This window comes from Triplophysa dalaica, chromosome 14 (genome assembly GCF_015846415.1).
Source record: "Triplophysa dalaica isolate WHDGS20190420 chromosome 14, ASM1584641v1, whole genome shotgun sequence".
NCBI lineage: Eukaryota > Metazoa > Chordata > Actinopteri > Cypriniformes > Nemacheilidae > Triplophysa > Triplophysa dalaica.
Window position 1 is genome coordinate 2,130,411 of NC_079555.1, and position 72,089 is coordinate 2,202,499.

The 72,089-nt window shown below is 37.1% G+C and overlaps 2 protein-coding genes across 3 annotated transcripts in view; both read left to right on the forward strand.

The window, feature by feature from the left end:
* The window catches only part of slitrk3a (SLIT and NTRK-like family, member 3a), a 5,395-nt gene extending 3,993 nt beyond the window's left edge, over positions 1 to 1,402 (forward strand). For both annotated transcript variants that reach the window (XM_056766951.1, XM_056766950.1), the window contains exon 3: positions 1 to 1,402. This exon is cut by the window's left edge and continues 2,321 nt beyond it. In XM_056766951.1, the coding sequence (XP_056622929.1) occupies positions 1 to 336 (336 nt within the window). In that variant the 3' untranslated portion in view covers positions 337 to 1,402.
* A 15,380-nt stretch (positions 1,403 to 16,782) lies between these two features.
* Positions 16,783 to 58,523, forward strand: si (sucrase-isomaltase (alpha-glucosidase)). Its single transcript, XM_056766089.1, has 48 exons — positions 16,783 to 16,853; positions 18,222 to 18,345; positions 20,948 to 21,042; positions 21,118 to 21,238; positions 21,648 to 21,757; positions 21,854 to 22,005; positions 23,035 to 23,206; positions 24,456 to 24,555; positions 24,801 to 24,913; positions 27,498 to 27,623; positions 28,214 to 28,345; positions 28,459 to 28,575; positions 30,298 to 30,411; positions 31,077 to 31,161; positions 31,247 to 31,364; positions 32,002 to 32,173; positions 32,918 to 33,034; positions 33,456 to 33,610; positions 33,922 to 34,006; positions 35,124 to 35,180; positions 35,784 to 35,908; positions 36,475 to 36,563; positions 36,736 to 36,785; positions 36,898 to 37,071; positions 37,656 to 37,799; positions 37,939 to 38,142; positions 38,310 to 38,467; positions 39,590 to 39,758; positions 40,770 to 40,866; positions 42,421 to 42,533; positions 42,831 to 42,956; positions 43,126 to 43,257; positions 43,470 to 43,586; positions 44,614 to 44,676; positions 44,947 to 45,063; positions 45,362 to 45,452; positions 45,644 to 45,782; positions 45,875 to 46,008; positions 47,185 to 47,219; positions 47,429 to 47,545; positions 51,904 to 52,052; positions 52,631 to 52,715; positions 52,940 to 52,996; positions 53,161 to 53,285; positions 54,779 to 54,867; positions 54,957 to 55,006; positions 55,986 to 56,156; positions 58,393 to 58,523. Exons 2-48 carry the CDS (start codon positions 18,222 to 18,224, stop codon positions 58,465 to 58,467), a joined length of 5,460 nt encoding a protein of 1,819 aa, XP_056622067.1. The 5' UTR covers positions 16,783 to 16,853; the 3' UTR covers positions 58,468 to 58,523.
* Positions 58,524 to 72,089: the final 13,566 nt, after the last annotated feature.

A 72,089-nucleotide genomic window follows, 5' to 3' on the forward strand; every position in this document is an offset into this window, starting at 1 on the left:
ACCGTCAATCAGGCCGGTGACATGGCGAGCTTTCACGAGAACGGAGTGCTCTGCCCCACCGTGATTGACAGCCAGAGACCGACCCCGACGGTTGGTTTCGTAGACTGCCTTTACGGCACCGTTCCCAAATTAAAGGACATGCACGTTGCGCACGCACACCCCCCCGGAATGCAATACCCCGATTTACAGCAAGACGCCAGATTAAAAGAAACGTTACTTTTCACCACGGGGAAAGGATTCCCCGAGCAAACCCAAAGCGAGTACCTCGAGTTAAGGGCCAAACTCCAAACCAAGCCGGATTACCTCGAAGTCTTGGAGAAATCGTATAGATTTTAATTGAATTGGAAGTCACTTTCACCCCCCCCCCAACATGCCCAAAAACAATGCGTATCAAAAAAGAAGCATGGCAAAGTATATGTATCACACAAACACACTGATACCAACACGCACACGCACACACACATTTCCCCCAATTCGCTTTGGAGGAAAGGCCATAACTCAGATTTTTCAACGAAGTGCCTTTTTCAGAGTAGCCAGCAATGTTACCACCCATTATTTTTGTACGGATTTGTTGGTGAGCGTAACTATCAAAAGATTATTCAAAGAAGCCTTCATGCGCCGGGGTTCGAGCCTGGCACCGTTTGTAGATTATGTGCAGTCTGCTGCATGCATCCAAACTGCAGAGGAGGGTATTGATCAAGAACTCCACCTGCTATAGAGATACGGCGTCCTATTTACCCCACTCAGTGGTCTATTTAATTTTATAAAGAAAGACAGCAGAGTTATATCTCAAGGACGCACACGAGGATCAATATTTGTGAATATATAGTGACACTTGAAGATTTTATGGAGTTCGACGCACTTTCTTAAGAAAAATGCTTCTGGATATACGATCACTAACGGCTTTTTAAGAAGCACTTTTAATGTTTTCTCTCTCACACACGAAGATTTGACAAAGTTAAAAATGTGCATATATTTATTCTGTAATTTCAGTGAAAGAATTAATTGTAAAGGTAATGTTAAATCAATGTATAGTGATTATGCGTCTGGTATAGACTTCTTAATAAAAATACAAAGTCTTAAATCCAATAAAAAGGGTACAAATGCATATTCTGTTTGTGAGAAGTACACTTCACGTGTTAGCATGGCGCTTTGGTGACCGTTTTTACTCATCAAAACGAATGCTAAAATGCACATTAACCTGTCAAGGTGTATCTGCTGCTATCAGAATGAGCCAGTCTGATGTCCCTGCCTATATAAGAGACTGAACAAGAAAAGGAGATCTTGGATTAGATATGGTTCATTCTGTAAGGTATGTTTTTCTACCTGCCAATATCTGTCGACTGCATTACACAACCACGAGATGATTTTATGCAGCGTCACTTTTACAAGTGTCCACAAGAGGGAGAAAGAGAAACACCAAGTGATTATATAAGACTAAAGCGTCCAAAAACTCGTTTTGTCAGGTATGTTATACAACTTTGTGACAGTTTTGGCTTTTTTATAAAAGTTCTTCTTGTGTGTGTGTGTGGTGGGAATGGATTTTATTTTTGGCTGGTGCATTACTTTACAGAAACGATCTATTCAACAAAAAAGGTGTTCTATTCCCCATTACCAACAAATATGCCTGTTTTTAAAACCAAATATTTCATGTGTGTTTAGGTTTACTTGTATACTATTAAAAATAGTAAACAGTTAGTTTACTATTGCACATCATCCCAGAGAGTGATTGTTAACTGTTAGATTGCAATCCTTCTGTTAAATATGATTATTCTTCTTGGTCCTTTTTCCGTGCAAAAAATAGATTTCTTTGTGCAGAAGGTCTTTATGGATTATCTGTCCAAAATATTCCCAAATGTTTGTCTGTTTGAAGCAGTTGTTGTGTATCTCAAGTTGGTTTGGTGTCATCTGTGTGCTGTCACTGTATTAGGAGAACATATCATTTCTGGATTGTGTGATGTTCTTAAATGTTGTCTGGATTTTTCTATATAAGAACAGCTGAGAGGACGCAACAGTCACAGTGACAATGTCACCTTGCTGTGGATTACATTCGTGTTGTCCTTTTCTCAATCTTTCAGGGTTATGTTCTCTATTTGCTTCTTTTGCTAAAAGGTTGAGAAGCTAATGATGTATGATGTCACTCTCAACAGAGAGAGTAGATATCACAAAATGAATGATGGTCCAAGAGATGACCTGCGCGTAATGTGTCATTAGAAATGACATGTCCTGATATTTATTATTAGAATTGTTTAATTACTGTTGGCGTTCTTGTTAGGGTGAAAAACTATTCAAGATCAAATTGTAATGTCAAAGTTATTTATCATACTCTTTCAATCAGAAGGAATATTTAAGTAAATTCGTGGCTGTAAAGAACATGTCATGAATCTATGTGTATTTCAGAATCAGATCATATTTGCTTACATTGTCCTTGACTTGAATACTGCTGTCGTTTACTGCTATGTTCTTTCTCTCAATGCCATCTTACTGACCGCTATTTTGTGTAATTGTTCCTTTATTGGTATTGTAGTTTTTTTCTTGCATATCTCTCACTCTACTTTTCCTCAAGGTTAATCTTGACAAGTTGGGGTTATGGTTTCTATATAATCAGTTGTCTGGTTGGGGTAATCAAACAAATGTCAACTCATTTGTAGTATCGATTGATTTCATAAATCTGTATTTTTTTGTGCCCCCGTTGACCCTACACCAAATGTAAAGTCTTGGTTAATTGTTGTGATTATTATAATAACTTTAATAATAACTTAATTTTATGTGGCGCTTTTAAAAGTAGCATCTCAAAGCACTTTACATAAGGAAGAGAAAACAAAATAAAAGTAATAGAAATTCACAATTATAATAAAATTCAAGGAAAATAAGAACATATAGAAAAAAACAAAGAACAGATAAGAATAAGAACCGACTACAAATGATTATATAAAATTATATGTTTTGAATAAAAGTATAATGAAGTGATACTAAACAAATAATACAAAGAAAAACTAAATAAAAAACGATATACGCACTAAACTCACATAGAAGCAACCATTTAAAAATAGTTTAAAAATAGTAAAATATGCTGCATTTCTAATCTCAAGGGGTAGAAATTCCGTAATTTTGGAGCCAGAGTGAAAAAAAGCCCTATCGCCCATGGATTTTAAGCGAATTGCCGGAACAGTTAATAGACCAGCTTTGGTAGAATGGAGGTTTCATGCTGGAATGTAGTATAATAAGAGCTCTGTCAGATATTGTGGCGCCAAATCATTTAAGGCAATGTTTTTGTTGTGATGTAGTCTGGGAGATGGGGCGCTCAATCTACATTTTACTGTTTCCCATCTCATTCTGGTTATGGGCCATCATTAAAAAAATACACATGTTTTATTGAATAAGTTAGCAAATAATCAAACCAAATGGCATTTTCCTTTTAAACGTCTCGAAACTAACATGTCTAAGCTGTTTTTGCAATTAGCCTAATTTTAGCAAGGTGATTTTTAATGGATGAAGTTTGTTCCTCTCCAGTCCTAGCAGAGAAACACAGGTTCAGTTTATCACATTAACCATGTTCATGTTCTTTCAACATTAAAAAACCAAATGATGTCCATTTGACTTTTAAAATATTTAAAACTAGCCCTTTACTCAAAAATAGTGGCTCTTTTTTTGTTACCTAGTGCAATGACATGTAAGTGTGGCTTCTGTTTTCAATCATTTGTGGGGTATTGCGTTTTTGTTTGGCTGTTTGATGTACATGTGTTTATATGTGTACATGTGTCAATATTGTGGTCAGTGTTTGAAGAGGACTTGAGAATAGAGAATGTCCAATGACTTGTGGTGATGCTGAATGTCGCTGTCCATGGTCCTGAAATCACATTGTGTGCATGTAGAATAGAGATTGACTCCATATTTGTGCGTATCTTTAGCACTATACTGTTTACATTTGAAGACTGCAGGGCTGGAACTTGTGAATCTGCAATATTGCTGTCCAAAATGTAAGACTTGCATTTCGTATGAATTGTATTAATCTTTCTTAGTGCATATTTCAGGATGAATTTTATGCAGCGTATACCGAATATAAAGGCTTTTGTTTGTTTATTAATAATTTATGTATTCAACAATGTATTGTTTCTGTGTAATGCTGCAATAAGTCAGAACAGATACACATCCAAGCCCACATACTGCTGGGCACATGTCATGTTTCTATCTCTGTGTATGTGTCTTTAGTAGAGAGAGAGATGTATGAAAGCGTTAGAGATTTATAGAAAATAATTTTTCAAGAGCAGGCAGAAAACTGAATGTGTTTGCGAAAAAAAAAAAAAAACGTTTATTGAATTTTGTTTGCAATAGCAAGTATTGTGTGTTAGACAGCATTGCGCTCAAGCAGATGTTTAGGTGTGAGCATATTCTGTCTCATCCTTTGTCTCTTGGTCTTCTTTTCATTTGTGTAGCACACAGAATGAAAGTAGATAGATAAATGGAGAGAAATGAGGGGTGGGGGAAAGTCATTTGCTGTACAGCAATATAAAAGCATCCACTCATGCTTTACTGGAATTTTTTTAAAGCAATCACAGCATTGAGACAAAGTGTCTGAGATCAGAAACATGGATGGGTGGATACACAGTCTATATATAGATAGTGAAAGCCATGCCAAAGATGATCATCAACAAACTCAATAAGCATATTGTACCACCAGCACTGAACGAATGAAGAGAGGAATCAAGATTCAGAGGGAGAGAGAGAAAGAGAAAGAGAGAGAGAGCAGCACTCAGCGCAGATAGAAAGCAAACCCTGGTGATGTACGTGCTGACCCCGCACGCCGAGTGCTGTGCTCTTTTGTGGTGGATATTTCTATAAATGTTCTGATGGCATTAGCAGGTGCTGTAATGTTTTCAGTGAGGTTTGTGTGAATGCTGAAAGGATTTTGGTGCGTGTACTGTATTATAGAAGGCAGTTAACTTCCCGTGGCTCTTCAAGCTATTAGAATGCACATCGGAACGGTAGAGACACAGCTGAGTGTATCGATCGAAGCCGGCAGTGCCTGCCACCGCTCGATAGAAATATCTATGCAAGTTCTTGATTGTGACTCTACTGGTGTGTGTGTGTGTTTGTGTGTGCGAAGTAAATGCTTGTGGGGGATGGGGAGGACTTGAGCATGGGCATTTCAAGGCATAGAAGCATCAGCGATGTTGTGTCTGCTGTCATTTGCTGGTGTGGTACTGTCTACATTTATAAAGTTACCATGCCCTTAATGCACAAAAAATGGAAATGCAAATAGAAGGTCAGTTATAAACATATTAACCTGGACCTAAAATTTAAATTTGAATTATGGAGAAATACATGTATTGTCCTGAAACAATGTCACACTACAAACTGTTTCAATGTTTTTATTTGGTAAATGTAATATTTTTATCTTGATTTTGAGGTACCTTTGGGTTTTGGTCTAAACCAACATTGAATATACAGTATATTGTATCATGAGAACCAACCTCTTTGGAAATGTCACGGGACATCCCTGGATGTAAAGGCTCATTACATGATCAAATTACATTGTTTCTTTACATCTAATCCTCTGTATGTGTTTTTGTGACTGTTAAGGGGTAAAAAATATTATAAGCCAGATATAAAACCAATGGAAGTCTATTAAGTGACCTCACTAATATAGTGATAAAAGTTGTATGGGACAACAAAGTAGACATGGTTTATGGGGACTCTTCCTTTGTCCTAAATGGTGCTTTTGTAGAAATTCAGTTCCTGCAGGAGTTTGCGTTTTTGTGATTGCAGAATTTAACGCATAATCAGACAAAATCAGCAAAATCTGTGGCATTTTGCAAAGTTTAGAGATTGTCTGTATAAAATGGCCAAAGACCATTCAAATCAATTGGCACATTCCTTCAAAACCTGCTCCAAAAGTCAAGCACACGTACTCTTACTATAGGGAGATAGAAGGGTCTTTAACACTTGGAGAAAGCGTAACAGCATCTATTCTTTTTTAAAAACTAGCCTCTGGTCTTTTTTGTGTCATTTTGACAGGAAGAGCAACCAAACACATTTCATTTACACAAATGAAATGTGTTTGGTTGCTCTTCCTGTCAGTGAAAATGGCCTCCTGGTGACTAAAAGCGGCCAAGGTTTCCAGACCATCAGTATGAATCTGCTGCAAGCCTTTTAATCATATAGGAATCGAATAAATAATGTTTTCACAGATGGTTGTTTTGGAGAAGAACCCTGCTTGCCAATTCAAGTAAGCAGGTGAAGAATATTGGGAAGAATGTTCAAATAAAAACAGTGGCATCAGTTCTGGATCAGAGGACATCATTCATGTTCACTTCTAGACTTGGTTCAGTCGATTCATGCACAATGAGCAATGACTCTCCGCTAATCTCTCTCCTTTGCCTTATGAGCAGAACCTGCTGTTGACTGTTTATTAAAAAGGTTCATTAACACAGAATCACTCATATTCCATCTGTTTCATGTTTGCTCTTGTTAAATCCTCGCAAATGACTGCGGAAAAGGCATTCCCAGAGGAATCTTCCAAATCTCAGGAGATTTCGACAAGATTCAGGTTCTATTGAACTGTTTACTTAAGATTGGCTTCTTGTACTAAAATTCCTCAAATAGAAACAAATAAGACATAAAAACAGTCACTTTAGATAATGGTTGATAAACAATTTAAGGCAATAACATTGAAAAGGGTACTTTTTCTCTCCATTTAACATCACTGATGTCTCACAAAAAATACTAGAGATGTTAAAGAGAACTCATTTCTGAGTTTTATTCTCTGTAAGCTGCAATTGTGTGGATTCTCTGTATGCACACACGGGTTCTTCTACAGGCACTACAATGACGTCAAACCAGGATCAGGTGGCTTTAAGTGGCCACTACACAGAACATATTCAGTTTCCCCTCTTAAAACGCTTTTCCAATTTTCTAATCTTGTTGAGTTTTTTCCTTCCATTGAAGTAGAAAGCCCCAAACAGTTTTGATTTCTGCTGGGTGTTTTTTAAGTTCCCTACCATTTTCTTTTTGGACTTAAGCCATTTGGAGTGCATAAACAACAAAATTGTCTAAATGGATGTTGTGCCCTTACAGTGAAGAGTCTGTTCAGAGTTTATAGAACATTCTGGAAGATGTGCAGTCATTACAGATGTGGTTGACGACATTGTTTATGGGCATTTTCAATGATTGTTTGGGAATCGATTGTTTTCATATCGGGCAAGTTATCATAATTGGTCACTTAATCTACCAATCACAACGGCATCTCCTTGAGCTTGTGTAAGCACATGGACGTGACCCAGTCAATCAATTGAGATCAGTCTACATCACAAAAAGTGAAATCATCGCATCTGACCAATCAGGTGTAGCCCGTGATGTTTTTAACTTCAGTGTAATTCCAGAATTTTGAGAAACACGGATCTGTAGGATTTCTAAAAAATAGCTAACATTGTTGTTCAATCATGGTGTGATCGTATTTGATCCTACCCCCACCCCGTTGAGGTAAGTGACAAAATGTCCATTTTAAGACATACGCCCGATGCGTCTATTTAGCCATACTTGTACTTATAATGCATTATATCGCAGTGTAATAACATTTATTAGTGCATTGAATGTTGCCGCAGGTTTGTATAACAGTGATCTAGTGGGAAACGTAAACTTAAAACAGCTTTATTTGACCTAAATGGCATATATTTGTGTTTATTTGTAATGTGAGCCTTAAAATAAAACTGCTAAAATAAGTTGCACCAGTAGTACTTGGTGCCGTTTTCCACTTCTTATTATATGTTTACAATTTATATCTCAATATTACTTGATTCAGTAGATCTACACTTCACTGTGACTGTGTTTAGTGTATGTTTGTATTCCTAAATCTTCCTAAATAAATATTCTATGAATTTCATATGTTTTAAGTATTTATAGTTGATATATGTGTCTTTTATTTTAAATGTATAAACTCGTGGGGAAAAATTATCATGGAGCGGCAAGGAATCATTAATGGTATCTTCATTGACCCCGATTTTCAACAACAAGTCACAAGAGTTCAAAAGTATTGTAATAACCCCCAATAACACTCCATTGGTTGACATTTTCAATTTCTAAGTATTTCAATGAGTGCCCTTTAAAGGGTTAAAAGCTGCCCAACTTCTTTTTGTGAAATGTTTTGCTTGAAAAGTATGTGGAGTAGGGCAAAGTGAATATTCGCTTTTTGCCACAGGTTTTGAGTACAGCATCAGAATATAACCGCGGAAAAACACTGCAAGATGGAAAGAAACACTGAACTTGGTTAAGGTATTTATTTTACAAAAACATTTGGAAAAAGTGCAAACTTCGATACATCTACTATATCAGGTACATGTTTGTTTTAATACACAAAAAATAGAAAATCAAATACTCGCAGGAAATTCCGGTGACATGTATGTATAGTGCATTATAAAAGTAGTTTTAAAGAATTTTAATTCACCTTTTAATGCATTGGAATGCATTCTTAAATTATTGTCATTACAGTTAAGAAATTATAACACTTAGCAATTCATTGTTATGTACACATTTGAAATCGGTTAATCTTCTTTACAACTACATATAACGAAGACTTATGATGCATTTTATCCTTTAATTAATGCATTATACATGCATGCTTTAAGGAAAGTGTTACCGAAAATCTTTTCTTTCAGTTTTATCAGTTTCTGATATTTTGTTGATCTTCTTCTGTTTTTTTTACTTTAGTATTCATTATCCTGGGTCTTGACTCAATAATCTTTTCTCATGTCTTCTTCATATTTTGGCCAAACCTCAATAACCCCATTATTCTTCTCAATGCTTAGTAGCTATATTTTGTTTTAAGTTTTATGCAATTTTTATTAATATTTTAAATGAGCTTTATTTTAGTTTTAGTTTTTACCAATTTAGTTTTATTCTTTTGTCATTTCATGTATTTATTTTTTATGTTGCTATATTAGATTTTTTTTTATGATATATATTCCTTTCAGGTTATTTCTGAGGCAAAAAAATTTTTTTTCATTTAGTTTCATTTATTACTTTAAGGCTAATATTATTTTTTTCTCAATAAATAATAATACTAATAATTCATTACATTTATAAAGCGCTTCTCTGGGCTTTACATGGAATGGGGAATCTCCTCAACCACCACCAATGTGCAGCATCCCTCTGGATGACTTGACGGCAGCCATATTGCACCAGAATGTGCACCACACACCAGCTTATTAGTGGAGAGGAGAAAGAGTTATGAAGCCTATTAGTACATATGGGGATGACAGAATTTTTTTTTTAATTTGAAATTTAGTCAACTAAAATAACCTTGCTTCAGTTTACATCCCAAACACAACTAAGACAAAATGCATTCAAAATATTGTATACATCTTTGAAATGAAGATATTTAAATATACATTTACAAATGGCAAAACTGTCAACTTTTTTATTTCTTTTAAATGTTTTCATTTAATCTGATATATGTTAAATAACATTTCAACTTTTCACTCTTTCTGCAAAGAAATCTTCATTATAATTTTGATTCATGCAGTGGCTGTTTTTGTTTGGCATTTATTTGAGAGGTTACAGGTGATAGGACACTCAATAATGATATCTGAAAGTGTTGAATCATTTGTTGACAAGTCTTGATGACCAATATTAGTATGTGTCACAGTTGTTACAACACGATGCAGAGATCCGTCAATAGATTGTGTCCGTCTGTCAGGGTTGTGTCATGTTTTTCCCAGCATGAATGTTGGCAGCAGGCTCCTGTTTATGACGGAGCATTTCCCAGCAATTTTGGGAAGCCAGCAAATCGATGAATCACATCACTTCAAGACCGGGTCACGTTTAAAACCAACCACAAATCAGATTTGATGGAGTTCTTGTGTTATTTACCAGCCTAGTCTCAGATATTTCTCCTAAAATGTCAAATCTAAACAAATCAATAAAATACAATAAGAATTTGGAGGTGTAAAATGCATATGTAGAGGTAAAATAATCTGGATAAGATAAAAATTGGTTATATTGAGATACTCAAAAACATTGACTTGACAAATTCGGGCTCAGTTTCAGACTCTGTTGAGATTTCTTCGGAAACTTAGATGGAGAAGTTTGTGAGAATTCTATAGAAAAAGAAATCTCCGAGATGCAAGAGAATAGTGCATAATTGTCCATAAAATCTCCAATTAATCAAACAATTGAGATTAAAGTGACCACATCTGATTTTTAATATGCCCTAATCAAAGGTAAGAAAAACATTCTTTTCTATTTAGAATCTGGGCCTGGTCTTAAATAATTGTTCAACTCAGAACCCCTGAGATCAAAACTCGTTCCTTACTGAATCTGCATGGCTGAAGGAATCATTGAGGACTGGATTTTTTCTCATGGCCATGTTTAATCTGTCATTTAGTTCACTGCCTCTCTCACTCTGTCTAAAGCTTGATGGGATCAGTCTGTGGACAGTGAGCGAATCAGTTGGGGTGATTCATGACTGCAGGCCGCCCCCTCTGACAGTCTTCCTCTGCTATCACCCTCTCTCTCTCTCTCTCTCTCTCTCTCTCTCTACCATGACAGCAGGCTTTTCTGAATGTGCTTGGAAGCAGTACATCAACATTTCCGATGCAGCCTGTGGCCATGGGGTCAGCCAAACCCCCTCCCCAACCCCGGATTAGATCGTGCTCTGAGTGTCTGATCATCCTCCGTCAGCTCCAAACATTTGTGTGTGTGTGTTTCACTTACCATCTGTTTCCCCCTTCCTCTGGTTCTACTCACTTGTTGTTGGATCGAAATATTTGTGTATGTGTGTGTGTCAGCACACTAGTTTGTCTTTAGATCTTATTTCTGAATTGTATGTTTTCGGTTGGATATATTTGTTTGTGTGTGGACTTGGTTTTTATATGTTAGTGGGGACCTAAACCTGAATACACACCAAATCATTGGGACTCGTGTCACTGTGGGGACAAAAATTTAGGTCCCCACGGGCACAAGAGCTTATAAATTGTACAGAACGATCATTTTAGAAAATCTAAAAATGCAAAAAAGTTTATACGATCTTGGTAAAATGTACAGTTTGTACAGTATACGACTCATTACGCCTATGGACCGTCTCCAAGGAGATAATAAAACATGCGTGTGCTTGTGTGTGTACGTGTGTGTGTATGGGGGGGCTTCTACATGTCTCTCTCTCTCTCTCTCTCTCTCTCTCTCTCTCTCTTACATCTGACTCTAGTTCTTTATTCTACTTCTTGAGGACCAGAGGAATTGTGATATCTGAATTTATCCCTGTAATGTGCATAGGCAAAGAGAAAAACAGCATGTGGCATGTCGCCATCTGGACCCGAGAAGCACTGAAGGTATAACTAAACACAATGATGCTGGGGTGTTATTTGAGGTTTCCACGGTGTGGTTATCAACTTAATGTGTAATTTGTGTAAGGAACATTTACCCATACAGTATTAAACGACACAACATTGTATTGAATCACTTTTACGTGGAGCCAATTTGGGATGTTGGCACTTTCATGAGAAATATCATGTGGCTTCCACAAAGGTAAAGAAAAATGTATCAATGACCCTGCAATCGTTTGTGTTAAACAAAGATGGTGATAGAGAGGCATTGCAGCTTGAACAAACAGAAATATCAATCATTATTAATGTAATAAATCCCGATAGAATATGAATTAAAAACGACATTATTTGTCTGAGCCGTTTCTGTCCTCCTCTCTTCATATCCTGGGTCTCTTTGTGATGTTCGAGCTGAAGTGGGTCAATATAAATCGCTCTCAACACTTTATGTGAGTCACAGCTCACAAACGAACAACAGATTGCACGACGCCATTCATTGACAGATACAGTCTGTTTGAGTTAATGATATCGATCCTGTGTGTTCAGATGTTTTGACACTGATATGATGCTTCTGTCTGTCAGACATCGATGATATATTAGATTATCACTGATATGAGATCTTGTGACAGATCAAAGACAGAACTGCCTTGTAAAATCTGCTGTGTGTAAAAGTGAGAGCAATCCGAGGTCATTTTAAGGTTATGAAACAAATTTTATGATGCAATGTTATGTAACAGTAACTCTCTAGAAATCAAGTTTATAGCAACAGTTGTGTCATTTCTATGTATTGTTAATTCTCAACGCTTTTTGGACAATTGAGGGAAGTTTTTTTGAGCTGTGAAAGAAAACCTCTGAGCAACAGCGTTCATCCTGTCGCCTGCGATTAATCCTCAATTTACTGTAAATCTAGAACCAATGTCATTTAAATATGCCCCGTTATGTTTATTGCATGTTATAAAATCTTCAATTCATGTCCTTTATTCTGATTGGCTGAGCTACGTTCTAAGCCATTAATAAATACCAGATTTGTAACTTCTCACCGCATTATATGGCCTAACGTGGTCTTTACATTAGCCCGTTGTCATACGAAAACGATCATTGTCATCACGTTATCACTGCGCCACTGTTGTTGCATATGTGTTGCTTGGCCTTGCTACAGATATGGACCATTTATAAAAACAATAAGCGCCAAGAAGCAGTGGGTAACAAGTGCGTTTTATAACGCTCCGCATCGTGACAAACAACACCTCTTACCTGTTATAAAATGTACTGTAAACCGCTGATTTGAGGGGTTTATTACTTTATTAGAACAGCAGAGACAGATAATGTTTGAGACGATGTTTGAGAAAAATCAAACACTGGATTAATGAATCTAGACAAACATTTGAAGAAAAAGAGGTTTTCGATGACTTCCTGGAGAGCTTGCTGTGTCTGTGTGTGAGTGTGTGTGTGCAGAAAAAGTGTAAGATGGAAGTTCTCGTGTGTATTCCTTCATTGTGAGACTAGTAAAGGAGATAATTAGCTGTCAGACTTTATTACTGAACTCAGCAAGAGCAGATAAACACAGGAGAAGAGCTTGCAACGCACACACACACACACACACTCATGAAGACTCACTATTCATACACTTTTTACTAAAATACACAAAGTGGACATATAAATCATAAGAAGTATCTGTGACAAACAAACAGATCTCATCCTCCATTGACTCCTATAGTATTTATTTTCCCTACTCTATACCAGTTAATGGTGATTGAGATCTGTTTGGTCAATGACATTCTACCAAATAGCTTCTTCTGTGTTCAGCAGAACGAAGAAATGTATCCAGATTTGGAACAATCTGAGGTTGAATACTAAACGATGACAGAATTTTTTGATTTGGGTGGAGTATCTCTTTAATAAATATTGTGAAAAAACAGGTCGCTCATGTCAACTAATGCACATACAAACAAATGCAGCCTTACTGTAAAGTACCATTGTCTCTTCTGTCCTTATCAGTGATCTCAAGAGCAGATTTCTCTGACCGTGACTTTTGCACACCGCAGCTTCACCTGATCGTGACATCCAGTCTGATAATTATTAAACCTCATCCTTTCTCTCTCACCCTCACTCGCACTTTCTATCAAGATCTATCAGCTGCTTTTATTTCACTCATAAAGAGCGGCAAGAGACGTCATGTAAATGTGATCGGATTCATTACACGGTTAAGAGGACGAAGTTCAAGATCAGACTTTAAAATGTGAAGGAGTTTATGGTTTTATGGCTTGTTTTGAAAGGCAAGCGTTGTTGTTATTATTATATCAGTAACGGAAATAATAAGGGTGTTTATGTGATGGACATGCCTGAAGTTTGGAAATAGGGCGCCATTGACATGTCAAGCATGCAGTAAACATAGATTACTTGCTCGGGCCATTGATTCTTATCATTAACATGTGTGTGTTGATTAAGTATGTGTACAATTATCAATGCAGAGATTGTTCTGAATATGTTTTCTCATACAGAAGTCTTAATGGTCTTTAGGAGGAAGTGCTATGAGTTAAGTGAAAACTTCCATCATATTCTGATGGATATGGTTGGGGTTACCTGTTCTGTGTCGTATGTTTATTAAAAGTGTTTATTATGCAAATTTATGCAAATGATAGAATTAGTAGTTATGTTTGGTAAAGTATGCATCTCTGATAATTATAAAGCCAAAATAGTGCTGTTACAAAAAATCGTTTTACTACACGATTATTGTGGCCAAAATAATGTGCAATTATGAAATTAGCACCGCCATTTTTATGATAAAATCACCATTACTGTTTCAGAACATCAACCAGATACTGGTGCTGCATTGTTTACAATATTATCATATGTTTAGTATTAACAAAACATCAATACTGGTAAACTGCGACACCCCGAAGCAATAATGCGGAGTGCAGTTTTATAATGGTCTCATCTTCCTCTCATAATTCTCATGTGGATCCTCCGTGCTCAACACACTTTGGCAGAATTTGTGAATTCGGGCGCCGCTCTCTCTTTTGCTTTCGTATCGCATCCATTTCCCCACGGCCTGCTCCAAATCTGTTCTCTCACACATGGGCCAGCAGCTCCAATCCAATTGCGGTACCTGAAACAAGAACTGGCAATTCAATCCCGAGGTATTGATTCCTTCGGTGGGGACCGGCTCTCAGCTGCGATGCTGCTTGGGTTGTTCTTAACCTGATGTGGCCGTCAGATGCTGACTGCAGGCGTACAGACACATCTGGAGAAATCGCAGTGCTGGCACTGGAGAAAGTGTGATGCTGTCTGCTGGGGCACGGATTGGAGTGGTATCCTCACTCACAGCAGATTTTGGTATGGTTTGGGGAAGCTAGTTTAAGAGTTCAGTGAAGTTTCGAGTACTGAAACATGAAATGGACTGTGAGGTGAGGCCAAGACCAACACCATCTCAACTGTTATATGATGTGTCTAATTTTATTGATACATTTTTGTAAGATTTGCTTTTGCGTCAGTGACATTATGGGTTAGGGCCACGGTTAGGGATGGGACTTCAGTATTGCTTTTTTTTGTAATAGTACGTTTTGCACGATTTACTACACGAAAATAGTTACAAACTACCGTGAGACTTTGATGCTGTTTTTGGATTGATCACTGATCTCTAGTCCATTGATGGTGTTATTGATGTGTTTTTATCTTGTGCTGTGCATAATTTATTCACACACTCTTCATGTGTCAACACGAACAAGCCATCCAGGAGATTAAATAGCAAATGGAAATGTCTACTTGAGTCTCATCTGTGTCTCAGAGATATTTCTCATGAAAAAGGTCTTTGCACATACAGTCCGAAATTTTCGTATGTGTTTTTTCGTATTTGGTGCTCGCTTGTACGATGTCTCTGAATTGTCAAAATTCCTCTCAAAATGCTTATTACGGATGCGGAGAACGTAGAAAGTCAAACCCAGTCCGAATTTTTTTATGACGGCAAAAATATCGGAGGCAGTGTGTACATGTGATTGACGCAACATCTTCTTTTTTACTTGCGGTAATATCGGACGCAAATTTCGGACTCAATCTGCAACAGCCTAAAGAGAGGAACTCAAACATTTCTCAAATGTACTACACAATCTACATTCATTTTACATTTCCTTACTCTTTATGAATTTCAAGAATTACACTCTCAGGTTTTCTTTCTTTTTTTTAAGCAATTTTGAGGGAAACATCTGAGCTGATACACGTAAATAAAACACAACCGAGAGCTTCATCAGATCTCCTTATCTGTGAAAGAGCAACGCAACACATAACACATAACATGTCCACACGAGAAGCCTGGTCTAAGAGACCCCATTTCAATTATAAATACATGAAAAATTCAAAATGAAAGTGGTTTTGCCTGTCCATGAATGATAATTTCTTCCTTATAAAAAGTGAAGATTTGGTCTCATTTTGGCGACTAATTTCAATCTCCGGGAGTGTTAATGTTTGATGCCGCTCACAGGCTCATCTCATTCCTCTGGGGTCAAGGGTCAATCCTCAGATCGTAAAACAATCCAACTTAATAAAGTTTTAAAGAGACCCATAAATGACACGTGTAATTACTTCATTAAGCTGTATGGGTTTAGTCCGTCTCTAAGCTCTGCGTCAAACTCGGCACTGAAAGAAAATCACTCGTTTCAGGCTTAAATCTAAATGTCTTATGAAACTCGTCTTTACTGATTGCTGCTTTGAAGCGTTTTGAAAGAGCGCAAGCCATATTTTAGAAGCAGAAAATATTTTGCAAAATAGTTTTTATTCAACACAGATGTACGATTTAGACATTCTGGACCTGCAATGATGTTCGTTAAATGTCTGGGATTGTAAAATGTGGTTGTGGATTTTTTGGTAAGACTTTATTCAGTTTTTGTTACCAGTAACTGATGTTTAATGAAAGAGAATTTTACTATACTTTTTATAGTTTTATTGCCTTTATTTTGATAGGGCAGCAAAGACTCGACAGAAAAGGAAAGGCAGAGGACCTTGAGCCAGGATTGAGCCCCAGCGACACATGTTGCGCCATATGTTGAAGCGCTGCCCATTTAAGGCTCCAACACTATAATTATTAAAATTATTTGAAAACAAGTTTTAGTCATTATTATAGAAATCACATTTAAAAGTTAACAGACATGCTTAGATTTATGTAGAAATAGGACCTTTCTCATTATACATTTAAACTTTTGATCATAACGCTGGATCCAGGTCTCCATTACAGTTATTTGGGATGGATTAGATGAAATGCTTAGTCATGTCTTACACAAGAGCACTAAAGGAAAAATAACATCTGGTAGAGTTATTTTCTGTGAATGATTCGTGTGTGGGATACAGAGAATGTTGTGTTGAGCGGTACCCTTGCATAACCCCAACCTTTGGTAGAAACCCATCGTCGTAAAACTGTAAAATACAGACACACCTACTGAGTGTATTTATTCTTTCCCTTTATAATATAAGAGTGGAGAGCCATCTGTTCTCTTGCAGTGTGCTGTGACTTCACATAAAAACTGAACCAAACAACAGCGTCAGAGGGTAAGAGATATCATCACCTGATTTACTACAAACACATTTACATTTAGATTTTCATTAGAGCTTCATGTTTATTTTCAGACATGACCGTAAATCTATTTTGTGTGAATTTAGAGTTCATGGCTGGTACTTCATTGTATTTTCACGGGAGCATTTCAGTAACAGCATCTATATTGCAATTCAAATTATTTTTGGCCCTTTAATCCAGTAAAACATCTTTAATGCAAACACATTTTCTTTATGAACCAAATTGTGTATGATATTAAGTTTTAAACAGAGATCATTCCCCGACCCAACCTTACTATAATTTTGTAAGATGTATGCATGACACTAGAGTAAAACAAATTGCCAGTGGAGTAAGAAAATGAATCTCTGAAAGTGTTACTATCTTATGCTGTTTTCCTTTACAAGTAAATTAATCTTGTTTTAAATGTTTGGATGATTTTCTTTTCTCAATTCGAAACAGAAATACTGATAAAGAGAATATATTTTGTTGTTTTTTAATAACAGCATACTTTAAACTCAAAGTCGATGTATAATCACATTCATTATTTGTTAACGTCTCTTTACAGTTTAGTGTCATTCCTGGTGGTATAATAACACATTCAGATGTTATGTTTTCAGGGGCCAGAGAGTTTGAACAAAAAAGCTATTTTTGGTTCCTCAAAGAGTAATTTACTCAAAGACCTTTTTTTTATAATCTAAAGGATCTTTTTACACTACAAAGAAGCTTTTGTGAAACAGAAAGGAGTGTAATGGTTCTTTATTGAACCATTTAGCCAAAAATGATTGTTGTATGGCATCGTGAAGCACCTTTGTTAAGAGTGAAGATAAAATGAAGTATGGAGAGTATTCTCTGTTCACTGATATCTAGCAGAAAAAAAGGAAAAGAGATTGTTACTGATAAAAATTGACGATTCAGATAACGGAAACCATGAAGAGGATAAACATTGAACAATAACACTCACATTTGATGTCCGTATAATGGCCGTATAATCTCATGTTTTGTCAGGTTATCAGTCATCGACACTGTTATTGATGGATATTTCATGCATGTTAGCTCAAAGAGGTTGAACCAATTGAATATAAAAGTGAAAAATCTTTTACACATTTGCATGTGGATTTCATTGTCCGAAACACAAAAAATGTTGTTTGTGTTCACTTAACAACCATATATTTATGGTGAGAGATGGCTTTGACACTCCTCCTCATACACATACATACACAAACAAACACAAACAATAATGTATACGATTTATTCATATCGTGGTCCAGACTCATGCAAGGACACTGTATGTCTTACACATGGACGAAGATGAATTATGGGACACCTCCTGTTGTTTACACAGTCTCTATATATGTCTTGATCAGATGGGAAAGCGGCGCTTTTCAGGGTTGGAGATCACCCTGATGGTGATGTTTGCATTGGTGCTGGCGGTCGCCGTGGCGCTGGTCGTTTTTCTTGCCCTTGGGGAGCCAGCAGTCATCAAGGAAGGTGGGTAAAGAAACCCTGATATTAAACCTGATATTGTACAATGAAAAACTCACACAGAGACACAAACATGGACATTTTCAGTCTACTGAGAGAAAAACACATTTGGATGTTGGACCCCTGTACAGTTGACTTCTTGGTTATTTACGTAACGACGTGGCTTTAAAAAACTAAATCCAAAGTATAAACGTGCGCTGTCATTTTAAATATGCTAGTCTTTTAAAAAAATTGAATTGGTTTAACTTTATTGAGTAACATTTTAACTCAAAATTAGCAAGATGCTTTAGAGAATCAAACTGAATGGATAAATCAATTAAGGGTTAAATCGTCTTAAGTGGCAAACAGCACAAACGACCATATATGTTAAAAGCAAAGCAAATATTGATTTTTTTTTTAAAATTTCACGTGCGATAATTCCCATCTTTAAAACGCATGCATTTATTTAAAACACGTTGGTGAAGATGTACTAACAGCTTGCGGCAGTGCAAACGTTGCTTTTGGTGTAAAAAAAACTACTGTCGTTATTTACTAAAGACATGCAGTGAAAATCATTGTTGAAAAGGTGTGGACACGGCTGCATTTGCGACTGACTTCATTGCATATGCATGAGTTGAAGTTTCCTATTCAGACGCAAATCTTTATGGGAGGAGAGTATTGAAATGAATCATGCAATGTGCTTTACAAAGGCATCGCACTCATCATTGCACTAGTATTTGCATCATTATTTGACGCCTTAAGAAATGCATGTCTTAAACCCTGCGCAAATTTGCGTTGCTATTGGTAGATTGCAATGTGCGCCTTGTCAGTAAATCACCAGCTGAAATTTCCACTTCCATCTGCGCTTTTTTTAAATTACGCTCTATTACTATTTTGCCCTCTTTAGTAAATCTGCCCATTGTGATGCGAGGACATACTGAATAGCAGGAATAACCTCCATCTAAGGTTTTGGTTGGATATAAGAGACAAATTATTACTTCAAAAAAGTGTTTGTTGTGGACCTAGGGCAGATATACTGTCCTGTGGGACTACAGCTCCCGAGCAGTAGTTTATTAAAGATAAAAACACAGAGTCTGCCTAGTCAAGGACAGCGAGAAATGTGAGTCTTTGATGTTCTACTAAAGCATAAAGAATATGTCCGCACTGATAGTTATCAAGGACACCCAGCAGTGAGAAATCCAAAAGCAGAGGAAGTGAACGACTCACATGGGGACTAACAACTTGAGCACGCGCCGACGGGGCTATTATGACAGCTGTCACTCTCAATTTCAATTTACTGCCTTGACGTCGGTCAAGTGGTTTATATCTAAAAGCAGCAAATTGATTCCAGGACCACCGGTCTGGGTGGGGGGATGTCTCTGTGGTTTTAGACGACCTTGTTTTAGGAGCACAGGGTACTGAAGGAGATTGAGGTACAAAACGAGAAGAAGATTTGGGGAATATATTGCATATGACAATTTATTTCAGTCTAATACTTTTGCCTCAATTTCGCCGTCTTTGTTTAAAACCAAAAAATGCAGGTTATTTTATGCATCTGAAAGTGTGTTAAAGTCAACTGTACACGACGTAAACTGTACACGACAGCGTACTTAATTTTTTTTGTAAGCTTACTGTTGTAAATCTGTCCATAAACCGCGGTATAAATGTAAAGTGAGGGTTAAATATCATGATAAAAATATTGCAGTATATAAATGCATGGTTTATAGGCACAGCCCTACGTTGCAAGATTAGACTGGTCAATGATTAAAATGTAATATTTGTGTGATTATGCAATACATGCAGTACATTTCAAAAATCCTGACTGTGTATATTTTGCTGGTTATTTATTCAAGCACAAAGCTAAAAGAGGAACGTAACAGTAGTTTTAAGTGCTATGAAAATGGAGACAACAGCAAAACGATCCAATGTCCTTGAACTTACATTAGGAAAATTAACCATGGTGTTAAAAAGTGAAATTGAAGAAAGCAGGATTAAGTTCTCCAGGTTGAATTGGTACAAAAGACTATGGTAAATCTGGGTTACTACACTTAAAAACATCACTGGTTTTTTTTAAGTCATGGTTGGGTCAAATATGGACAAACCCAACCCTACGGAAATGTCTATATTTGACCTTCGGGCATACCAAAATAATTCACAAAATGATGTTATTTTGATAGTAATTTAAATGTTTTAATGAACAATCTATAATATATACAGCTTTAATTTGGTTTATTTTGTGTTTTCTTCTTTTTTTTGCAAACAATCAAAATTAGAAAGAGAGTTTGAAGCCATTGTGGCTCCAAAAGCCAAACTTTAAACAGGTGTTGTTGATATTATCGTGTGTGATAGCATGGTATCGTTAACCGTGTTTTTCAATATTTTGGTTATTTTCAATATTGTGACGCCCCTTATTAAACACAACCATAGATTGAAACAGCCCAGCATTTTTTTAAGTTTAAAGTTTTACTACAAACAAAACAAACAAAGTTATTATAATTGAGCCGCTGTAAATTTTGGAGTATTTAGCTCATCTAGTTGAGTTAAAGCGTGATGTGCACACAATGTAACGTGACCAGTTATAGCGTAATCTGTTACAATATAACACAATGTTTATATTCTATGTGTCCAGAATCAGGCACAGATCCAGAAACGATCGTTCCGGAGTGCCCCAATATTCCTCAGGGAGAGAGAGTGGACTGTTTCCCAGACGCGGGTGCTTCCAAGGTAAACTGAGATCCACGGCCAACATTTCATACAATCTCCCAGCATGCATTGCTCAGATGTCTTGTAAATCTACAGGAAAAATGTTCGGCGAGAGGATGCTGTTGGAGTCCCCTGAACGAGGCCAGCATCCCCTGGTGTTTCTTCTCTAAAAACCACGGCTACACTGTAGTCAGCGAGCACAAGCCGGATAGCACACGTGAGTCTGGTTTGCATGCTGTGATGAAACATTATAATACATGATATATTGTAGAGTCAGTTACTGCAGATAAGAGGTGGTGTGATCGTATATAAAAGTCCAATGAGCCGGTTGTAATGAGGTTTTTTGGCAGTTGTGTCCATAAGCAATCACCATTGTGCCTTTGATCCAGGCTACATTTGGAGAGATTACACCTGGAATGAATTTATGGTGACATAACCATTAAAAACCATATCTAGGTATAACTAATCAGAGAGACTGAGAACATTTGGAGGCAACACAAGCAAGATCCCTAACCTTAACAAAAAATCTTGATTCCATTTCTTGGAAAGTGTGCAACTGAGCACGTAGCACAAAGAGTATACAACATAACAAGGCCTCATGAAAAAATATGTTTATTTTGCTATAGATATTGAGGCCAGGCTTCAACGAATGAACGCCCCGTCCCTGTTTGGAGCTGATATTGAAGAGCTGACCTTCCAAGCTGAAATGCAGACAGAAAATCGCCTTCGATTTAAGGTTCGGTTACACTCACGAACACGAATAGCCACGCCATCATGAACACGTGCACATTAGTGTAAACTAATTCTGTGCAACCTTCTCTTCGCTTTTCAGATCACTGACGCAAAGCAAAGCAGGTTTGAGGTTCCTCATGAGCATGTGAAACCCCCCTCCGCTCCTCCCACCAAACCCTTGAATTATGAACTGGAGTTAATCCAGAAACCTTTTGGACTAAGGGTTTGGAGGACATCTCCCCGAAAAGTCGTGTGAGTGTCTTTCACCTGAGAGTCTTTGGTTTGTTTTAGTAATTTTGACATGAAGACGTTGACTCAATAGAAGCTACTGTAAATGCATTACTGTAAAAAAAACATTTGCTTTAGTGAGGACACCAGATAGTGAATACTACGTTTTAAACATCTAGATTTTTTTGTTGTTTTGATCCGTTTAGTTTGCATTAGCTAGAACTGCCAATACAATGAATTTAAAGTCCCTGTGAACGGGAAGTTGCAAATGTTTTTACTTTCGTATTCTGACACATTTCGGAGTGGAAAGAAATTTCAAAGGAGAAAATAAGTGTGCGTGGCCTTTGTTTTTCCCTACAAATTTTTAACTGAAGATTATGAGGGTACATACATTTTAAAAAGAATGACACACATTGATATGCTATTAAATATAACTATTAACTGTGCAATACTTCCTGATAAAAAAATAACATTTTTATTTTCACTGGGACTTTAAATACTGTTTTACAGTTTCACATTTAACAAAAGCAATTTGTTACTCATTTGAGAAGATTACCTTAGATTATACTTTTACCTTTAAAGTTAACGTTAAGACCATCAACATTCTCTGTGTATTGCAAAACAGTTATTATTTCAGCGTGATTCAGTAATCTTTTATCTGTTGGCTGGACTCTTGGCATTTATGACTTAAAAACCTAAAAATGACCTTACAAATCAAATACATGAACAGTTTAGAGCCTTTGGAATGCATATATTATAATGTACAGTAATAAGTTAATTCATCTTATCTGCAATGCTTTTATGATCTTTTGGAAGTACACAGCTTTAGATAAAGGAGTAATATAACTTTATATTGAGTACATGGTTATTTTCTTAACATTAAGGGATGGTTTAAAGTCGATGATCCTGAAATTGTGTATGCGTGCTTTCTAAGTAAATTAGTCTATAGTTTTTTTGATGAGCAGTCCAAAAGTTTGGTTAACATAAAAAAAATTGCTGCATGTACAATGAATGTTGAATAACTGAATAAATATCTTTAACCTTACCTTTCAGGTTCGACACAACCATTGGGCCGCTGGTTTTTGCTGATCAGTTTCTTCAGCTCTCTGCTAAACTCCCATCCCACAATATTTATGGGCTTGGAGAGCACGTGCATCAGAACTTCCGACATGACACAAACTGGAAAACCTGGCCTCTCTTCACGAGAGATGCTTTTCCCAACGGTGTAAGTACAGTCTTTGCAGAGGAGCTCGAAAGTCTGAAACTGCTTGTGAAAAATGCTTTTACATTGCATTATTTAATATAAAACCTTTCATAACAAATTAAGTTTTCAGAATAACAATAAAAATTGAGTGGAAAATGTGTGCAAAACCTGCTTCGTGTCATCCCATAATGATAACAAAACTGTTCCAAATAGCTTCTTGTGCACTTCAGCGGTGCATCACAAATATGTCACATTCGGTTTGTTACCTAGTATCATAGTGCATGTTAAATACTTCTTATTTTGAGCCATATCCTTTTCTTCAAAATCCCCCAAAAAACTCTCATCATTTACTCACTCTCTTGTCCTTTTGGGTAAGTTCCCTCAAAAAATGTACTAACTCTCATGTACTTTCAAACCTGTATGAATTACTTCATTCTATTGAACACAGATACCTACATCTGGAACAATTTTAGGTACTTTTAGTTCTAGTACATCACTAACCACCATAGAAGGACAATTAAATGGTAGTCAAAGATGCCCCAGAATTGTTTGTTTTCCTAAATTCTTCAAAATATCTAATTTTGTGTAAAACAACAACAAAAAATTCCATCTATGGTAATTGATGATGTCCCAGAACTGAAAATTGAAGACATTCTCCCACAAATGTCTGTTTTCATTGGATCAAGACATTTATACAGGCTTGAAACAACCTGGGGGTGGGTAAACAATAACAGAAATTTCTATTTTGTGTGAACTGTCCCTTCAAACCTGTATGACTTTCTTTCTTCCGCAGAACATGAAAGAAGATATTTTGCAGATTGTTGGTAGCTGAACAAAGGCGATACCCAATGACTTGCATTTGTTTTGTGTCATACGCTAGCAAAGAATACCGCCATTGATCGGCTACCAACATTTTTCAAAATATCTTTAGTGTTCTGCGGAATAAAGATTTGAAATGATAAGACGGTAAGAAAACGATTACAGAATTTCAATTTTTGCGAGAACTATCCCTTTAAACCTTTACCAGTTTACAAAATGTGAAAAGACAAAGAAAATAAGAGATTATCTATGTGGCTTTTTTTGCAACTCTGTAGAACATTTACTCTAAGCACAGCGCAAAGTCTTTAATATTTTCACCATCTCAGCACCTGCCTGATCGCTTTCTATCTACGCTTGTTCAAATTTCATGTTTGTGTTGCCTTTTTGTAATAAATGTCTGAAAGTGTCTCATTAAGCGGTTGAAATCTTCTCCTCCCATTTCTTTTCTCAGGGCACACACAACCTCTATGGCCACTACCCCTACTTCACATGTTTGGAAGACGAGAGTGGAAAATCCTTGGGCGTTTTCCTCATGAACAGCAATGCAATGGGTAAAAAACCCCACCAGTCACTCTCGAGTAGCTTGTTATGCCATTTTGATGGCATTTTTTCGCATTGCTGGTCACAAACATGAGACTTGCCGTAGGCTGAAGTCATAATATTTTATAATATGATTTGTGATGTCTGTGTACCCGTGCTGTGTGTGTGTGTTTGGCAAGTCTGCTTTGTTAAAGGTTAGGGAATTAAAGCAATTTATGTTGTTTACTGCATGCCTGTCTGTCCATGTCTGTGACAGAGGTAACGCTGCAGCCGGCTCCAGCCGTGACCTTCCGCACCATCGGAGGAGTTTTGGACTTTTATATCCTTGTTGGAGACACACCAGAGGCAGTCGTGGACGAGTTCACGAAGGTGAGCGTTGATTCCCAATATAAATAGAAACATTAGAGACGCTTGCGTGCTGGAAATGGCCGTTTCATGTAGGAGATGAGTCCTGGCGGACGCACAAGTTCCGACATGTGTGCAGTGGGGTTTTCCCTAGAGATCCTTTTACTTCGTCAACGGATAAAAAAACATGTTTATGCATATGCTGCTTTGTGTGATAGAAAAGAGTTAAGTGCATAGAGCGGCCTCAAAAGTATTTGGACACTTGAACACACTTTTATATGTATTAGGGGCGCTTTAGTGGACAGGGTTCAGGTCTAGTCCTAGACTAAAATAAATGTTAATGCTTTCTAAAATAAATCAAAATTGCGCTGACGTAGCATTAATTGCCAATGTTTTGTCTCAAAATACACAGTAATGTTGTTTTGTGATGCATGTTTTTAAACCACTCAAAATGCCTTGTCCTGGTTTAAGATAATGCCTGGCTAGGAAGACCTGGGCCGTATTCATGAAAAATCTTTGCGAAAAGAGTTGTTCCTAGTGACAAAATTCTAAGAAAATACTTAGAAATGTGTGCGTTTCCCCTCAGAATTAAACGAAAGATCCTAGTAAAGATAAAAGTAATTTATTAATCATCTTAACCCCTAAAAGAGCTCTTAAGGTTGTAAAATTTTAGGGGCAGCGAGAAGGACTTTTAAGAGACTTGAGTTTCTTTAGCAGCAGCGAAAATGGACGAAACACGAAACGTGAGAAGAAATGTGATGCAATGCATGACAAGTTCCAAATTACTTCAATTTTGATCAGATTTTTTTTTTTTTTTTGTGTGTGTGTGTGTGTTCAAACTTTGATTATCTTGGATTACCTTTGATTATTAACCTTCTAACATTAACAGCATGGAGAAAAAAAAAGGAAATATATATATATATATATATATATACAGTATATATATATAGTGCTTGTGAGTACGCTAAAACATAAAAAAGACTTTTGCAATTTCACACTTATGACCCAATACTTAAATGCGCTCTTTTTTTCCTTTGATCAAACAACCAATCACAGTCTGTTAAAGACTGCGTCATACATAGCACGGTTCAGCACCGCCTCCTCACTGAGATGACTGTTTTTGTCTTTTCCTTGCTCAGAGTTTCTCTCAGATTGGTCCTGAATCGATTTTAAGCTTTAAAAATACGAGCCCTGTTCTTAACCTATAAACAATTCAGGACGCCAAAAAAGTCGGCTTTAATTTTGAACAATTCAAACTTTAATATACGACATTTTAATTTATTACATAAATGTGCTTTTACCTGTTTTCAAACGTCACTGGTCCATAGCTAATGTGATGAACCCACTGACTTAATACATCAACTAAAAATCATATCGACACCAGTTGGGAAAAAGCAAATGCAATTTTATTGTGTAGAGTTGGTTCAGAGGTCATTCTTAAGCAACATTTGTTAGCAGATGCCACTTGTTTTGATATTTTGTAATCTAATGCAATGACATTTAGACATACACAAGAGTGTCCCTGTTGAAAAAACAGCATATGCTGGGTCAGGTATGTTTTGATGCTGGTTTGCTGGTTTGTACTTGTTTAAGCTGGTCACATGCTGGTCTAAACTGGTCATGTGCTGGGCCTTAGCTGGTCATGTGATGGTTTAATCTGGGCTGCATTCAACCCTGACAAAACGTTGCAAAGCTTGAACATGCCTCAGCTTGGACCAGCACAAGACCAGCTTACACCAGCATTTGACCATCTTAAACCAGCACAAACCAGCCAACCAGTATCAAAACATACCCAACACAGAATTTGCTGATTCTTTCAACAGTGGTTAAAATCTAAGTACACTTTCATGACCCTCGATATATACCTCACCGACCTCTCTGTAAAGCACCAGAAAATTCACATTTAGAGAGTAATGCTTTTATGAAGCCGGTTTGAATAGACTGTGTTCAGAATTCTTCTCCTGAAACATAATAAACTTTAATGTTGCATTTATACGTCATTCTGCAATACCGTCTGATGTTTCCTTAGATTTGTAATGACATATTACAAGTGGTATTCTTGTGAGACCATCTGATCAAAAGTTTCCTGACAAAATTGTTGCTATGAAACATTTCAGAGTTCAAACCCTATTTAAGTTTTTGTATCTTAATACTTCAATTTATCTGTCACAGCAAATTATAAGAATTATAAAAGTTATATGAATGAAATGAATCCCATATAACGTGTTACATTTGAATTTTACATTTCTTCACATTTTGTAGATTTGTAGACATTCTTGCCCTAGAATGGCTTTCAATATTTCTAATTCTTTAAAATTGTGATGAAAGATGTATAGTCAAGAATTGTTGTATGATAATGATAAAAGACAGTTCTACCTGTCAATCGATTTAACATATCAATGCTAGTTTCTTGGTTTTCCTGTTAAAATACTTAAACTTACACCCAGATATAAAAAGTTATTCAGAACATATTTTTTACATTCCACAACCAACAGTTCATTCATTTGAACATGTGTGAAGTACTTCATCGATGAAGTTAAATAATCTAAATGAAGCTTTTAAGTTCTGTGATGTTCAGTGTGTCTAACAGTATTTCATATGTATCCAGCTGATTGGCAGACCCTTCATCCCTCCATACTGGTCTCTGGGCTTCCAGCTCTCTCGCTGGGACTACGGAAGCCTGGAGGAAGTGAAAAGAACCGTGGAGAGGAACCGACAGGTCGGCCTGCCATATGTAAGTTGCAGGGACTAAAAGAGCTTCAATCTCTGTTCTACACAACATGGTGACACCCAATACATCAAAAGTGCAGAACAAAGACTTATTCATAAAGAATGACTCCAAATATGTTAACTTCACCTAAATACACAGTTTGAAAAGTTTAGCGGATGATGGTGTGGCTTTAATTGCCGAAAGAGGCATCGGAGCTCGACGTTTGATGTAATTTGAACAAAAAGGGCATTAGCATGTCAGGATATTGCATCTCCATCTGATTAGCATCAGCAAATTACTGGCAGGAGAATCTCACCATCTGCTTATGGCTGATGGAAGTCGAGCCTTCCAGAAAATTCAGAGCAGACAACGGAGCGGCTACGATGCTAGCATGCTAAACAGGCCTTAACCACCATCAGAGCCGAGGATGCTTATTCTAGAGTAGAAGTTTAGATGAAATCAACATTTCAGCTGTTGACTGTCATTATACAGGTACACGATCAATGTAAAGGGCTTAGAATAAAGCAGGAGTCAAACCCAGGACACCTGAATGAAAACCAAGATCTCTTACTGTTGAACCATGTGGAGGCTCTTACATCTGTTGTGTGTTTCAGGATGTCCAGTACACCGATATTGACTACATGGAAGATAAAAAGATCTTTACCTATGATATGGTAAAGTTTAAAGACCTTCCTCAATTTGCCGACTATATGCATGCGAAGGGACAAAAGTACATCATCATACTGGTGAGCCAGTTTTACTGGGATGTTTTATATAACGTTGGGACAATTTTTTGACATTTGACTCCTTGGTTACACTGTTTGTATCTAAGTTGAGTGAAATGTATTCGTTGTCATAGGACCCTGCTGTGGCCACAAGTCAAAGGGTGAATGGGTCGTATGAGACACTCGTCAGGGGGAAGAATTCTAAAGTTTGGGTCACTGAAGCAGATGGTGTAACACCCCTGGTGGGTGAGGTAAGTTCTTCCAAGAGTTCTTCCAGCTGTTACGGTATAATGGAATTCTTCTCACATTATCATGGCATAACGTTGGCTTTATGCAACAAAAATAAAGATCATTTTGGTTTTGTCTTTAATCATCATTTCGCCTTGTGTTGTTTGAAGTTTGGTCTAATGTCTGTCGAATTTAAACAAAAACAAACCTCAGAAAATGACAAAATTACTAAAACCCGCATGTTGAAAAGTGCAAAGATGCATGAAAGTGACTAGTTCCTATATTCATTTTTGAACTGATATTTAATAAATTCATGTTAAACATGAAAAGGCTTTATTGTATTGTTAAACATCAATATGAACTTTTCAATGTAGTATTCAAGATTAGCATTTTTCTTGTTGTTTTGACTAGTTTGTCATGTCTCAGTTGTCTGCAAAAATATATATACATTTGCATTTTGAATTCTGGAGAAATGTTGTAGTTTTCAGAAGAAAAAAAACATTTTAATTTAACATGGTAAGTCTCTTCATTTTTTCTCATAGATGAAGTGCTGAATAAATTACAATTATAATGAATATTTTTACATTACTTAATCATGCAAAAATAATGTAAGGAATTTCAACTCGAGTCAATTCAAGATTAAAAATTGAACATTGAAATCTTTAGGGCAGCCCCACATTATTTACATTGTAATAAAAAAAACTTGAATTGAATGCGTTGAGCAGGAAGACTAGATATAATCACGTCGATCAAGAAAAGAAAGCACATTGAATAAATTGACACAAAGTTTGTCTCAAGCTTTCTAACCGGCCATGTGATCGATGGTTGCCATTATGTTTCCATCTGTAACCTTGAGTTTATGAGATTATTCCACTCCGCAGGGCAATAAGACACATACTATCACATGGCGATAATGTTGACTAATGATTATAAAGCCGATTAGACACAGCGGATGCTAATTGCTTTTTTATGGTTTTATTTCAGGTCAATGTTTGCATTGATTTTGCATTTGTTTAATATCATGCTTACGTGCGACTCAGAGCTCAGCTTAAAGAGAGCAAGAGAGAAAATAATGGAAATGCCAGGAGCTTGTAAACAGAAAAAAGAAGACACGTTTGTTCTGTGACCTGTTTAATGTACAGTACAGGTCACATTTACCCCTAAACCTAAAGTAATTATTTTCAGATGTAAACTATTCTGTGTTATTTATAATCGAGAGAGAAACTACTAAAAATATTGGTAACACTTTCCTTTGTAGCATGTTTGTATAATGCGTTATTAAAGGGTTAAATGCATTATAATTCTTCATAATGTGTGTTGTTATGCATTATATGTAGTTGTAAAGAAGTATAACCAATTTAAAATCTGTAGTGTAACAATGAATTGCTAAGTGTTATAATGTCTTAACTGTAATGACAATTATTTATAAGACATTACGATGCATTAAAAGGTGCATTACAATGCTTTAAAATTATGCATTATACATACATGCTTCAAGGAAAGTGTCACCAAAATATTAAACTGAAATTTATGTAACAAAACAATAATTGTGAAAATGAGTTTTTTAAGGCGTGAATTCCTAAGTCAAAGCAGACTCAAATTCCACATGAATTCATAACATTTCTGTAGGGACATTTTGTGAAAGTGCTGGAAAAGATATTAACTGTGGATGACTGTGAGAACATTCATTCTTATTCTGTATTTTTGACTTCTCTCCTCTCAAACTTTCTATTCTATTCTCTCAGGTGTGGCCAGGTGAAACCTTGTTTCCCGACTACACTAACCAGGCCTGCATTGATTGGTGGGTTGATGAAATAGAGCGGTTCTACAAGGAGGTCAAGCATGATGCTCTTTGGATTGTAAGTAATTTCCACGTGACCCAATATTGAACCTAATCATTTACATAAACGAAAGGTCATAAAAGGTCACGTGCAATATAGGAGTCTTCCCAATTCAATACCTTATAGGTCAGTGTATGGACACCTATAAATCAAGATCCAGAGGATCATTTCTAGGTTTAGATTCACACTGATGAATAAAATGTAGATTTATTGTCAACATCATATGTGAATCCATAATATTTACTTGGTTTTATTGATTCGGTGCATGTTATTCCAAGAAAAAGTTTGTACTAGTTTATTTAAATAATAATACATTGTTCTGCCTTTGAAACAACAACGTTTCTCTGTTCAGGCTATTGTTAATAGATTTCCTAATGTAATTGGTATACACGGTGACGCTCTCAAGGGTGAAGTTGTTCTTTAGCTTCCACATTCCGGTCAAAAAACCTCTTCAGACGTTTGTGCTCACTGTGTTCCGCAAGAGTAAATCCCCCACAATCCACTGCAAACTCACAGTCCAGTCAAGCCCCAGTGCTGCTCCACAATCTAATCAATCCCAGTTAAAGAAAATAAAGTCGCACACTACCGCGCTTTTACTTCCACTGCTTTATTCAAGGATGGTGTCTTCTAATCTCAATACGGTTCGCTTTAGGGAGAGCTAAACTTCTTGTTTTGTTTTCAAGGACATGAATGAGATTGCCAGTTTTGTGAAGGGATCCAACAAAGGCTGCGCTGTTAACAACCTCAACTACCCTCCGTACACCCCACGTGAGTCCTAAACGCATCGACGACAACATTTCATCAGCTCGTATTTGCACATCACCTAACGTTTGTTTTCTGGTTAACTGTAAAGATATTCTTGATGGAGTCCTGTACAGTAAGACCTTGTGTATGGATGCCAAGCAAACATGGGGGAACCACTATGATGTCCACAGTCTCTATGGATACTCCATGGTCCTGGCCACAGAAAAGTAAGCGCTGTTGTTTTTGCTACTGTACCTTTAAGGACTCTCTGGGTTAAAATTCTGTGCTATGATTGGTGTACAGTTTCGACGCGTAAGAACATCAAGCTTTTTATTTCTTGTGAAGAGCAACATTAGCGTGCTCCTCTTGAAGGGAGAAGTTAATGATAAAAGTTTGGAATTCGCACTTATGTCGCTCTGACAAGTGAGTTTGATGAATGTAAAGCAGGACAGAATGACAGTTCTGAGTCAAACTCACAGCGGTGGTGAGTCGAGCTGCCTGAGAAGTGACTCACGAACGGCCAGCGCTGTCGAATGGCAAGATGTCTTCTTCAAAGGGGGTCAAGAGGGCTCGAGCAGCATCATTCAATCTCCTTATTTGCTTCCTTCATTTTCAGCAGGAAGTCTTTACTCATCTTGTAATTTCTACCTCATTGATTCGTTTCGCTCTTTTTTACGCACCCTCTCTCTTCTTTGATTCGCTCACAGCGTAACTCCCACGTAACTCCTGACTGTGTAACACCTCTATGGATTTCTGGGCCCCCTCTATGTTGGCACAGAGCTTTTATAGTTTTCTCATTGATGTCGCTACCCTTGTATTGCTGTGCCAACGCTCTTGTTAACTCTGTTTTCATTTTGCTTCCAGGGCGTCAAAAAGCGTGTTTGGGAACAAACGTTCCATGGTTTTCACCCGTTCCTCCTTCCCCGGGGTGGGCAAATACGCGGGGCACTGGCTGGGCGACAACGCCGCCAACTGGAATGATATTAAGTGGGCCATTCCCGGCATGCTGGAGTTTAACCTGTTCGGAATCCCTTACGTAAGCGCCTCCTTTTACAACGCACATCCAAACGGATATCTTTTTCATTGATTGTAGTCTTTCTTAAAAACACACAACAGTCACACTGAGAGACATTGGAAGGTTTCAAACACTGTATTTGATTGAGTTTCCATGAAATGCAATGAGATATTGAATGGGCGCTTTGGACCGGTGTTCCAGTCTGAATTGAATTAACATTGACTGACCCACTCAACAGTCACATCCAATGAATTTATCATAGGATGGACAATGTAAGCATGTGCCTCTATCGCTGTATCCGGAATCATGGGGCGTTGCATTGCGTGAAATGTGGAAATTGTTTTGTTATCTTCATTATCTTACTGCCTTAGAATATATACAGTGCGGAAAAATCCCAAAAAATGTTCTTGAAATTCATCAGATAAATAAAAAGGCTTAAAATTAGTTAAAACATTTTTAGTCGATCAAATTTGTTTGAGAAATTCACTCATTAAATTACATTTTAGCATTAACGTAAATGTCCACAAAATACTGTGAATTTTCTGCCAGTACTTTATCGTTTTTTTAAAGGATTTTTTTACAGTGATGTTTTTTAAATGCTTCCAGTAAACAGAATAAGAGATTTCAGAAGTGATTTCCTTCGAGGCAGAGACATTAGCTAATTTCCTCAGTTGATCTCCATTTAATCTCCATGAGACATTAAGAGATCTCATTCGCGTGTTTTATCTCTGTACTTTATTTAACACAGTTTTTTTCCTTTTGCAGATTGGTGCTGACATCTGTGGATTCTTCGACGACAGTCCTGAAGAGCTATGCAGACGTTGGATGCAAGTCGGCGCCTTCTACCCTTTCAGCCGCAACCACAACGCCCAATATTACAAAGTACGTCCTGCACTTTAAATACGACAAACATTCAATATTAACGCTCCAAACGTCTTCGTTTCCAACGTGTTTCAGGACCCACGGCGGTGCTTAGAATTACAAACGTGTCCTCTCTCTTTAAATGCTATTTGTAGAAGATTTATTTCCCTAATCATTATTGCGAGATTGGCGTGAGAGAAGCAATCAGACCTCTGGAGCGAGAGTTTGAGAGGGCAAATGAGGATGAATGGAAAATGATATTCTCGGTGAAATTAGATGAATAAGATTTGACCTTTTAGTCGGAGAGTAATCATTCCACGGCTGTCTGCGGGACCGATGGGTCTTTGCCACGATGAACGTATTATCAGTATCCACACAGTAAAATCCATTTCTCACACTTCAGTTCTCTCACGTTATTCTTTGATCCATGTGCCTGTAACAGCCTCAGGATCCTGCATCATACGGCGCTGACTCACTCTTGGTGAAGACCTCCAAACATTACCTGAACATCAGATACTCCCTCCTGCCTTACCTCTACACGCTCTTCTTCGATGCTCATGTCAACGGGAAGACCGTAGTGCGGCCCATGATGCACGAGTGAGTGTGAAACCGTTTCACCGACTTCAGATTCTACAAACAGCCATCGGTCATGTTTTCATGGACTTGATACATAAGATTGCTAATGTATAAAACAAGTGCAAACTTTAGGAAGGGTACCTTTTTTCAGTATACCTTGTGCCATATATTTCTCTTAAATTCTGGAAACAATTAAAATGATTTGTCATAGAAGCTGGTGAACCGGTGTTTCAAATGCATATGTCACGGCTACTGATACTGACCAATCAGCTTCTGGAATTGAACTGCAACGTATTTGTTATATGACAAACAACATGTTTCCTCTTGTGTAGGTTCTTCTCGGACAGTGCGACCTGGACAGTGGACCGCCAGTTCCTGTGGGGAGCCCACCTGCTCATCACACCTGTGCTGGACCCTGTGAGTACACACACACACACACATAGTGTCGACACCACAGGAAGCTTACTGCACGCCAATAGCAATGACCTCATCTGGGACAAATGAGACAAAGATGGTACTTTGTTCTTTTTTCCACTCATTTTCATCTCTTTTTTTCTCGCTTTCTAATTAGATCATTGACCTCATTATGAAAAAATGAGTACTGAATATAGATTGCCGTCATGTGAAAATGGGTGATGAATCGTTGGAACGCTCTAATGTGGTTTCTTGCGTTTTATCGAGGATATGACCGAGAAAGCTCTTGCTGTTCAAAGCGTTTCCTGCGAGGATACAGAAAAAGTCTGTTTGGAGAATGATGATGCATGCACGTCGATACAAACGCCGGGGTTGTTCAATTCTTTAGAGAGCTCTGTGTGATGTAAACCCTTGGTGCGTGAGTCACATGAAAGATTATGATGATCATTAGACCTTCTGGAAAGAATGGAAGGTAAAACAGGTGCATTTAAACATATTGCAATGTGGGAAAACATGATTTTGGTTCATGACACTGACATGTGACTTGCCAAACATTGAACTACTCAACAGTTTTGCATTTTTTTGTATTTTTGAGCGTTCAGATGTTATTGCTCATCGTTGAACCCTGGAAGTCACTGCTGCGGAAGTCAAGATGCTTCTGAATTCTTAGATAAACAACAGATTGGTCAAAAGTGATACTTGCTGTTTCTCAAAACTGACGATGCAAATTTCTTTTACAAAAAATATAAGTCGGTTGCTTTTATAGGTTGATCTGAATATCACATTTGAGTGACATCATCTAAAATGTACAGTTTCTTCTTTCATGCAAAGGACGATCCATCTCTATTTTTGTTTGATGTTTCTCTTCCTGTTAGTTTCTTTTATTTTCTCTCCATAATTATTCACTGAATATCTCTCTCTATCTCTACTTTAAGCTACTGAGATATCAGCTCCAGAATCATTGCCCTCGATGGCCTGCCAATTAGTTTAATGAATGACACTCATTAGTAATTCATCCGAATAATGTCCGTCATGATTTCTTACAACGTTTAAAGATAGCACAGATATGCATTTACATCTTTAACAAAGCCTCTGTTTTCCTGTTTTCTTTAAATTTCAGGGTGTTGACAGAGTGAGAGCTTATATCCCAGATGCCATCTGGTACGATTTTGAGACGGTAAGACCATCCAGTATTTGTTTTTGGACACTGTAAACAAACTCACAAGGGATACTGTAAAGTCATTGTCACAAAAGTCATCTCATTAATTGCATTCAGGAATTTATTCAAATGTGTTATTCTTTATTAAAACCAAGTCTGGAGTACGTTGGCCTATGTTCCTCGGGTGGTTTATGTTTAGGTCTAGAGTCCTGTCAGTGCCAGATTAGCTGATCTGTGATCAGTGCCTCCCATGCGGCCATGTGTTGTGAATCTCAGAACTAGTCGAGTATAGTAACTGTAATTGACAAAGAAGGTCTTGAGTGATCCCAGCAGATGCTGTTGGGTGGAGAAAGGACTCATGGAATCTGATTGGATCTATCTGGACTGAATTATTTACACTGTGTGTGCGCGCGTGTGCATGAGAGAGAGATTTGTAAGGCAGTGATCTCCCTTACTAAAAATATGCTGTAAATTTTGTACGAGTTTTGTTTTACTGTAATCAAAAATAATTGTATTGGTGCAAGCTTTACTCTATCAGTGTGTTAGGCTTTGGAATAAAGAATACTGAATAATAAAGAACCTATGTTTACTAGTATGAACATATTATGTTTTGCATTTTAGGAAACAAAGATCACAGAACGCAAGCAGATTGTTGACATGTACCTGCCCGCTGATAAACTGGGTTTACACCTGAGAGGCGGAGCCATTCTGCCAGTGCAACGACCAGACGTCACAACCACATACAGGTGACTTCTGAAATACTGATAGACATCCTCGCTCCATACATATTATACTTAATCCAGCTGACATTTAACAACAGCTGCTTATATTGTCTTATGCAGTATGTCTAGAATGATGATCACCATTGTAACTTTCAGTACATGATATTTAAAACTGTCTTTATATACCGTACCATATTATCGACACCAGTGATCGATCAATATCAGAATCATGGACTAAAAACCACGCATCATGGTCATGCTCACATTGGAAATGTGATGGTGGCATTTTTATATTTTTTAACATCTTGATATATACTCGCAGATATCTTTTTGGGGTGTTCTTGCATTTAAAGTAGTGATAGCATACACAAACGCACACACACACACACACACACACACACACAGAGGCATCACATTTTCTGTTGATAGGTATTCAATTATTAAATATTCATCCATCTGTGCTGTATGGTCAGAGTTTGAGACATGATACTTTCATCACTCCACCTGATTCTGTTTCTTTCTTCCAGCACTTTAGTTTTTGCTAAAAAGTTGTGAATTCATGTAATAAAAGTACTTGTGTGTTTCCTCAGTCGTCTTCATCCCATGGGACTGATCGTCGCGCTCGATGAGAACAGCCGAGCATCAGGAGAACTATTTTGGGATGACGGAGAATCCAGAGGTATCTTGGGGGGTCTTTGCTAATTATTAAAAGTTTTGTTTAGTTTTCTCTAACAAAAATAAAAAAGAATATCAGCTGAAAATCCTTTTTAATGTCCGCCAAACATCAAAGAAAACCAAAATGTACTTTTGCATGCCGAAAAAACACATATTTTGTCTTGTTTTCCTTCTAGAAACTGTTTCATCCCGCTCATACATGCACTACCATTTTGATGTGGTTAATGTAGGTCCACCTAATGTCATTTTTATCTCTTCTGATTTAATTTTTTCAGTAACATTTCTTAGATTTTGTGCACTAGCAACATTAAGCATGTCTAATCTTTATGTTGGTTTAGGGTATTCTGTCAATAAACGTTTTACACAACGGCTACACGGATCCAAACAATCTGCATTTTGAGAACATTACTGTGATGGGAGTCAGTGGCTCACCCGCTGCCGTGCTCGTGACAGAGGGAAGCACTTCGACTATTCTGACCGAATCCCAGATTCACTATGATCCAGTCAAAGAGGTGATCATATTATCATTATAATATTATCACATGAATGTGATTTTTAATTCATGATGATTAATTCATCTCACATTTGGAGTACATGTGAGCTGAAAAAAGAATAAAATAAAACCAACGTAATATGAACGTTGCTCGAGACTTACAAACCATGCCCATAAAATGAAACTTCAACAAGAGTAATCCGCCAGTGTACCAAGTTGGACGTCGTTTTTTCATGGGAGCGTCCGGGGATGCTTAAAGCCCCGTGATCAAATTTGTCACGGGTCCACAAGTACACACACTGATACACACTCACATCAGGTTATTATGAAGGGTACCGCTTCCTTCCAGAACTCAAGGTCTCGGAATGACAACAGGACATGCGGACCTTGCTCTTTAACCACGCGCGCTGCATTAAAGTCAGACACTTTGAGTTATGGGCGTCCACCGTAGAATACAAAGAGACTTTGAGAAACACAGCGGCGTTAGTCATGTTTGTCATCCGCATCCTTTAAACGGCCCATTTGAGGTGTCATCACTGTAGGTAGGGTTGTGATGTGCACTCCCTGCTGCGGTGACATAAATCTTTGCAATGTGTGTTCTAGGTGATGCATCTGAGGGATCTGAAACTGGATCTTGGGAAGAACTACATCGTCACCTGGGAGATCAAAGGTTCCGGGCGCTTTGACTGCTATCCGGGGGAGGACAGCAATGAGGCCAACTGCAAACAACGCGGGTGCCTCTGGAAGGTCAGATAGAGAGATTTTGTGGTCAAAGAGAGCATTTGATTCACATCTTTACTGACCGATGTCCTGCAGATTTTATTTTTGCTTTGACGTTTCGCTTTCAAATGGTCGGATCATTTATCTGCTTCATCTCTCCGTACAGCCTTCAGACATTCCCAAAGAACCCTGGTGTTACTATCCAGCGGCCTACGGCTACAAGGCAAGCAACCTTCTTGAAACGTCAAGCGGCTGGACATTAGATCTTGACCGCAATAACGATTTTCCCAGTCCACGATCTTCATCTGCAGACATCAACAAACTGAGAGTAGAAGTCACATACCTGAGCGGCCACAGCCTGCGATGGAAGGTTAGGATTCAGTTTACTTCTTAAAACTAAAATTCATTTTGAGTTTGCATTCGGGCATGACTAAGATTGAATTTAAGATTGAAAGTGAATCTAGGTAAGTATACCTCTGTTCACATCATCTGAAGGATTGTTTGATAAGAATTAAAGGGACTTCCCAACTCTTCTAGATCTTTGATCCGGTCAATAAACGCTTCGAGGTACCGGTGCCCCTCACGCTACCAAGCACACCAGAGACAGATGAAGCCAAGAGACTCTATAGGGTCCAAATCAGTGGTGACCTACCATTTGGCATCCAGGTGATCAGAAAAAGCACAAATGAAACTATGTAAGTAAACACCTGAATTAATTTGGAAACTGAGTTTTTGTAGATGTGCTTTTTGAATAATAATGGAATAGTGATGGATTGCACTGTCGAAAAAACTGAATATGCTGGTTAGGTAGGTTATCAAGCATGATGGTTTGTACTGGTTTAAGCTGGTCATGTGCTGATTTAAACTGGTCATGAGCTGGTTTAAGATGGTCGTGTGCTGGTTTAAGATGGCCGTGTGCTGGTTTAAGATGGTCATGTGCTGATTTAAACTGGTCATGAGCTGGTTTAAGATGGTCGTGTGCTGGTTTAAGATGGCCGTGTGCTGGTTTAAGATGGCCGTGTGCTGGTATAAGATGGCCGTGTGCTGGTTTAAGATGGCCGTGTGCTGGTTTAAGCTGGTCATGATCTGGTTTAAGCTCGCCATGATCTGGTTTAAGCTCGGCATGTGCTGGTTTAAACTGGTCATGATCTGGTTTAAGTTGGTCAGGAGCTGGTTTAAGTTGGTCGTGTGCTGGTTTAAGATCGTTGTGTGCTGGTTTAAGCTGGTCATGTTCAGGTTAAAGCTGATCATGAGCTTTCCTGTTGCTAAGAGCATGGCGCTAACAATGCCAAGGTCATGGGTTTGATCCCCGGATTGCATATAGTCAGAAATAAATGTATAGTACAAAGCAATGTAAATTGCTTAGCATTAAAGTGTCTGCCAAGTACGTAAATGTAAATTAGCTGGTTTAAGCTGGTCATGAGCTGGTTAAAGACCATCTTAAACCAGCTCAGGATTAGATTAAACCAGCACAAACCATCTGCCATGGTTCACCTAACCAGCATGTGCTGGGTTTTCATCAACAGGGTGAAAATAAAACAATATCCATTTTTATTTAATAGAAATGTAGCTGTTTATTGTCTCAGTTTTATTAATTCATTCAACAGAAAACACAAATAAGCGAGCTTTGTGTTAAAGTTGTTAAAGTTGTTGGTCATGCTGATGGTGCACTTTTAAAACGTTTTCTAAAAGTTATTTTTCAGATGACATGAGGTGATTTTTTTTGTCGATTGATTTAAAATTTGACGCTTTAGATTCAGTTTTGTGTCAACGATGTCAACAACCTCTTTTTATTTGCTGGCTCTCTCTTTCTCCAGATGGGACTCGGCCGTGCCAGGCTTCACGTTCTCCGAACTGTTCCTTCAGATTTCCACACGCCTCCCCTCAAACTACATCTATGGTTTTGGTGAAACTGAGCATGGTACCTACAAACATGACCTCAACTTTCACACCTACGGCCTCTTTGCTAAAGACCAACCTCCAGGGGTGAGCATCCCCAATGTTTTACTGGCTGTCTTTGTTTATGTTTTACCTCTTCTTGTGTGTCATATATCATGTCACATCCATACATCCTTCTGAAGTCAGACCTAGTTTACAGTCTGACCTCTTTAACCGACCCGATTGACAGCACTAATCATAGCAGCGTTGATAAAATCACGGCGGGCTAATATTCTTTTTTTTCAGACACTGAGGTCAAGATTCGGTCAATTGTAAGCATTAAATCGAGGGCCGGGGTGTACCACATCTCATTATGGCTAATTGTGCAGATTACCCATAGAGCCTGGTGCTTTGTCTGTATGTGTAGGCTAGATGTGCTTGAGAGGTTTTTTCTGTACGGTGGAAAGGTGAACCAATATTACAGGTGTCCATCTGTAACAATTGATAATACTATATTATTTTTGCTTTTTATTATATTATTACTCTTTGTGAATCTATCCAGAACTGTCCTTCAATGTATCTATTTTGAATATATATATTATAGTACTTTATTTTATATTATAATAAAATATAATTATAGTTAAAGATCCTGAATGAAAATGTAATAACAAATATAATTCTTCAGTAGATATACATAGGCAGACTTATATCAATATATTCAAATAACATGATTATATTAAACATGTGCAAATGAGTCGATTGGTAGTACGTTTGCTCCCTGAAGTTATCTTGAAGAAAGTGTTTTTGCATCCTCTTGACTGTGACCGACTTACCGTCCTGTGATTGGCTGTCAGTCATCCATCCTATAACTGCTAATGACCTTTTCTCTGACTCACTTCATGACACAATGCCCAGAGAACAAGGACAGAGAAAGAAAGAGAGAGAGAGATGTAATGAGGTTAATTAAAACAGAGGGAAGGGATTTGCAGGGTTCGTTCCTTTAAGCCACATAAAATTCTCTCATTAACACTTAATTGTCTGTTTAACACTGATGACATCTGAAATGTTAGTGAATCACCAACTCTGATTCTTCGTCTTTCTGTTTGTATTCTTCTACAGGAAAAGCTGAACAGTTATGGAGTCCATCCGTACTACATGGCTCTAGAAAAATCTAAATATGCTCACGGAGTCCTTCTGCTTAACAGCAATGCAATGGGTAAAAGAATGTGACACATTTATGTTTGCTTTTTTTAATAAAATATTTTAATATGTATTCTTCAAAGGGAACAAACTAATCACATATCGTACATTACTCCAATATCATGCAGCCGTATTCTGAACAACCTTCTAGAATCTTCTGGGAACATTTTTTTTCTATGATGAGACAAATAGTTGTTCATTTATCTGTTCTGAATGAATGTTGTATGCCGATTCCATTACTTTACATGTGATATTAGTCTTGCAACATTGTTTTTACTGCCTATTTATGCATCATAAACTTAACTATCCTAACATGTACGTCACTTGCTAAGCCTGTTGTCAGCAGCTTTTGATACGAGAGTGTGTCATTTGTTTGAAGAGACGTTGGGTTTATTTCTGGTCTTTATACGAGGTCCTCACTCATAATGGTGGAACTGCGGTGGAATTTATACAAGAGTTTTGCTTTTAGAAAGCATTCTGCATTAAACCGCAGCCTCGCACTTTTCTTACATAAACACACAGGCAGTTGAATAAATGAGCGCTCTGGAATTCGTAGCGGGAGGATCGCTTTGAACCTTTCCGGCTCAAAAGAACAACATCAAAGCAGTGGCCCTTCAGTTTGAATGCAGATGTATTAAATAAGTCACCTCACACAAACCAACTGAGGAACGGGCATTCGGGCACGTTAAAGACCCCAAGAAATGCTTTGACAAGTGCAGCTCTCTTTCCACTGTTGAAATATTTCCTATTAACACGGGAGTAAGAGTGCGACACACTTTTTAAAAAGCTCATACCATTCTGAAATAGCAAAATAAGCTTCGGCTGATGTCAAAAAGTGGTATGAAGGCACTTCATGTGCAATGAGGTTTGCAAAAAAGAAGAATGTACATTTTTGAATCGAGTGTATATCTGCTTCAAGTTTATTGTGTGCACTTTTTGGTGTATACTGACTAACAGACTACAATCACAAACTACAGAGACGGTATCATAAGCTGTGTCCAGTGCATTGTGGGATAGAAATTGTGTTATCCATAGTATTCATCCCATAGTGTTTTAAAAGATTCATTGCATTTATTGTATATATGTGTATGTGGTTTCATGGGCAACACTATGGGCACATTATGTTCAATATGTATAAAGGACTATCGTACTGACTTCTGAGCAGTATTCAAATTTAATTTAATTTACATGTATTTCTATATTGATTTTAGGGATTTTAAAGTATTGCTTAAGTACGCCTAAGTAAATAAAAGCAAGCATGATATGCTGATAAACATTCTCAGAACTTGGCTAACATTCTATTAACGTTATATGGAAGTTAGAAAAAAACGTTCTTGCATTAAGGTTATTTCTAAACATGCTAAACAATGTTACGAAAACATAATTTTACTTTGGTTCGTGGAAGAAACGTTTTAATAACGTTATGGGAATGTTAGAAAACGTTCTTCAAACATATCGTTGTCTTCTGGGGCATGAAATTAAACAATAATTAGGCTGGACATAAAAAAATGGTTTTATTAATTTATTGATATGACTTGAATCTTCATTTCATGTGAATGTTTTGTCTTAGATGTGACCTTACAGCCCACTCCAGCCTTGACGTACCGTACCGTTGGAGGTATCTTGGACTTCTACATGGTGCTGGGACCGACTCCAGAAGAAGTTGTTCGGCAGTACACTGAGGTTTGTGTGTGTTTGTGTGTGTTTGTTTGTGAGCGTGTGTGTGTGTGTGTGTGTGTGTGTTGTTTCTGGCTTGATAAGATTTAGCAGCTGGAGTTTCTCTGCCTCATTGCTCACAGTGCACTCAATCTAAACACACATGAAATAACATTCATAAACTCACATGCACGAATGAAAAACATAAATATTTATGCAAAGTGAGCCTGCTTGTGACATAGATGGAAGAGCCATTAGATTCCCTTCAGCCATCTCAATATCGTTCATGGCATTTCAAAGAATTTGCTTTTTTCTCTTTGACAGATTATTGGTCGTCCAGTTCTTCCAGCTTATTGGTCTCTTGGGTTTCAACTTTGTCGTTACGGATACGCCAACGATAAGGAGATCGCAGATCTTTACAGTCAAATGAAAGCTGCCAATATTCCTTACGTAAGACATGTCGTTTTTCTCTCTATGAACGGAACAGCAAACACATAATGTTGCGAAGCTAAATCTGGTGAACTGTGGAATGTTATGAACTCAAAACAAAGAGTTTTTTGCATCTCAAAACTTAAAAGGATCAGGTTTTTATCATAATGTGACTTTTACGTTCACAAAGGACGTGCAATATGCCGACATCGACTACATGGAGAGGCAGATGGATTTCACGGTGGACCAAAACGACTTCCAGGATCTTCCCGCTCTGGTAGACAACATGAGGGCGGAGGGAATGCGTTTCATCTTCATTTTGGTATCAAGCACAACTCCTTTGCCGATTTCTGAGCACAAAATTCATATCAATTATTTGACAGAGACATATCGGGAAACTAAACATACAGTAACATGCAATTCTCAAGGATTTTGATTTGGGGTTTGAGATCAGATGTGATGTACAGTAACATTATTGTTGAATATTAATTTGGACTGAGGATTAAGACTCTTTGTTTTATTTGTGTTCTTCAGGATCCGGCTATAGCAGGCAATGAGACAGAAGAATACCTGCCATTTTCTCGTGGGCTAAACCAAGATGTTTTCATTAAATGGCCACCTGCACTTAGCAGTGAAATTGTGTGGGGGAAGGTATGACAATCACAATATTGTTTTATTTTCTGTCACCTTCTGTGTCTTTCCTCTGTGCCACAATGACCAATACACTTTTAAAGAGAAAGGTGCTTCACGATCTCATAGAAGAACATTTTTGTCTAGTTTGGGCGAAAAAAAATATTAAGATTATAGAAAGATAAGAAAGAAATGGTTCTTTAAAATACCCTTGACTAAATTATTCTTTGTGGAACCAAAAATTATTTTTCTCTAACATTGCTGTGAAGAACCTTTAAAAAATGTATGGATCAGCTCCAAAATTTCATAAGTCAAAGTCCCAATGGTCACCAAAGGGTTGTATCAAGTTTGTATCTGAAATTTGAACACAACAGACATTGAGATGCTTTTACTTTCTAAGTAGATTATTCCTTGAAACACTGATCAAATGTGTATTCTAGGCTTTTCCAAAGATATAATGATTGTCATTATAAGATAAGAATTTACATGCAAAGTATTGAAGTAAATGTAGGCGTTCTGCAATTTTTTGGATACAAACTCTTGTCATTTATGAATCAATTACACTTCCTACATACTTTATTTTATAAAACACTGTAGATTAATGTATTTTGATACTGTATTTTGTGAGTCTCTGATTTTTCTAACGATATATAGTTTGTCATGATTAGATCAGGATTTTCACAAAAATATGGAAGCGAACGTGGGTGTCCCGAATTCAGGATGGCGACAAGTGAAAGGACATAAAAAAATCTAAGCACACTCTTTATAAAGAAGAAACAATTACTCTTCGTACATAAATTATTTGAAAAAATAACATCTCTACAAGAAATCTTTATTCTAGAGTCTTAGACCTTTCCAATGATATATAGTTTCTTATGATTCGATTAGAAATTACATGCACAGTATTGACGCAAACGTAGGTGTCCCGCATACGGGACGGTGACAGTAAGAGACAGTTAAGGGGTTTTAAAGCACCCTAAGAGGTTATCTCTGGCACCAGTGGTTACTTTTGTTGTAGTTTAATCTAAATCTCTTTATCTCTTTTTAGGTTTGGCCTGACTATCCTAACGTGACTGTGGACAACTCTTTGGACTGGGACACTCAAGTAAAGGTAATTATCTATTTCTCTCCCTCTTCATCCATTTTCTCTCTTTATCTCTCTGCAGTCAGAGAGCCAGACATCATTTCACTTGTTTACTCACATTCATACTAAAAAGCATGAGAACAATGGGATGTAATTGAAAATGAAGATGATGACGGCGTGGCACCCTGCTATCAGCCATTCAGCATTTATTGGACACACATCTGTATCAACCAATCAGCATCAAGTGGACATGCTTGGCTATTAACATTGCATCTGTCTCTGCGTTTCTGTTTTTAGGAATTTAGGGCCTTCACGGCATTCCCTGACTTTTTCAAGAGCAGTACAGCAACGTGGTGGCACAACGAGATCAAAGATTTTTACGACAAAATGTTGAAGTTTGACGGCCTTTGGATTGTGAGTGCTTTTTTTGGAAAGGGATCAATTATGATGATAAAACTCTAGAATATCCTAGTCTGTGAAGTGCATTTGAGAACATTTGTCTTCACCTTTTGTTGTCTGTGTGCCAATGAGCAAGTATGTTACACGTAATATACATATTACATATTCCTGTATTCCTAAAACAACATGTTTTATGAGATGCTTGTTTGGGTCCACTAAGAGTGTTTTGTAGTAACGTATGTAAGAAAGGGCATCTTGTTTATTATTCGTTTTGTCTCGTCTATTGTAAGTCATTGTGATGTGCTTTCTAAAGGACATGAACGAGCCAGCCAGTTTTGTGCACGGCACCGTCGGGGAGAATTGTCTGGGGGACCCACTTTTAGAAAATCCTCCGTACATGCCCCGTAAGTTAAATGCTTATGTGTGTTTCCTGACCTGTATGCCTAGAAACCTATGACGAAAGAAGAGAGAAGATGTACAGTATATAAATAGCTTTTGTGGTGAAGAATAAATAATGTGTTAAGAAAGCCACTAAAAAACACCAAGCAGTTTGAGTAGCTTACCTTCTCTTTGTGTCTCTATGACCTCTTCTCAGCCCTGGAGTCCAAAGACAGAGGTCTGAACCATAAGACTCTTTGCATGAACAGCGAGCAGATCCTTCCCGATGGCACACCTGTAAAACATTACGATGTCCACAATCTGTATGGCTGGTCTCACACGAAACCCACTTTTGAGTGAGTTATACCTTCCTTCCTTATAACATTTAGTTTTCACAGGCTCAGTTGTCATTGAAAGTTGTTTGTATTTTGTTTTTGGTGCGTTTTAGTGCTCTGCTTAATGTTACTGGAAAGAGAGGCATCGTTATTACCCGGTCAACGTTTCCATCCAGTGGTCAGTGGGCGGGGCATTGGCTCGGAGATAACTACTCTTCCTGGAATCAACTTCTGAAATCCATCGTAGGTATGTGTATGTAAATATTCGAAAGCCCTGCTTGGTGAGATGAGCCTTTCTGTTACGATTTTTTATACTTATGGTAAGGAACTTCTGCATAACCCAAGCCTACGTTTGAAAACATTCTATCTAACCATTTTTTCAATGTATCTACACTCAAACATTTTTTGGGGTTATTTTGGCGTTAGTTTGTCAAAAATGGACAAACCCAACCACTGGGTTATGAATTAAGTTATGCTTGATTGTTTCAACCTAAAACGTGGGTTGTTCTAACCAATTGTTTGGTCAAATATAAACCATTTGCTGGGCTCTTTTCACCCAACCATCGGGTTTGTCCATTTCCACCCAGTACTGCGTTGAAATAGCCCAACATTTTTTAGTGTGTATGTTGTGGCTGGGTTTTGATTGGAGTGTCCCTTTTTACTCTAACCAAGGGTTGAAAGCAACCCCAAAAAAATTTAGGGTGTGGTCCATAGCAACACCCTGGCGATGACTCAGCACATCTTTGCATTGTGATGTCGAGTTTTGCGTTGGCAAGAAACTATTTACCTTGTCCTTGTCCTTTATGTTTAACCGAAAACATTCATTCAATAGTTGTCTGCATACCTATTGTAAAAAAAGATTGTTGAGATGTTCAGTGTCAATTCGGTGTAGAAACGAAATATCTTGAAATGATGAACAACTGTGCGATTTGGGGAAAATGTCAATATGCTTACAGCACAGATATCAACATTTGGTGCTTCGAATATCCATGTGAGGTCTCTCTTCAAGTTTTGAAGCATTTGTTTTATTTTAAGTGCATGATTTTTCTTAGTCGGGAAAGTGCAATTTTCAGGATTGTCGCATCTAAAACGGTACATATTCCTCAAGAACGGACTAATGAAAATAAAGTAACAAAAAGTCCTACAAAGAGGCATCCCTTCCCCATTTATTGGGTATAATTGCTTCAGATTTGTGCATTTTAATTCACAGAAATTCTACAAAATTTGTCGTCTACCAAAAACGTGTCCTTTTTTTGTCACATCCACATTTTTATGATATTTAGACTCTATCAATATGGGTTTAGTAAAATATAAACCAGATGGTTCAATGTATTGTAAATAAATTCTCTGAGCATTTTTATGTCACGTCCATAACGCTGGAATTGTTCAACTATCTCTGTCTCTTTATCCGTCTGTCTTTCAGGAATGATGGAGTTCAGCATATTTGGTGTGTCATATGTAAGTTCCTATCTCCTCCCACAACTAATTTTCATTATTTCAAACTAAACTTTATTTGCATCAGTGTGCATCAGACACGTTTACAGTCTTGGGCAATGTAAATTTAATTTCTTTATATTTTGGTTATTTTGGATATAATGGAGTTATCTTATTAAGTCTCTGTGTATGTTATTTCTGCGTGTTGTTTAACTGCTACACTTGTGTTTCAGACTGGTGCTGATATCTGTGGTTTCTTTAACCCTGCACAATACGAGATGTGTTTACGCTGGATGCAGCTGGGAGCCTTCTACCCATTCTCGAGAAACCACAACACCATAAACATGCCAGTAAGAACACACTCACACTTTTATCTAAATAAGGCATTAGACTTGATTTTTATGCTAAGCTAGTTATAAATATTATTACCAGAAAACAGAGAATGTATAAACTTTGGCAGGGGATTCAACTGAACGTGAAGATCAGACCTTTTATTGAGATGTGTGTACGATGTGACGTGATAATAACTGACATTGAGCGATAGGCATTAAAACACAGGATGAAACTAGATAATGTCACACCACAGGCAGCCATGACAGTGTTTCTCTGTATGGTACTCTGAGGGTATGAAAATGATCATTGATGTTTGGATGTGTGTGGCCGTGGAGCGATGGAAAGGGTCATTCACAGGGTGCTGACTAATATCATGGTTTAAGCAGACAGGAGGGCTGTGAGTTATTTACTGTAGCACCTGTTTAAAACACGGCCATTGCAAACAATGAGACCTCTCACAAAAATCCAATAAGCTCAGTGAGTGAGTGGTATAGACTTGACAGGAGGAAAATGCACCAACCAGGCTTTCGGCCTCATTTATGGATTTGAAATGTATTATTTAAGTATTAAAATCAGTTTCCATTCACAAACAAACTATTAATAATATATTGGAATTGGGATTTATTTAATACTTATAAAAATGTTATTATCTTTTATTATTAGCAGTATTAGTCTTATATATCATTATGAATAAAATAATAACAATATTACCGTCTGTATAATACATCTGCTATGGACTTGTCTTCTCTATTTAACATCTGAATAAACTAAAGGTGAAAGAACTTAATATGAATAATATATTGGAATTGTTATTTATATAATACTTATAAAATCTAGCATCATTCTTTTTGTTATTAATATTAGTATTGTGTATCATTATTCATCAAATAATAACAATATTACCAATGTGTATAATGCAGCTGCTAAGGGCTTGTCTTCTCTATTTTACGTCTGAATAATCTAAAGGTGAATGAACTAAACTTGAACAAATTTGGAGTTAAACATGCTTACACAGATTTAAGTTTTGCGTTAAACACATGAATCCCGTTATTAGCCACACATTGACAGTAAACAGAGTGTTTAGTTTTATTAAGTTAAAAGTACAAAGAAGCCCTTACTACACCGCAGGTCTGTGTGTGTTTTTTTGTTGTTGTTGCTTTTACGCCGATTTATTCACCTGCAACGGCCAGACGTGGCCTGTCTCATGTTCAATGACAGATTCAATAAGAGACTGTCCTTCACTCTCCTGTACGCTTTTGCTGGTCCGTGTTTATCCCCGCTGCTGTAATTACCCCGTTAGGTCATTTGCTTTAATGCAGCCACGCAGGCAAACGGAAGGTCATCCAGAAAGAAAAGAGTGGATGATGTTATAGAGAGAGAGAGAGGAACAGAGAGAAAAGAGAGATAGACCTATAGACGAGAGTAAGACGAGAAAATTGTGTTATAAAGTTTATTAAAAAACAATTCTATCAAAATACTGCTGCAGGAACTTCAACATTCAAAGTAAAGTCAATTGGACACATTTAAATTTAGGCATTTGGCAGACGCTTTTATCCAAAGCGACTTACATTGCTTTATCATATACATTTTACATAGGTATTTGCAATCCACTGGGATCAAACCCAAAACCTTGCGTTGTTAATGCATTGTTCTTACCACTGAGCTACAGGAAAGCTTGGACAGTATGCATACATACAAAACAACATGAGCGGGAGTAAATATTGATAGAATTTTGGGTTGGAACTGTTCCTTTAAGAAATACTCTTGGCTTGTAATATCTGGCAAAGTCATTTTGCAGTGCAAATCTTCTCTCTGATGCCAGCTGCTAAGAAGGAGAGAGAGAGAGGGGGTTATTTCAGGTCATCATTCTGACGCTGCTGTCGGAGCCTCAGAGTTCACTGGAATCACGTGGGTGTCTCTCTCATCACGCTAAGTCGCATGCTAATGGAGTCAGAGGCCAGTACATTTGGAATAATTTGTTTTTTTGCATTTAGCTCTGAGAGGAAGATCTTGTCCATTCACACATTTTAACGCCGCGTTCCACACCGCATCCGGAAAAATAACGAGAAACGGGGGAATGTGGCGGAAGATCTAGAAGTCAAAAGGTCAGACAGAATGAAGGCTGGCGATTTGGTCGTGATGCTAAGGCGTTGATATTATCGCTCATTTGTGGGATTGACCGGAGCCCCAACCTGCCTGCTCATTTATGCATTTGGCAGACAACGTTTCTTAAAATGGCTTGCATTGCATTTGACTTGTAGTGCGTTTGGGAATCTTGATTGTGAATCAAACCCGTGACCTTTATGCTGCTAACACGATGCTCTATAAAATGAGCCAAAGGAAGACAATTGATATTATTACTTGAAGTATTGTACATGAATGAAACTTCAAATTATGCAGCGTGTTACTGTTGTTTAAAGCGATACTTGAGCCAAGAAATTCCACATGTTTTGCTCACCCTCAAGGCATCTTAACTGAATATTACTTTCTTCTTGAAGAATAATGCTAATGGAGTTATAATACCACATGTCCTTTTTCTTCCAAGCAGGAGAATGCGAGTGAATGGGCGGCCATTTTTTGAAGCTCCAAAAAGTGGAGCGTCATCCTTCGATCAAAGAGCTGCTCGACTGCACTTGAACCAGAGGCTTGTTTTTTCCGGCAAATGGCGTCCTTGTCGTAAGTTCTGGTGACGGTAATAGGGTTGTCAATATGGATATTTCTATTAAACCAATGCATCGCTTAGCTTCAGAAGACCTCTTTTAAGAACACAGAGACGTGTCGAGCAGTTCTTTGATTGAAGGATGCTCTTTTTGGAGCTTCAAAAAATCGCTCCCATTCTACCGCTTGCAAGAAAAAGGATACTTGGTAGTATAACTCCAATTGCATTATTCTTCAAGAAGAAAGTCATATTCTGTTATGATCCCTTGAGGGTGAGTGAAACATGGGGAAATTTTCTTTCATGGCTGAAGTATTACTTTAAGCCATCAGATGCCTGACAGCATCAATATGCTTAACATCCTATAGACTTACATTAAAAGAGGTGAAAGACATGGCATATCTAGAGAAAACATACTGATAATATGTATGACTTGAATGTTTGAATAAAGCATCTGTCAAATGTCTTGTAAATATACAGTAGTTCTGGACATTATTGCCTGCTAAAAGAAAAGCATCTTTCTACACAACATCAGGAAAACTAACGAGAAACGGGGGAATGTACGGACAAATTCTTATATATTTATGAGCAAACTAGAATTTTAAAGTCCATATATGGCCCATAAAAATGATATTTTTAATAATACGTCTATGTCTAACTAGGGCATCACGATTATTAAATATTCCTCTCATTGCGATTGTTTGACCTCATCGCGATGATTTTAGATAATCGCAATGATTGCACATATCTATAAAAGACACAAGGGGGAGCTGTAGTGCCTGCATTTAGTGCATACATATTGTAACTAAAGTATGGTAATACTGGTAAAATAAACTAGCACAACACCATCACCTTAAAGCATATACCATAAAAATAACCTGCAGTACAATTTGATATTATTTCTGCTAATCTGAGTGTGAAAACTAGTCTACCAAAACTGAATTAACAAAGAAGTACATTTTTAATGTAATCTTGCAAGTGAGAAAAAACAGATTACAAGCTTTTTCTGTGACAGATAGCATTTTAATGGTGGCTTCAATTCCCCAGATCAATTTGTTGTATTATTGACACGTAAAAGCCTCAATGTTCTCAATGTACTGTGCATAGTCTTATATTCAGAACAATATGGTCATTTCGAACCCAAATAAAAACGTATGAGAATTAAATGTCAAAGCCCTAAAACAGACAATGAATCGTCATAATCGTCAAAGCCCCAAAACATACTGTTAATAGTCACATCGCAATGATTTATTAGAAAATTAATAGTGAGCCAAATGTCATGATCATGACTGTGTGCTACTGTACATAGGAAACCACATACGGAAACATTTCATATATAAAGTATTAGTACAGGTTTGTAAATTAGCAGGCACGTCTGTGAATTCGTAACACTTGAGAAGTAATTATCAGGTTCACCTTTTTCTCTATGAATATAAAAGCTCACCCACCACGGGTTTTACAACACTCGACGTGAGTGCTAGACGCAGAGAGAGAACAGGCCAGACGACAGGGCAAAGAATCTCTCTGTCTGGAACACAATTAACATTCTGCCCGTGCACAGACACAGATGTTTAATGCGGTGTACGTCTGGAATAAGCGGACCACAGCTGCTCGCATTTGAATCATAAAATAACAAAACATAGTTCTGGCCAGAAGCGTTTATTCCCATGGTGTCAGAAAGCATGATGTAAAGAATGTGATTTTCATGTATTTTGACAGAGACAAGATCCCATGGCGTGGGGAGAAGCGTTCGCCTCTATGTCTCGTGATGTGTTGATCATTCGATACACCCTCCTTCCCTATTTGTACACGCTGATGTACGAAGCTCACGAGCATGGAAACACCGTGGTCAGACCCCTGCTACACGAGTGAGTATACTTTAGTAGGATTAGTTGACCCAAAAATGATTTAATGAGCCTTGTGTCGTCCCAAACCTGTATGATGCTGCTGAGTCAAACCTGTTGTGTGAAACACAAACTTGAGAATTTGAGAGCTACAGCAGAAGAAGAAAACTTTCTGAGAATGTCAAAAGAAAGTTGGATTTGGGATGACACGAGGACAGTAAAAGATCAAATTTCTCCTGGAATACCTCACCATTACACCTTACTTTCTCTGTCGCACTATTTTAAATCTGTCCTTACATTCACCAAATTACATCTCTCCCAAAGCATCATGGGAATGACCAATCAGAAGCTGTGCAAGAACCTCTGTCTGATTGTCTGAATCTAGTCTTTTATTGATTTTCTGCTCTTTTCTTCCCCCCTGACCTGCAAGTACTGTTCCTGTTACACCTTCTGTTTGGATGATTTATTGGACCGAATGTATATGATTTTGTTTAGCATCTTGACCTCAGCATGTTTTGTGTTGAGCAATCTATATCAAGTCTATTTTTCTCTCTATTCAGTGTTGAATAGATGATGTTTTCAGCATTTGTTCGGTATTGTAGGTTTGTCGATGACGAAACCACGTGGACCATCGACAGACAGTTCCTCTGGGGTCCCGCCCTTCTGATCACACCTGCTTTGGACCCGGTATGCAAATTAACAATCCAAGCCATATTCACACTGCAAGCAAAAGTGTTCAATTCCAATTTTATGCACATATTAGATTTGATATTGTTTGCATATTTTGCCCATTTCAGATGCATATGAAATGAATGTTTTGGTGTAACTTTCACATAGTAAAGACATCAACAATGTACAGTATCATCTTCCGGTTGTTTGTGTTGTCTTCTTACTGCTTTTGTTTTGCACAGGGTGCTACTATGGTCAGAGGCTACGTGCCAAACACCCGCTGGTACGATTACTACACGGTAAGCATTATTTAAGCATGAAAGTAAGCATTTTATTAGCAAGCGTGCAGTTCTTTATTAGCAAGGTTTTGTAAACGCGTCTAATAAAAACTTGTCGTAATACTGCTGCCAACTGAACGATGTTGATTGTACATCGAATCTCTTTTATGTGATTAATGGTGCAGGGTGAAGCTGTTGGGGTTCGAGGACAGTTCTTGAGTATGGATGCACCAATGGACAAAATAAACCTGCATGTGAGAGGAGGACACATTCTGCCTTGGCAGAAAGCCGAGAACAACACACGATACAGGTGATTCTACAATGTTTTCATTTTTTTTCTTTACAAATCAAAGGATACACTTGATGCTTTTTATAAATGTCCAAACATCCTTAATACAACCGATTTTAAGTATTAAGTCTATGAAGAACTCTGTAACACTTTAGATTACAGCCCGCAATGTACCCCAGAATTAAACAGCACCTCTACCGTACATATTTGTAGATAAAGGGGAACAATATGTAAAGTTTGGGGAATAAAGGGGTAAGAGAAGGGAAGTAAAACAAAAAAATATGAGGCAACTGCATGCCATATAAACATACGAATCAAAAGCTCTTGAACTACTGGATTATAAAAAAGATCAACACTGAGTTGGAGCCGGTAGCATTGTGGTTAGTGCTCCAACATATGTCGCTGTTGCGCACCAGGCGACCCGAATTCAAGTCCCGGCTCGTGGTCCTTTCCCGAACCCACCCCCCCCCTCACCCACTTCGTTTCCTGTCCTCTCATTGTTACTGTACTATACATAATGGCGAAAATCGGCCAAAATAAATCTGTTAAAAAATAAAGATCAACCTTGATTTTACACATTAAAACTTACCAAATAACTCCTAATTAAAAATTAATTATTTCTGACCAACAATCCTAAAATCAATAAAATAAAAATGCATCCTAAAGTCAAAACACTGTCAAATTTACAGTGGACAGACAGTCTGCATGCTTCATTCGTGCTGTTTTGTTTGTGCAAAAACTGAACCCATAATTTTCCCTTATTTCATGTTTGCTATAATAATAACATAAGAACCCCATACTTAATTCATATCCACATAGCTTAATTATGGGTACAAGTGATTACAAAAACTTTAGTGTATTTTACATGAAGATTTTTGTATAGCATACTGCAGGTCATGCATACCATGTCAAATTAAAATAGTTACCCCTTTAGTTTATTTTTTTTTATTTTTTTTAGATTTCTTGACATTTCTATTCCTCAAACTTTGCATATTGTTCTGCTTTACCTACAAATATGTACTGTAGAGGGTACATTATTGTTACAATTAGTTACGCTGTAAATTAGGTTTCATCATGCGGTACATTGCGGCCCGTAATCCAGATCGTTACCTAATTAAGTCTTAAGTCTTACGTTTTTTTCTCGTCTATCCATAAACACAAAAAAGCAAAAGGGTTGATTTTTTTATGGTTAATTATGTTTATGTTGTTAATGGTGTTGGTGAACTAGGCAGGATTTTTTGCTTTAAAAAATATATATGTCAACACAAAACATACGCAACAAAAATGAAATATAAATCCCTAGTGTTGCCATGGCACCATTCCCAAAAAAATCCAAGTAACACCATAGAATTTTTATCCGTGACAATTGAGTTTATTGATTTTTAGCAGCTAGGTTTAAACAGCTTGTATTTTTTCCAGCCTATAAAGCATAAAAAGATGCTTTCCTGTTCTCCGTGCACACCTGCGGGTCCGGTTGATATACAGTAGTGTTGACTCTTTCTTTTCTCTTGTAGCCGTGTGAACCCTCTGGGTCTGATTGTTGCTCTCAATGATGACGGTTCAGCACATGGATCTCTCTTCTGGGATGATGGAGAGGGAATCGGTGAGTTTACGGATCTGTGCAAGTATAGTGTTTTGCTTCCGAAACATTGTCTTCTTTTTCTTATCATAATTTGTCCTGTTTGTTCGCAGACACCGTCAAGAATGCACAATTCCTGTTGACATCTTTCACGGTGAAAGAGGTAGGCCCACATCAACATGGTTTGCAGAAAGTGTGTTGTTTGGATATTTTTGGATTGTGGCCATGCACTGTTGCCATTAAATGCAACGGGCAATCCAAGATTGTCCGTCTCACTTGAAGCCAAACATCTGCGGCCACTCTCTATTTGTGGCAAAATCCGGATCCAAAACCATTTCACGCTGTAGCGGCCGAGGGCCGTTTGGCCCAGGTCAGAGCACTCTGCACTTCCTCGTGGGTCTGATGTCATATGTGCTGAGATTAATAAAGCAGGGGGGAAACATGCCTCTGTGGAGCTGCCAGGGGGTCTATGTAAAACAAGGTCAAACACAGCAAGCTCGAATCGTCGAAGAACAGCTGTGACAGTTCAACTTTACGTTTTTTTCTTTACAAAATGTGTAAATGTTCACTCCTAGTGAGATCTAGAAGGGTGAATATCACACAACGTGTCAAGAGCAAGACAAGGTTGTGTTTTAGCAAAAAATCATGTGAGGGATTAAGAAACCATTCCCGTGATAATAAAACTAATTTTTTTCTCCTTTAATTGTCCCATAATGGGTAAAGTATTATTTCATTAAATATTATATGTAATATATACTACACTAATGACAATGTAAGAAGATCACTTTATAATAATAGTATAATGAACATTATGTAAACTGTCATGAAAATAATGTCAGTACAATGTAAAAATGATCAAGAAAATGATGTTTTTCATAAAGTAAATTCACTCTTGAAATAGCACAATTAAATAGCCGTTATTAGCAATACACGTGAGCTTGTTTTTTACTTCCCGATCTTATTTTCCATCTTCATGCCCCTCTTATATCTCGACTGAACAGTCAATACATGAAATATTGGTCCATGAGAAAAGAACGCTATTTGCATACAAGTTTGGGTTTGACATTAGCCTTGTTTGCTTATAAATGGGCTCGCGTTTGGTTCTAGTGTTATAAATAAATGTCCTTTTTATTTGTTTTCAGAGCGTTCTGTCAAGCACGATTGACAAAAATGGTCTGGCCCCGGCTGACAAACTGACCCTGGGTGTTGTGAAGGTGTGGGGGTCAGGGACTGTGCCCATCACTCAGGTTACCATGAGCATGGTTGGAAATCCGGATGTCGAATTGGTTTGCAACCACAACCCGACAACACAGGTGTGACACTGACTGCAAACATATATCAAGCCCGTGTATAATATATTTTTTATTCTCAATATCAGAATCTGTCACACTGTTATGAGAAATGGTACGGAAGGAGAGATGATTACAAACTGGAAAATCTAGTGTATAGAAATATATGTTTGTCAATTGCTTTTTATGTATAATTGATGTGTCCATTTATTTACATTTTCTTATGAAATTAGCTGAATTAATAATGCAAAAAATTAAATAAATTGCATGCACATGGACTGCACGCTGTCTAATAATAAGAATGCAGGCAGAAGCCGGAGAGACTGAGATTTATATGAGTCATGAGAAAGACGGAAGGTGGGAAATGACAAAGCAGTAGTGTGCATGTGGATTTGAATAACTAGTGTTCCAGCACACACAAGATCATTTATCTTTCTTAGCATTTCCCAAGTTTATAATAACTCCGAAGAGACGAAGCAGCTCCATCTGTCTCCACGCCGGTGTGTATGCCTCTGTCGGATCAGAGGTGGCGTTTCTCAGCGAGTCTCTCTAACACTTTTAGTTTTTCTTCATAATGTCGTAATGTGTTCATAGACAGAAGAGGCCTGTAATCGCACAATATCAACACTGATGTGATTTTATGCTTTACTGCAGCACCGCAGTAGCAGGTTGTGGTGGCAACTTTTTCAAATTTCATATTTCGCTGCGTTTAATATTTAACTTCTTTATAAAAAAACAAGTCTCAATCGAATGTCTTGTGGCGTATTTGCACTCTTAAAAATGTTGGGTTACTTTCAACCCAGCGTTGGGTCAAAAAGGCCGTTGGCAGGGATAGTTCTAGGGTGAGTGGATATCCGGGGCTTAGCCCAGAGACATCCAATTATGTGTATCAGTATACGTTCCGTGTTCAAAAATGTAGGAAATGCGTGCTGCGGCACTTTCTACTTGGATCAAAGCTCCTGGGAGCCTGGGCTGTCGTGGCGTCTGCTGTTGCTAAACAACCATAAGCCGTGTTTGCCGTGAAGACGAAAAGGTTTCAGCAAAGGATAATTGGATTTTCAGCAGCTTCACACCTGGAAAAAGCAGCATGTCGCACCACATGCATGTGTAGCCGGTCTTACTCGCCCCGCTTTGTGCGAGCTTCGAAGCAGCGTCGGTCTAGCATGGGAGACGGCGCTCTAACGAGGAGGCTCAAGACCGCAGCCTATAGCGCTTGTCGCTAGAGCACCTCTTGAGGTCGACGAGTGAGGTTTATTTGCACAGGTCTCACAGGCCTCCGTTCACATGCGCGACGGCATCGCTCTCTGCTTGAGTGCACCTGCGGCGCATCTACATACAAATAACAAACTTTCGTGCGCAAAAGACGTGAAATTTTGTCGGCCCCTAAGTGAGTCAAACACGGCATGGTAATAAAATATTCATGTCTTCATTGAAAACATTCGTAGCTTGAGCCCCATTTCAGTGCATTCACACCGCCGCTGTCGAGAGCTTCAAATTGGCTGGAAATCATTAATTTCCATTGTGAGCCTTCAGCGAGCCGTCGAGGATTCCAGAGAACGCAGCCCTTTGGTAAACTTTGGTCTACATCAGAGCGTCCACAAATCTTTCTACAGCGTAGTTGGCAGGGCGGCCAGAGCGATATTTCACTCTCTCAGTAGCGGTGGTGTGAACGTACAGAAAGCCCTAGCGCCACCCATGGCCGTTGGGTTAAATTATCCAGAAAATGTTTATGCTTCACCCAACAACGGGTTAAACCAAAATAGCATTTTGGGGTGAAACAAACAAGCATGGTTTAATATTTAAGCCAACGGTTGGGTTAGTCTGTTATTGACTGTTGAAAATAACTAAGCATTTTTAAATGACTGTTTTCATTATTAATCAGATCTTTTATAGGTCCTTCACTGTGAAAAAAGCTGGATTGTTTTTTACCCAGTCAATAAGGGACAAACCCAAAAGTTGGGTCAAACTAACCCATAAAATATTACCCAACAATGGGGTAAAACAGACCAGCATTTTGGGTTGAAATAACCCTGCGCAGTTCAGTTTTATAACCCAAAGGTTGGGTTTGTCCCTTTTTGACCAAACCTCGAGTTGAAAATAGCCCAGAACTCTAGAATCCAAAGCTGGCTGTAATGATGTTCTCAGGAACTTTAATGACCGTTTCATTGAACTTTGACCTCATATGGGATTTGTCCATAAATTGTCTCAATTGTGCTATTTTTCCACTTCAATGATTCTCTTTTTCTCGCTTCAATTTCAGGTGTTAGAATGTGATGTGACATCACAAAGACAGAGTCTGGACATACCCTTCAGCATCAGTTGGAAGACAACATAGAGTCACATGAGTAATGCTTTAGCAATGAACACACATGATTATCTGTATTTATGAATGTTGAGCTGTGCATATGACTGGTAATTTATTCAGCATTTCTGTCTGAAGCTTTTTATAGTAGTCAATTTTATCATGATGTTATCTTAAAAATAAAGTGTTTTTTTAATCAGGAAAATGCCATGGTCTGGGTCTTACGTCTTACAGCGTTTGGCTGAACTTGGAAGGTTGAATTTCCAGGGGCAGCATTTGGGGAAGTGAGAATATAATGATAACCCCTAATTATCCACAATCACGGCTTTAAATGAGAGAAGATACCTGCCGGGCCCGCTTCACGCACCACTACGTTTTGATGTAGGCTAATGATACAATAATCAATTATTCATTCTACAGTAAACATAATGATATCAATTAGGCAACGGAGACTGTAAATTGATTTCCGCTCTAATTGGCAATCATGCAGAGCCTGAGACATGGATGCCAGGGACGCACCTTCCATATTTAGATGCTAGCAAAAAACAATGATAATTGAGATTTTTGTATCTAAGAATGAAACAGGATGGAAGTGTTCCAACTGAGATGATAATTATTTGGGTTTTTTTACTATGCGAAGGGAGTTTATCCAATGCATGTATTTAATTATAGCGAAGAACAGCGGTCCTTCTGCCCCGCGGCTGGAGTCCGACATCAAATAGTAACGCTACGTTGCTCCAGTTTTAGATGGGAAAAAGAGTGCATTTGCGTTCATCTCAGGAATACAATTAGTTTTCACAAACTTTCAAAACTTCTCTGCTATAAAAACATCAACTCAAAGCAACTTGAGTGGGATCTGTGAATTTGACCGCCAGCCCGTTAAAGTAACGCATGAATAGCAGCTGAAAGTTAACTCAGAGAAAGATTTAAAATGGCAATGAAATTATTATTTTAACCTCAGGACCGCTATGACTGATTTGACTTGCTGATTTTATGGTAATGTTTGCTTTAATCTTCAGCGAAACTTGCTTTGTTTGTTTCCTCTGCTTGCGCCGACCAGGCATCAGTCAAAACTCAGGTACATTAAAACAATCAATGTGATTCGAATGAATCACAGACGGAGGATGTCGTCTTGATTTAACCGACCCTCCAAACAAAGGCTGTTTGTTATATTCAACAGAATGATAGGAAAGTACTTGTGGGAAAAATAGAGGGAAAAAACAAAACAAAAAGGCAACACGAAGATGAAAAGCGCACTCGAGTGACTTCAAAGCTTTGACATGTGTTTGCTGTGTCTGTATGCTGGAATACATCAGACAAAACACGGATCCGGAGTGAAATAACAAAAATACATTGAAATACAAGATCAAACCTGTCGTTTGATATAGATTATATTTGGTGGCCTTGGACAACCAATAATATATTTATTTGACCGTTTTTCTACACGTGGGTCTGTTTTCCTTGATGGTTGTGTGCCAGGTTACACAAACTAAATCTGAAACAAGTGATTCTCTTGACGAATAAATGACCATGCTTTTAACCTTAATAATAGATTTTGTTTTGTAAACCTATAACAACAATTTAGCCACGGTTTTACTCATTTAACAACAATAGAGTATAAAACTACACGGTATTTGTTGACCTCAGAAATGTCCAGATACCATTTGATTGATGTATCCATATTTAGATATAACTTGCCTACTTTACCCAACAAATGCGACCAAAATATATAAAATGAACGCTCAATTAAATTGTTCTAAATAGGACCTTTACATCAACAAACTAACCAAAAACATCACTTGAGGAACGAGGACGCTGGGACTGTCAAAATAAAGGTATATCAAATCTTTATTTTATTTGTGACATTGATAGAAATGTTATCGATTCATTGGTCAATATCAAAAGCTTATTACACCCCTATAGTTACAGGAAAACTATGGTAATAAAAATGGTAATCTGCCAAAAAACATAATTTCTACACTTCAACTATAATAAAACCTAATTCATTTTCCTAAGGGGCAAAGCACACGCACAGTTATATCAACACAGAGTTTTTCTAAAAGTGACTGAATTCACTGACAGGTCCAATAACAGGCCGTCTGCAGTTTCTCACGAGTCATTTCACCACGTGACAATCGGTGACACGGCGGCGCGCCCACACTATTTTCCCATCACTTGTACGTCAGTTACATCGGGCCACTGTCAACAGGGGGCAGAGGGGACCATACCTCATAATTGCAGCTGCTTATGCTTGAGTTCACGCTGAAGGCTATGACAGGTGTGTGAATCCATTTTATCGTCTTATTCAGTCTGATTTGACTTTCATTTCAGTTTGGGTGCTAACTGATAGATGAAAACAGAAATGTGTTATGTGTGCATGTGGACTTTTGTGCGCACACACACACACACATACATACACACGTTGCCACTTGCAGTTTGTAATTGGAAGCAATAATTTGGAGCAACAAGCTATTTGTTTTTCCAAACTGAAAGCAAACGTTGTTCTACATGGTTCAGTACAATAACGTGTTTTTTTATTATGCAGATTCATCATAAATGTTGAGCGGCAGGTGGAGCTTCCCAGCACAGTTCCACAGAGATAAAAATCAATCAACCGTTTAAATGTTATGTTGCTCATATCTGTTCATCTTACAGCTGATTAGGATGACAGAAGATTTACATGCATTTGTCAGCTTTTCTTGCTGACTTTTCGTGAATTTGTTTTTTCATTGCGGACGTATAGTTTCTTGATGAAAAAGGTTGTCAGATTTGGCTCTCCTCGTCTCAATTTGTTTAAAATACAATTCCCTAAGGGAGTATTGGGAACATTAATGTTCTGTTTACGACAAGGCAACAGAAAAAGGAAAAAGCCCTTTTTACATTTACAAACATTTCCTCAATATGGAAGGAAACGTTTTACAAGCACCTCAGTGTGGCCCTGAAACAATGAAAGCCCTGGTTTTGGTTTGTGTGTTTGCTTGGGGAATGATGATTGGTCTTACAATGAACCCTTAAGACCAGTATGTATTCTCACTCTTGCTTTTACTGTATTTCACTAATACTCCACAACAGAGCTATAATTAATCCAAAAAGTAACAAATACACAAGTAAAATACACCAAAATATAGTGTACAGCAGATGTACAGAAGTCACTTTTCTTCACGGACCTTCAAACTTAAAATATACCGGAATACATCTAATATTTGAGTCGAGTTTAATGTTTTAAAAAGAGGGTAACAGATTGTGTTTAAAGGAACTGTTCACCCCAAATTTTTAATTCTGTCACCCCTGTCGTGTCATTGCAAACCTCTGTGACATTTCTCAAAATATCTTCTTTTGCGTTCCACAAAAAAAGTCCCATACAGGTTAGGTGAATAAATGATGACAGGTAGGATTTTTATGTGGGTGTACTATCCCTTTAACTACTTTTCAGTAGTTTGTCGGAAGACTACAATTTCCATTATGTATCCTTCCATGACCAAGCAAATAAGATCTGTGGTTTAGTTTCGAATGGCTCTGGTTGTTTGTCTGAGATTGAATGGGATTTCAGCTGGCAGTTTAAATCACAGGGTATGCCAAGAGACCCATTTCATTAATAGTGAAGCACAGCACCTGACATAATGATGCTCAGATTATCAGTTAAGAGAGTGTTCAACCGGCGCGGTCAACTCGCATCACATGCACGAGGCCCATGCTAAACGTTTAAATTAATACACACATCTGTCGTCCTCATCGAGGTGTTGTGCAGGTGATGAAACAATCTGTGTTACCATCATCCTAGCACGTTTTTAATCACCATAAAAATTATATACGAGCGCTTTGATGGCATAACATTCACGGCCAGAATTCTGCAGACAATGAAGGTGCTTTACAGAGACACGGGTTAGCATACAAAGGAATGAAACATCTTTAATATTCTCAATAATATTTAATATGGATTCTTTTAAACAACAGTGAGATTTTCTGAAGTCATATCGTTTGTCTGAAATTTAATTTGTACACATTGTTTGTTTGATTTAGTATTTTGTAATGTGATATCTGGTGCTTCTTGCTTTCTCATAATGTCTATCACTTTCTTGGCCTTTGCTATTTAGAATCTATTTGTTTAAATATAATTTTTGATAAAATATTTAGGATTTTTTTATGTAAAATATGCAAAGCTGCGGAAAAAATTAAGAGACCATTTCCAATACATGTTTATTTTTTTATTTACTATTTATAGGTATGTGTTTAGGTAAAATTGTCATTTTTGTTTTATTCTGTGAACTACTAACAGTATTTCTTCCAAATTTCAAATAAAGATGTTTCTATTTTAATTTATTTAGCTGTATTTTAGCTCTTAATTTTACCTATTTGATCCTTCCACTTCACTTTGTTTTTTTGAACAGAAAAGAAATCAGCTTTGTGCTTTTGTTTACTGTATTTATGAATTTGCTGAATTGCAATTTAGTAAATTTGTGCTTTTGTCTTTCAAATTCAATTTAAATGCCAATGATTGGATGTTGTTACACCTAATTTGGAAAGCTTAAGATATTCTACTAACTATAATTTTGTCAACAACCACATTTCTACTACACGTGAACCAACCCTCAAAATTAATAGACTGTTAGTTTAAGGATGGAGTTAGTACAGTTAACAAGTCGCAAAATTACTTATAGTCGATAGACTGTCTGTTGGGGCATCATCAAAATAAAGAGTTAGCAGATATTAAGCAGATGGTCTTCTTGTCAACTATCAATCATTACATTTTTATAACAAGCAGAATGTCTAAAGTGGAGTATCGAAATAAATGGTTAGCATGGGTCCTAAATGTAGCTAAACTCTTATCCAGCGTCATGACAGTGATCAATATCATCTGCTGTGAGTTTAGTGAGGACATGTTTTTATTCCAGACATGGAGTGCACTACATGTATCAGGTGGCTAAGATAATAGTTTTATTTGTGGAGGACATTTTCTTCCCTGTTTGTAAAATTGAACATTATACTTTAGCAGTGCTTCAGGTAATAGGATGAAATTGATGCTTCAGATAAAAGGGCATTTCTTTTTACATGATATTTGTGCCAATGTAAACACTTCTCATTAAGGCTTTTTATATTTGTACGGACTGAATACAATGCAATGCAATAATGTATCCTTAAATATTAAAACTATGCATTTAACTTAATTCACGTGAAATTATTACAATTAATTATAGCATTAGTCATCCAATTGTTTATAGATACACTGTATTGTGCATTGGATTGTGGGAGACAACCGGTCACTCTGCTGTGGTCTCTTTTCAAGACTCATTAACACAAATAACAACCTTCAGCCAATAGCATGAATTCTCAAAATAGCAAATAAAAAAGCTGAAGGTCTTCTGGAAATGGTTACAGTACCATGACATGCTATTTATTTATAAATGTATATAGCATCAAAGATGTCTTAGGGATAAAGAAAGATCATACAAAGCGTTTGAGGGCAAGATCAACTTTTGTTGGATGAAAGTGTCATATTGTATGAAGTGTTGGTCTGATTCTTATTTAATGGAGCGTTTATGCTAGTGTAATGATTTGTTGCTTCAAGGCTTTCATTACTCTGTAGAATTGCTTAATGGAATTAGCTATGGCTTTGATCAATCTGAGTTGTATTTGAATCGGCCAAAGGGCACAGATCGCCAAAGAGCACATTTCTGTCCACACAAACAAGACGCTGAAGCGCTTGTTAGATCTACTCTGACAGATTCATTTGTTTTATTCTAATATGGCACTGAAATGCTTCATTTTTCAGCAACCAAAATATTTATAAATGATTAGTCTCTTTCTTCTAAGAGAGTTTTGGGAAACCAAGTTGCCTGTGCAGAGTTATTTTAGTTTTAACTTTAATTTTATTTACATTTTGAAGTCGTTTTTTTACGTTAATTGAAGCTTCATTTTTAGCAAATTTTTATATGTGCTTTGTTTTATTTATTTATTAATCAGTCCTTTTTTAAAATCCAATATTTGCTTTTGAGATTTAATCTATTTTAGTTCCAACTAAATTAAGTTATTTATTTTTGGAAATTATTTTTAGCCTCTCAATTTATTTTATTTCAGTTTATTGCTGAGGTAACATTTCTAATGATATTTGTCATCATATTATATAATATTAAATATCTAATATTTAGTCCCAAGTATTAAAAGCATACCATTTACTACATAAGGTAGCTACTATACTTTACATGTAAAAGACTTAAAATGTACTTGAACTTTGTTTAATAAAAGATCAAATCTAAAGTCTTTTGGGACTCTATAAACCATAGCAAATATTTTGGTTTTGTTTTGGTTGATGTATTTGTAATTTGTCAGTAAAGATATACTCTGATGTTCTGTCAGTTTATATAAACCCGATCTCAAGTTTGCTTTGGGCGTTGTCTTCATGAAGGAGATATCTCTCTCTTTCTCTCTCTCTCTCCCTCTCTCTCTCACTGTCTCTCTCTCTCTCTCTCTCTCTGTTTTTCATTGTTTCCTCTCAATGACACCGTCATGCAAATATAAAACGACAGATTACATCAGTTTGATATAAAACTTCCAGCATGACACAAAATCCACATTCTCAGTACAATTCATACCTCTCTTAGAGAATTCTTTCTTCTTTGAGCACTGAGATTTTTTTATCTTTTCACTGATGTGACAGAAGCAGATAGGATGTCAGAGACACTGCTTCTGATTGGACAATTTCTATGTATCAGATATGAGTATGGAAAGAGGCGCATTGTGAAGAAAATCTTCTGTGCAGAAGGAAAGTCATCCGTCACTGTTGAATAGTTTCTATTTCTATTCTCTGTACTAAATACTTTTTTTAACAATTGAATTCTGTTACAGTACATCCCCAGTCTATATAATACAAAGTATTGCTAGAGCCCACATCATCTGAACTATGAACAGGGTAATCTGTTAAAGCTAAATTTAGACATTTTATTTCACTGTTTTGTGTTTTTATCAAGGCAATTGTGCTCCAACATTGTCATTTTTGGGTTTTTATAATGCAAACTGCTCAATGAAGCCATGAATTTAAAATCAATCTGAACATGAGATTGGATTGATTAGAATTAATTGTGGGCGGAGCTACCCAGCATCCCTAATAGGCCAAAATTCTGGCATTTTTCCTCATATGAGAAAAGGAATAAGAATCAGATGAAATCCAGAACAACAAATTTGGGCACTAAATGATCCGCAGCACTGCTGGTCAATTTATGTTGGGTTTATTGTTGTCTACATATTAAACATTTAAAGTCAAGAAAATGCATTTCTTCCCTCATTTTGAACCCTTTGTGCTGTTTGAATAACACATAACTCCTTTTCATATTTAATCGCCGGACCGCTGTTCGTTTTCACGTCTCAATGGAAATTCTTCTCTCCAAAGCGGAAGAGCGAAATTTCATATACATCCAACAAATCAACATATGACTAAATCCGGGAGCATATTTTATTCATCAGCAGGCAGTTAGCAAATGAAAGAAGTGACAGGCTTGAAAATGGAAGGGGTGAGAGATTGTGTGCCTTGATTTTAAGCACCAGATGTAATGTAGTGTCCTCTGGGCCTTGTGCATTATTCAAGTCGACATCTTTTCCCCCTCAATGGGGATGACAGGGACACAGCGAGCAGCAAGAAAGCATTTAGAAAAACTCACCGAATTTATTTCAGTGTGTGTATGTCATTTTGGACACATTTGAATCTGATTTCCATGTTTCATTCTTTAATTTATGATTCAAGCTCACTCATACTGTATCTGTGACACAAAAAGACTTTTTGGTTTGTTCAGACCTCAGCTTAACTTTGAGCGCTGGACCGTCTTTAACTGTAGATTTTGTTCCAGCAGAAGTTCAGTGTCAGTGATGCTGAATCTTCAGTTCTCCTGTATTGCAGCGGAGCTTACCTTAAACCCTCAGACTGACTGGCAAATATCAAAGCAAAGCGCTGATCGGGCAATTCCAGCCCGCCGAGGGGCTAGACAGACTCTTTGCTTGTATTATCGTGTAAGGAAAGATATCCGAGTGATGGAGAGATTTGCTGTAGCCTGTTGCTTTAAAAAGCCCTTGTAATCTTCTCTCTTATTTCATTTTCCATCCCTCTGTCCCTCTATCTCTGTTTTCACTTCTCTAGCATGCACTGTCACAGTAATCCTCTTTATACTTTGTGCCATTGCAGTTTGAACTTTTCGTGACTTTTGAAAAAGCCTCACGGAAATAAAACACGAGAATGTGAGGGGTAAAATAAAAATTGATGGAGAGAGCAAAACAAAAGCAGAGCCAAATAGATTGATAAGAAATAAGATAAAGAAAGTTGATAAGGAGAAAAATAGGATTAGATGGATGAATGTCATAAAAACATGGCCAGGTTCACACAGTCCAACTCCATTCTAGCACACTAGGCTTCAATGCAATGCAAACCACAGTAAAATAATTACTGTGATATATAACAAAATTATTGTAACATATTCACCAATCAATTCACTTTATTTTGAGTAAATCATTTAAAAGCAACAGAGATTGGACAAACATACACGCATCACAAGTCTTTTTGCATTCAATTTTAATTTGGTTTTATGTATTTATTTATTTGGTTTTCATGTATATATACATATATATTTATTTATATTTATTTATTTGGTTTTCTTTCTTTCTTTCTTTCTTTCTTTCGTTCTTTCTTTCTATTTGTTCATTTTGTTTCAATTTTTTTTCTTTTAGATTTATTTAAGTCTCATGTGTTACATATTTCCTTCTTTCATTATTTATTTATTTTATTTTATTTTATTTTATTTCATTTTATTTCATTTTATTTCATTTTACTTTATTTTATTTCATTTTATTTTATTATTTTATTTTATTTTATTTGTTTCTTTCTTTCTTTTTTCTTCCTTTCTTATTTCTATAGTTTTTATGCATTTTGGATTTCTTTATTTCTTTGCTCGTTTTGTATTAATTAATTTATTTTGTTGTCTGTGTTTATTATTTATTTTGTTTTGATGCATTTTTTTGTATTTATATGTATTTATTGCGTGTATTTTCTTTTTCATTAGATTTGGACTAAATGACAATTTGCCAGATGTGCATGATTGTCTTGACAATAATGCCACAATGCAAAACATCTTTAGGGAAGGTTTTATTTTTCTATCAAAATCTAATTTCTTTATTTGTTTCTTGACAGATGTGGTGACATTTACTCAACAGGAGATATAACATGTGGTTGGTGATCAGAGCAGAGGAGGTGAGTGAAAGGCAGGTGTTGACGATAGCTGTGTTTGCAGTATATTTCATGCATCAGCTGCATATAATTACCAGATTCTAATTACTGTTCTGCTTTGAGAAACACTCTGGGATTCTACATCACATTTTTGGCCACCAAGCTCTACTTGCTCAGCGCACTGTAAGCCATCTACCTTTTCTCCTTACGCTGACCCCCTAAAAAGTGCTTGCAGATAATTAGAGAACATGGAGAACGCTTGCTCTGCGGTTTGGTTTAATTAGCTCCCCTTCCTTCATCTTTGTGTCTTGTTTGCCTGTTCCTCTCCGGCAAGCCGGCCGGGGAAAGGAAGCTGCAGAGATGCCCAAAAGGTCACTGATGAATCATACACGATTCAGAAAAGCCAATTGTTTCTCTCTGCGTGTTGTTTGTTGCATTCGGCTACATTTCTTGTGCCATTTGAATACAACACGGAGTCTTGCTTTTAGTAAAGACCTCCAAAACATATGGATTCACTTCTGCAAATGTCAACTATTCATTTGATGTGAAACTGTGAGCTGGCAGGCAGATGTTGAAGCAAAGCAATATTATAAGCTGCAATATTTAATTAAAATTACAGAATTGCGACAATGAGTGTTATAAACATGCTCATCACATATACAATATATTCTAACATAAATATCATATTGAGATTAATTTAGCACTTTCACATACACTTGTACATTCATTAATAAAAATTGGTCACTATATCATACGTTTATTTTGGTCATTTGGGAGACACATTTATCTAAAGTCACTTACGTGTGAATTACAAGCTATACATTTGACCAGTAAGTGTGTTCTTTGGGACTCAAACCAATAACCCAATGCTTCACTCATTTTTAAGTTGCTGACACTTTTAAAACTTGAAATGTAGAGGACAATTAAAAGGTTGTGCTGTACTTTTGACATTTTTGAAAAATAGGTGTTGGTCAAAACGCAGACTTCGAAGTATATGGAAATCCGTTTTTATAAACCCGCTGGTGTCAGCCATCTGTTTTTTATTTTTTCATAATAACTATAAAAAATGTTAAATAAAGTTTTCAAACAGTTTCACAGCTCAGTGCCACATGAAAACATTTTGAGCTTTCTTAGAAAAAGATCTCTAGCTTCTCATTAAAAGCTAATGAATTTTAAAGCTTGAAATTATTTTTGGACACAGATTGTGACTTTGTCGATGTCCTTAAAAATGATAATTTTATCTGAATATTTAATTTTTTATTTAAACTTGAACTTGTTATTTTATTCGTTTATAATCAGATACCAGAACAGCATATTGTCTCTGTCCTTCTAAACCTTGCATGTCCAGATTCTCTGTTTTTCAGGAACTGGAAGGAAACACTGTACTTTTTAATTGATACTTTTTAATTGATTAACTCTGTTATCAAAGTTGATAAGCACTTTTTGTATTGGTTAGATAATTGCCAAACCCAGTGACAAACATATAGGGTGATTAATAAAAATGAATCATGGAAACAAACAAACAAAGTCACGAAATATGAAGCTTAGATTGTGCTGTTTTAAGAGTGTAGAAGTGAGCTGTAAAGAAGATGAATTCGGAGGAGGAGAGAAAGCAATGGTTGTGTTTTTGAAGAAGGGAGCAGGTGGGTCATCATTGGGGCAAGCTGTACTTAAAGATGATTTTCAGGCATGTTCCTCAGCTGTTACCTTTCAGAATCGAAAACGATAATGCCTTTCTGAGGCCTCCAACCGTGCTGCGTAATCCACCTCTCGAGAAAATATGGATAAAAGAAAATCACTCCAAAGGTTTTTAATGGGGACATGAGGGCCTGATCCAATCTGACCACAGTACACGAGCAGATAAAAGTCTTCTTGAATTATTCTAATCTAAAAGATGGAATCAAATTCATTGGCTTTTTTACTTCCTGCAAGCTTTCGTTAAATAAAACGAGAGCCGTGTCCTGAGCTTCGCTCAGATGGACGTCCTGCTGTTTGCACCATTACCGAGGTCTGGATAATGAAGTCTAGGCCAGTTTGTGTCAGGATCTGAGGGACGGTTTCGTAATCGGCAGGAAGAGACCACAATCATGTGTTATTATGTGAGGGCTTCCTATGGTGTCATGAGGTCATTTTAATATGGCAATTAATTTCTGCCAATTTATGTTTATACGATGTAAATTTGAAATATAGTTCACGCTATGATTCATATCATATAGAAGGGTTTTCTATTTCTTACTGAAATAAATAATAAAAAAAGGCTGGTAAGGGAAAAACTTAGCTGTGGACGTCTTTTCTGTGAGCATTTGGAGTAAACGAGAAACTTCGTGAATATCGTGCCACATCGTTTTTCCAGCGTTACGGTCGGGTGCTATTTGACAGCAACAGTGCACAAGCGTTTCAGAAAATTTCTCATCGTAAGCTATTCTTCACGATACGCTTGTTTGCATCGTAAGCGAGTTTTCTTAAATGCAACAGCGCTCATTATTGTGGGAGATTCATAAACGTGACGTGATCGTGCTGTTGGGCTCATCTCTGAAAATCATAACACGAAACCCACAACATCTGCTGATTTTAGAAATTCAGCTTTTGGAATTATAATGAGGAGCTCTTAACACTTAACATTCACAGGGGGAAAGTCACGGGATAGTTAGAAGAATTAAATCTTTATTCAGATATTTTTTTAAGTAGTAATTGTATCAGAAGGGTCATTAGATTGGAGCAACTTGTCTAATTAAGCGATTGAGCGCTGTAATTACACGTGTTAATGTGATAGTTTCCCTCCCCACAGGAGAATCTCTACTGAATTTAACAGATGGAGAGATGAACTGTTCTTTCGTGAGCTGTGGGCCAGTGGGCAACGGTGTTGTAGTATGGACAACTTATGGACAGATACTCACATTAATGAATAGGGTGGTTCAGAGACAGATCTGTGCCAACATAACAGCTGGTGCAATGACACACACACACACACACGTTCCAGCAGTGTTGGACTAATAATCTTTGTTGATCTTTGACATTAAAGACGGGATCAATTTAATCGGGATAACAAAACATAATCTACAGCTGGTCCAAACTCAGTTTTGCTCCCATTATATTTTTTATTTTTTAAGGGATTGTATAATGATATGCTCCCCATTACAATCCTTATTACAAACAATTATTTTCTTGAAACACTTTTATTATCTTTACTGTCATTGATTGTGCAGGTAACATCATAGGGCATAAATAAACAGGGGCTGGAAACTTTTGACCCTGGTTTTTATTCTGTTATTATTCTTTGGTTTGAACCTTCTGATAACATTTATTTCATAAAACTACTTGTTCGGGGCAGGATTCAATTAAAAATAAACCTTGATTTTTCAACATTCCTCTTATTTTTCCCAAATTTTTTGCATTTTCCAGATTCTGTAGACCTTTAAGTTCAACTACATCTTATTTATTTATACTTTTTGTGTCCCTTTTTTTAGTTTGTATACTGTTTTAATACTTTTTGTAGTGTATTTCTGTATTGTCTCTAAAGCTCTGAATATTTAATTAAATTTAAAGAAATGCTTTTGCTCACAGGATTAGAGATTCATAGAGAAATCTTAAATTGTAACCCGTCTATGGTGTTTGGGTATCTGAGACCCATTTTCTTAATTCTCATTCCAATTTATATTTATTCAAGATAAAATTGTTCATACAAATCACAGATTTTTCTATTTGTATATTTTTTATAAACATGATGTGAGAGGTAAATGACAAATATTGTCCATAAATGCTGTTTACACTCACAGTGCTTCACTATGCCATAGAAGAACCTTTCTAGTCTAAGTGGTTCCATAAAGAATCTTTAACATGCGAAGAACCGTTCTGATTCACAAAGGTTCTTTGTGATGGAAACAGGTTCTTCAGATTATAAAAGAGATGGTTCCCTAAGACCCATGGAACCAAAAACTGTTCTTCTATTGCACCGAAGAACCTTTCAATCACCTTTTTTTTCAAAAGTGCATGTTGCATGTGATTTTGAAAAAAGAAAACAACCATGATGTATTTTGACATAAATGTTTATGTAGAAAATTTCTTTTAAAACTGAATAATGCTGTGCGGTTCTCTCGCTCAGACTCGTAACTGATTCCTAAATCCTAACTATTTTACATGGTGGCTGATTTGTATAACTTTGTATGTTTTAAACACATGCAATTAATATAAAAAAGCAATACTGAAGCCCCACCCCTAACCCTGTCCCAAACCTACACTCTAAAAAGTGATTTGTTGTCCCATATTGAATTTGGCTAAGTAGCTTCTACTTAAAAATAAATTCATAACATTTCTAGCTTAACTTAAAAACATCAGAAATGCATTATGTTGTGTGCTTCTGTGGAGATTCATTCAATCACTGACAGCAAATCAGTCATCAATTATTTCATAACTGTTTGTTATAATAATATGCTTCACTATGCTATATGAC

Bases quoted from the DNA above. Each gene is read 5' to 3' on its own strand.
- si (XM_056766089.1), top strand. From the start codon at position 18,222: ATGGGAAAGCGGCGCTTTTCAGGGTTGGAGATCACCCTGATGGTGATG. The intron at 45,783-45,874 runs GTGAGTTATACC...GGTGCGTTTTAG, and splicing joins CACACGAAACCCACTTTTGA to TGCTCTGCTTAATGTTACTG. The intron at 47,546-51,903 runs GTAAGAACACAC...GTATTTTGACAG, and splicing joins ACAACACCATAAACATGCCA to AGACAAGATCCCATGGCGTG.